The 65,584-nt window shown below is 46.9% G+C and overlaps 3 protein-coding genes and 1 pseudogene across 6 annotated transcripts; 2 read left to right on the forward strand and 2 right to left on the reverse strand.

Annotated features, from left to right (window-relative positions):
• Positions 1-5,145: 5,145 nt before the first annotated feature.
• LOC136305694 (bromodomain-containing protein 2-like) lies at positions 5,146-42,771 on the reverse strand. Of its 2 annotated transcripts, none has more exons than XM_066209003.1 (13): positions 41,943-42,771; positions 38,403-38,703; positions 34,377-34,514; positions 30,042-30,183; positions 27,125-27,305; positions 27,016-27,073; positions 19,164-19,544; positions 16,852-16,980; positions 14,775-15,017; positions 12,767-12,912; positions 10,305-10,618; positions 7,955-8,077; positions 5,146-6,903 (listed from the first exon to the last, which is right to left on the reverse strand). In XM_066209003.1, the coding sequence occupies exons 1-13, from the start codon at positions 41,969-41,971 to the stop codon at positions 6,773-6,775; spliced, it is 2,316 nt and encodes a 771-aa protein (XP_066065100.1). In that variant the 5' UTR covers positions 41,972-42,771; the 3' UTR covers positions 5,146-6,772. The 2 variants fall into 2 exon arrangements, with proteins under 2 accessions (XP_066065100.1, XP_066065099.1); XM_066209002.1 differs by having other exon boundaries at positions 12,767-12,951.
• Positions 42,772-45,370: 2,599 nt separating this feature from the next.
• LOC136305693 (HLA class II histocompatibility antigen, DM alpha chain-like) lies at positions 45,371-53,851 on the forward strand. Its single transcript, XM_066209001.1, has 5 exons — positions 45,371-45,479; positions 46,621-46,875; positions 49,833-50,114; positions 52,679-52,804; positions 53,770-53,851. The coding sequence occupies exons 1-5, from the start codon at positions 45,407-45,409 to the stop codon at positions 53,772-53,774; spliced, it is 741 nt and encodes a 246-aa protein (XP_066065098.1). The 5' UTR covers positions 45,371-45,406; the 3' UTR covers positions 53,775-53,851.
• Positions 53,852-55,786: 1,935 nt separating this feature from the next.
• Positions 55,787-65,158, forward strand: LOC136305692 (HLA class II histocompatibility antigen, DM beta chain-like). 3 transcript variants are annotated; one of them, XM_066208999.1, is made up of 6 exons: positions 55,787-55,801; positions 55,998-56,063; positions 58,185-58,472; positions 61,768-62,040; positions 62,917-63,045; positions 64,804-65,158. In XM_066208999.1, exons 2-6 carry the CDS (start codon positions 56,021-56,023, stop codon positions 64,926-64,928), a joined length of 858 nt encoding a protein of 285 aa, XP_066065096.1. In that variant the 5' UTR covers positions 55,787-55,801; positions 55,998-56,020; the 3' UTR covers positions 64,929-65,158. The 3 variants fall into 3 exon arrangements, with proteins under 3 accessions (XP_066065096.1, XP_066065097.1, XP_066065095.1); XM_066209000.1 differs by lacking the exon at positions 55,787-55,801 and having other exon boundaries at positions 55,908-56,063; positions 64,804-64,836; positions 64,918-65,158; XM_066208998.1 differs by lacking the exon at positions 55,787-55,801 and having other exon boundaries at positions 55,908-56,063.
• LOC136305691 (NFX1-type zinc finger-containing protein 1-like) lies at positions 59,373-61,137 on the reverse strand (annotated as a pseudogene).
• Positions 65,159-65,584: the final 426 nt, after the last annotated feature.

Here is a 65,584-nt window from a genome sequence, read left to right on the forward strand (position 1 = left end):
ACCGATTTTTGAGGGCTTTACCTGGTAACTCATGACGTATGCCCGACGCCGCGCTCCCATTGGCCGAGCGCTTTTTGGGGTGCTGCTCCCCCACTCCCAGTCCCCCCCAGTTCCCCGCGGCTTTGCTGGCAGCAGCACCGGCCCTTCCCAATTTCCCGGGATCCCGAGGAGCCATGGATGGAGCGCGGAGCCTCCCCCGGCTGCTGCTGCTGCTGGCTCTGACCCCGCCCGGAGTTTTGGGGCTCCAAGGTGGGGTTTGGGGGCTCCTGGAGCCGCGGGGTTGGGATTTGGGCTTCCCGGGATCTTTGGGAATGTGGCGTGGAGGGGGTTAAGGGGATCCAGCCCCTTTTTGGGGATTTTTTGGGGGGATTTTTTGGGGAAGGGCGTCGCCCCGAGTTGTTTTTGTTGTCGGGGGTTTTCCCCCTTTTCCCAGATTTTGGGGGTTGGGTGTGGCCGAATTCCTCTTTTTCCAGGATTTTGGGGCTCTGGGCATTCCCAAACCCCCCTGTTCCCGGGATTTTCGGGCTCTAGGAATTCCCAACCCCCCCTGTCCCGGGATTTTGGGGGGCTGGATGTACCCTGACCCCCCCTGTACCTGAAATTTGGGGAACTGGACATTCCCAAATCCCTGTTTTCCCTGGATTTTGGGGCTCAGGGTGTTCCCAAACCCCCCTGTTCCAAGGATTTGGGGGGGCTGGGAGTGTCCAAACCCCCCTGTACCCCAAATTTGGGGAACTGGGCGTGCCCAAATCCCGTTTTTCCATGGATTTTGGGGCTTCAGGTGTTCCCAACCCCCCTTTGTTCCTGGGATTTTGGGGCTCTAGAAGCCCCCAAATCCCAGTTTTCCAGGATTTTTGGAGTCTGGGAGCGCCCCAACCCCCCTGTACCCCAAATCGGAGGAACTCAACATTCCCACTTCCCCTTTTCCCACGAATTTGGGGCTCGGGGTGTTCCCAAACCCAAAATTTCCCGAATTTTTGTGCTCTGGAAGTGCCTAAATCCCCCTTTTCCAGGATTTTTGGAGTCTGGGCATTCCCAAATCCCGTTTTTTTCCAGATTTTTGGGGTCTGGGCGTTGCCAACCCCCCTGTACCCCAAATTTGGGGAACTGGGCGCTCTCACATCCTTTTTTTTCCCGGGATTTTTGGGGCTGGGCGAGCTCCAACTTCCTCTTTTTCCACGATTTTGGGCTCTGGGTCCTCCCAAATTCCCCCAATCCCGGGATTTTGGGGGTCTGGGAGTGCCTACATCCCAATTTCCCGGGATTTTGGGACTCTCTGTGTCCCCAAACCCATTTTTCCCGGGATTTCGATTGGAAATCCCTGATTTCCCCGGGATTTTAAGTAGATTTCTCGGGTTTTTGAGCAAAAATCCGCAATTTTCCCAGGATTTTAAGTAGACAATCCCATTTTTTCATGGGATTTTGAGTAGAAATCCTGAAATTTCCCCCCTGGGATTTTAAATGCAAATTTCCCCCAAATTCGAGTTGAAATCCCCAATTTCCCCCAAAATTTGAGTCGAAATCCCCAATTTTCCCCAAAATTTCAGTCGAAATCCCCAATTTTCCCCAGAATTCGAGTCGAAATCCCCAATTTTCCCCAGAATTTGAGTCGAAATCCCCAATTTCCCCCCAAATTTGAGTCGAAATCCCCAATTTTCCCAAAATTTCAGTCGAAATCCCCGATTTTCCCCAGAATTTGAGTCGAAATCCCCAATTTTCCCCAGAATTTGAGTCGAAATCCCCAATTTCCCCCCAAATTTGAGTCGAAATCCCCAATTTTCCCAAAATTTCAGTCGAAATCCCCGATTTTCCCCAGAATTTGAGTCGAAATCCCCAATTTCCCCCAAAATTTGAGTCGAAATCCCCAATTTCCCCCAAAATTTGAGTCGAAATCCCCAATTTTCCCAAAATTTGAGTCGAAATCCCCAATTTCCCCCAGAATTTGAGTCGAAATCCCCAATTTTCCCCAGAATTTGAGTCGAAATCCCCAATTTCCCCCAAAATTTGAGTCGAAATCCCCAATTTCCCCCAGAATTTGAGTCGAAATCCCCAATTTTCCCCAGAATTTGAGTCGAAATCCCCAATTTTCCCCAGAATTTGAGTCGAAATCCCCAATTTCCCCCAGAATTTGAGTCGAAATCCCCAATTTTCCCCAGAATTTGAGTCGAAATCCCCAATTTTCCCAAAATTTGAGTCGAAATCCCCAATTTCCCCCAGAATTTGAGTCGAAATCCCCAATTTTCCCCAGAATTCGAGTTGAAATCCCCAATTTCCCCCAAAATTTGAGTCGAAATCCCCGATTTTCCCCAAAATTTGAGTCGAAATCCCCGATTTTCCCCGAATTTGAGTCGAAATCCCCAATTTCCCCCAGAATTTTTGGAGTTTTTTTTACTCTTTGTTAATAAATTTATCTTTACGCCTCTTTAATTTGGAGCCAGAAAATGATTCCGGCAGACGCTGAACGCGTTGGATTAAATTCAGAATAAAGAGGAATTGTGAAACCACGACCCCCGGGGGATCCCCGTGCGCCCCCTCCCCGAATTCTCCCGGCGCTTTTTGGGGGGGCCCGGAGCATTTTTGGGGTTCCCCGGGAGCCGACACGGGGGGGACACGGGGGGACACGGGGGGACACTGGGGGGACACGGGGGGACACGGGGGGGGGACACGGGGGGACACGGGGGGGACACGGGGGGGACACGGGGGGGACACGGGGGGACACGGGGGGACACGGGGGAACACGGGGGGGACACGGGGGGGACACGGGGGGGGACACGGGGGGACACGGGGGGACACGGGGGGGACACGGGGGGACACGGGGGGGACACGGGGGGGACACGGGGGACACGGGGGGACACGGGGGGACACACGGGGACACGGGGGGGACACGGGGGGGGACACGGGGGGGGACACGGGGGGTCACACGGGGACACGGGGGGGACACGGGGGGACACACGGGGGACACGGGGGGGACACGGGGGGACACGGGGGGGGGACACGGGGGGGACACGGGGGGGACACGGGGGGACACGGGGGGGACACGGGGGGGGGACACGGGGGACACGGGGGGACACGGGGGACACGGGGGGGACACGGGGGGACACGGGGGGGGACACGGGGGGACACGGGGGGACACGGGGGGACACGGGGGGGACACGGGGGGACACGGGGGGGGACACGGGGGGGACACGGGGGGACACGGGGGGACACGGGGGGGACACGGGGGGACACGGGGGGGACACGGGGGGACACGGGGGGGACACGGGGGGGACACGGGGGACACGGGGGGACACGGGGGGGACACGGGGGGGACACGGGGGGGGACACGGGGGGGGACACGGGGGGACACGGGGGGGACACGGGGGACACGGGGGGACACGGGGGGGACACGGGGGGGACACGGGGGGGACACGGGGGGGGACACGGGGGGACACGGGGGGGGACACGGGGGGACACGGGGGGACACGGGGGACACGGGGGGACACGGGGGGACACGGGGGGGACACACGGGGGGGACACGGGGGGGACACGGGGGACACGGGGGGGGACACGGGGGGACACGGGGGGGACACGGGGGGGACACGGGGGGGACACGGGGGGACACGGGGGGGGACACCCGGGGGTCCCCAGTTCCCGAGCCTGCCCACCCTCCATAACGGGGCGTCTCTAATCTGCCCGGCAACTGGTGAGTCATCGGCGCCGCGCCCTCTGATTGGTTGGAGTCGTACGGCGCCGTCGGTGATTGGTTGATTTTTCGCCGGGGTTGTTTTAATGGCGGGGGCGGGATTTGGTGGTGGGTGGGCGATCCCAAATGTTGCCAGAGTGATCCCAAAAAAATCACAAAATTCGGGAATTTGGGGCTTTTCCCACCCCTTGGGATGGGTTTGGGATCTCAAAATTATCCCAGATATTCCCAAAATTATCCCAAAAATTCCCAAAATTCGGGAATTTGGGGCTTTTCCCCACCCCTTGGGATGGGTTTGGGAGCTCAGAATGATCCCAAATATTCCCGAAAATTCCCAAAATTCGGGAATTTGGGGCTTTTCCCACCCCTTGGGATGGATTTGGGATCTCAAAATGATCCCAAATATTCCCAAAATTATCCCAAAAATTCCCAAAATTCGGGAATTTGGGGCTTTTCCCACCCCTTGGAGTTGATTGGGGAGCTCAGAATGATCCCAAATATTCCCAAGATGATCCCAAATATTCCGAACTTCGGGAATTCGGACACGGGATTGTCCCTTGAAACGGGTCTGAAAGTTCGGGATGATCCCAAATATTCCCCCAAAATGATCCCAAAAATTGCCAAAATCCAATCAAAATAAAAAATTCCACGAGCTTTCAACTGGAATAATATTTTCTTTATTTACACCTTCCAAGAATTCCAAAGGATTTTTTTTAATTATTTTTTTTATTTTTTTGTGTTTTTTTTTTTTTTTAGTTTTTTTTTGTCACGTTTTGTTTTTGTAGGAAAAAAAAAAAAAACCGAAACAAAAAAAACCCCAAAAAAGCTGAAAACACGAATTTTTGTTTTTGTTTTTTTTTCCTAAAGGAGCTACGAGGTGGGGAAGGAGGAGGAGGAGGAGGAAAAATGGGGGAAAAACAAAAAAAAAAGGGGGAAAAAAAACCTCCAAAAAAAGGCAAAAAAAAAAAATCAGGAAAAGAAAAAAATCAGGAAAAGAAAAAAATCAGGAAAAATAAAGAAAAAAATCAGGAAAAATAAAGAAGAAAAATCAGGGAAAGAAAAAAAAATTCAGGAAAAAAATCAGGAAAAATAAAGAAAAAAATCAGGAAAAATAAAGAAAAAACCAGGAAAAATAAAGAAAAAATCAGGAAAAATAAAGAAAAAAAAATCAGGAAAAATAAAGGAAAAAAACCAGGAAAAATAAAGAAAAAAATCAGGAAAAATAAATCCAGGAATAATTAATTAAAATAAAAAAATTCCAAAGTAAAAATAATAATAAAAAAAATTCCGACCCCTCCCGTATTTTATTAATTTTATTTTATTATTTCCCAGGATTTTTTTTTTTTCCTGGAGGGGTTTGGAATTTTTTTTTTTCTCTCTCCCAGTTTTTTATTATTTTTCTCCCCTCAAATAAATTAATTCATTAAATTTTTTTTCTTGAAAAAAAAAAAAAAAAAAGGGAATTTTTAATTTTTTTTTTGTCTTTTTTGGAGGAAAAAAAAAGGGAATTGGAAAAATTCCTTTTTTTTTTTTTCCTTTTTTTTTTCTCCCCCCATCCCTCCCCTCCCCTCGGAATTGTGGAATTTTTCCCGCCCCTTTTCCCAGTTTTTTTCAGATTTAAAAACGAATTTTTTAAAAGGAATTTTTAATTTTTTTTCCCCCTTTTTTTTCCCGTTTTTCCACTTTTTTTTTTTTAATTATTTTTTCCATTTTTTTTTCCTTAAAAACCCCCAATAATTTTAATTCTCATCCCGTTTTTTATGCCCTCACTCCAAAAAAAAAAAAACCTCCGGTAAAACAAAACAAAAAAAAACCCCCAAAAAACACCAAAAAAAAAATCAAAATAAAATCCCTTAAACTAAAAAAAAGGGAAAAAAAAGGGAAAATCGGGAAAAATCCCGGAAAAATCCGGGAAAATCCCCCAAATTTCTGCGGTTTTGTTTTTTTTTTTTTTCAAGTCCGTGCTGGGGAAAAGATTTTTTTTTGTTTGGGGGGGGGGGGGAGGGAAAAGGAAAAATCGGGAATTTTTATTTGAAGGGAATAAAGGAGGAGAATTCCCAGCTCAGCTCAGTTCCGGTCCCGCGGATTTTTCCCCCAAAAAATCCGGATTTTCTCCCGGGAATTTGGATTTTGGTGGTTTTTTGTTTCTTCTTTATCCCAGAAGTTTCTCCAGTTCTCCCGTTGGTTTTTTTTTTTTTTCCTTGGAATTTTCCGTTTTCCGGCGTTTTTCTCCCGGAATTTTCCATTTTTGACAGTTTTTTCACCCAGAATTCTCCGTTCTCTGCTCCTTTTCACCCAGAATTTTCCATTTCTGATGTTTCGTCCCCGGAATTTTCCATTTCTGGCCGTTTTTCCCCAGGAATTTTTCCATTTCTGATGTTTTTTCCCGGAAATTCTCAATTCCCACCGATTTTTCCTCGGAATTCTTCATTTCCTGCTGGTTTTTTCCAGGAAATTTTCCATTTCCGTCCCCGTCTTCCCTGGAATTTTCCATTCCTCACATCTTTTCCAAAGAATTTTGTGGCTTTTTCCAGGGAATTTTTCCATTTCCAGGGAATTTCCTCCGGGAATCCCACCGCCGATCCCGTTTATTCCACGGATTTCTCTTCTCCTTCCACATTTTCCCACCTTTTTTTTTTTTTTTCCACTTCCGGGCCGTTTTTCCCAAGAAATTTTGTTATTTTCCCAGGGAATTTTTGCTTTTTCCAATTTCCAACCTCCAGGGATATTTTTTTCCCGGAATTCCACCTCCAATTCCATTTTTCCCCCGCCGTCTTTATCCATTTCCGGGCCGTTTCTTTTCCAGAAAATTCTCTTTTCCTCCAGGAAATTCTGGTTTCCTCCAAGGAATTTTTGCTTTCTCCAAGGAAAACCTCCTCCAACCTCCGGGATTTTCTTCCCAGAACTCCACCTCCAACCCCATTTTCCCACCATTTTTTTTTTTTTTTCCCATTCCGGGGCCGTTTTTTCTGGGAATTTTTTTGTTGTGTTTTTTTTTTTTTTTCCCCTGGGAATTTTTGTTTTGTTTTTTTTTGTTTTTTTTCCCCCAGGAATATTTTTGTGTCTCATCCCACCCCCCCCCGGGCCGGGCTAAGCGGAGTCGGAGTCGCTGGTGTCCGAGGAGGACGAGGAGGAGCTGGAGCTGCTGGAGTCGGAGCTGGAGCTGGAGGCGCTGAGCCGCGACGCCGCCGCCGCCTGCGCCGACTCCGGCTTCTCGTTGGCTGCCGAAGGGAAAGGGAGAAACGGGGGGGGAAAAGTCAGGATTTGGATCCCGAAAATCCTGCGAAAAACTCGGGATCCCAATCCAAAAAAATCCCAGGGGAATTTGGGATTTGGGATCCCCAAAAAACCCAGGAAAAATTCGGGATTTGGATCCGAAAAATCCCAGGAAAATTCGGGATTTGGATCCCAAAAAATTCCAGGAAAATTTCAGGATTTGGATCCTGAAAAATCCCAGGAAAATTTGGGATTCGGATCCCAAAAAACCTGGGAAAAATTCAGGATTTGGATCCCGAAAAATCCCAGGAAAATTCGGGATTTGGATCCCAAAAATCTCAGGAAAAATTCGGGATTTTGGATCCTGAAAATCTCAGGAAAAAACCCGGATTTGGATCCCGAAAAATCCCAGGAAAATTCGGGATTCGGATCCCAAAAAACCCGTGAAAAATTCGGGATTTGGATCCTGAAAATCACAGGAAAAAGAATTGAGATTCAGATCCCAGAAATCCCGGGAAATTTGAGGATTCGGATCCCAAAAATCCTGGAGAAAACTTGGGATTTGGATCCTGAAAATCTCAGGAAAAATTCCAACGCCAAAACATTGTGGGACCTGAAATTCCCAATTGTAACCCCAGAATTCCTTCCTGGCACCTGAAATTCCCAACGCCGGCACCCGGAATTCCAATCCCAAAACATTCCAGGACCTGGAATTCCCAACTCCAATCCCAAAAATCCTCATCCCGAATTCCCAAATCCCCAAAATTCCCAAAATTCCAGAAATTTGGACCTTTTTTGGGGGATTTTTTGCCAAAGTTCTGCTGCCCACCCAAATCTGAACTCCCAGAATTCCCAAAATTCCCAGAATTCCCAAAATTCCCGGATTTCTGACCCTTTTCTGGGGGTTTCTTGGCCGAGTTGAGCTGCCCGCCCAAAATTTCCAAAATTCCCCAAAAATCCCAAATTTTGACCTTTTTTTCGGGGATTTTTCGCCAAAATTCAGCTGCCCACCCAATTCTGAATTCCCAGAATTCCCAAAATTCCCGGATTTCTGACCCTTTTTTGGGGGTTTCTTGGCCGAGTTGAGCTGCCCGCTGACGTCCTGGAGCCGCTTCTCCAATTCCCGTTTTTTTTCCAGCGCCAGCTCCTCTTTCGTCTTCCCCACCGGCTTCTTCAGGGCTGGAAAAATGGGAAAAGAGTCAGGGAAAAGTGGGAAAAGAATTGGGGAAAATCAGGAAAAAATTGGGAAAAAATTGGGAAAATTAGAGAAAAAAAATTGGGGAAAAATAGGGAATATTACAGGAAAAAATGGGGGAAAATTGGGGAAACGAAGGAAAAAATTGGGAAAACATCACAGAAAAATCAGAGAAAATTCTGGAAAAATCACAAAATCAGGAAAAACTGGGAAAAATGGGGGGGAAAATCCCAAAGAAATTGGGAAAAATGATTGAAAAAACAGGAAAAAAAAGGGAACAAATCAGAAAAAAATAGGGAAAAAAATTAGAAAAAAAATTACAAAAACATCTGAAAAAAATCAGAAAAAATCAGAAAAAAAAAGGAGAAAAAAATTAGAAAAAATCAGAAAAAAAAATATTCGGAAAAAAATCAGAAAAAATTCAGAGAAAATTGGAAAAAAATCAGAAAAAAATCAGAAAAAAAATCAGAAAAAAATCGGAAAAAATTCAGAGAAAATCAGAAAAAAATCAGAAAAAAATCAGAAAAAATTCAGAGAAAATTGGAAAAAAATCAGAAAAAAATCGGAAAAAAATCGGAAAAAAATCAGAAAAAAATCGGAAAAAAATCAGAAGAAATTGGAAAAAAAATCGGGAAAAAAATCGGGAAAAAATCAGAAAAAATCAGAAAAAATCAGGAAAAAATCAGAAAAAAATCAGAAATCAGAAAAAAATCGGGAAAAAATCAGAAAAAATCAGAAAAAATTCAGAAAAAATTGGGAAAAATCAGAAAAAATGGGGAAAAATTCAGAAAAAATTCAGAAAAAATCGGGAAAAAATCAGAAAAAAATCGGGAAAAAATCGGAAAAAATCAGAAAAAAATGGGAAAAAATTCAGAAAAAATTGGGAAAAATTCAGAAAAAATGGGGAAAAAATCAGAAAAAAATGCAAAAAATCCCCAACCCCCCCGTTCTCTGCCCCCCTCACTTTCGCTGTAGGGTTTCCGCGGTTTCTTCCTCAGGCACGAGAGCACGTATCGCTCGAGCTCCCAACCTTCCCAAAGCCCAGAATCTCAGAAAATCCCAAAAACCTCCCAAAATCCCCTAAAGATTCCCTAAGAACGAGGAAAATTGGGTAAAAAAATACGGAAAAATTGGGAAAACATCACAGAAAAATCAGAGAAAAATCAGAAAAAAAATCGGAAAAAATCGGAAAAAATTCAGAGAAAATAAGAAAAAAATCACAAAAAAATTGGGAAAAAAATTAGAAAAAAACAGAAAAAATCAGAAAAAAAGGAGAAAAAAAGGAGAAAAAAATCAGAAAAAATCAGAAAAAAATCAGGAAAAAAGTCAAAAAAATCAGAAAAAATCCAGAGAAAATTGAAAAAAATCAGAAAAAAACGGGAAAAAATCGGAAAAAAATCAGAAAAAAATCGGAAAAAATTCAGAAGAAATTGGAAAAAAAAATCGGGAAAAAAATCGGGAAAAAATCAGAAAAAAATCAGAAAAAAATCAGAAAAAATTCAGAAAAAATTCAGAGAAAATCGGAAAAAAAATCAGAAAAAAATCAGAAAAAATTCAGAAAAAATCGGAAAAAAATCAGAAAAAATCAGAAAAAAATTCAGAGAAAATCGGAAAAAAATCAGTAAAAAATCAGAAAAAATTCTGAGAAAATCGGAAAAAAATCAGAAAAAATTGGGAAAAAATCAGAAAAAGTTCAGAAAAAAATCAGAAAAAATCAGGAAAAAAATCAGAAAAAATCAGAAAAAATTCAGAAAAAAATCGGGAAAAAAATCGGAAAAAATCAGAAAAAATCGGAAAAAAATCAGAAGAAATTGGAAAAAAAAATCGGGAAAAAATTGGGAAAAAATCGGAAAAAATCAGAAAAAAATCGGAAAAAATTCAGAAGAAATTGGAAAAAAAAATCGGGAAAAAAATCGGGAAAAAATCAGAATAAATCAGAAAAAATCAGAAAAAATCAGGAAAAAATCAGAAAAAAATCAGAAATCAGAAAAAAATCGGGAAAAAATCAGAAAAAATTCAGAAAAAATTCAGAAAAAATTGGGAAAAATCAGAAAAAATGGGAAAAAATTGGGAAAAAATCAGAAAAAATTGGAAAAAAATCAGAAAAAATTCAGAAAAAATCGGAAAAAAATCGGAAAAAATTCAGAAAAAATTGGGAAAAATTCCGAAAAAATGGGGAAAAATGCAGAAACCCCCCAACGCCCCGCTCACTTTCGCTGTAGGGTTTCCGCGGTTTCTTCCTCAGGCACGAGAGCACGTATCGCTCGAGCTCCCTGAGCGTGGAGGGCTTGAGGGTCTCGAAGTCGATCTCGATCTCCTCGGGGTTGGAGTCGCGCAGCGACGGCTCGCGCGACTGGATGATGTGAACCACGCGGCCCAGCTTCTCGCCGGGCAGCTTGTTGATGTCCAGGCTCAGCTGCCGCTTCTCGTCGTACGTCATGGGCTTGGATTCTTCCTCTTCTTCCGAGTCCAGCAGGGAGGAAGGCGGGCCGGGGAGGGGAGCTTTGGAGGATTTCTTGGAGTTCCTGGAAGGAAGAATAAAAATTGTGGGGTTTAAGGGGTTTTATTCCCGTTTTTTGGGGCTTTTTGCCGGCGATTTTAGGCGGGTTTTCGTCAGGTTTTTTTTTTTTTTTTTTTCCCAACTTTTTGAGAATTTTTTGTCGCTTTCTCCTGGTTTTTTGAGGGGCGTCTCTTTAAACACTTCCCTCCATGGTTTCATCCCTTTTCCCAATTATTCAGGATTTTTTTGTCATTTTTTCCTGATTTTTTCGGGAGTTTTTTTTTTGTCACCTTTTCCCTGTTTCTCGGAATTTTTTCATCCACTTTGCTGATTTTTTTTCAGGGATGTTTTCATCCCTCTGTCCCAATTTTTGGGGGTTTTTTCCTCCCTTTTCCTCCCTCTGAGCCCAGCAGGGAGGAAGGCGGGCCGGGGAGGGGAGCTTTGGAGGATTTCTTGGAGTTTCTGGAAGGAAGAATAAAAATAAATCATTAAAATATTTTTTTTTCTGGTTTTTTCGGGATTTTTGGGGGGTTTTTCGTCATTTTGTGCAAACTTCTAGAGAATTTTTTACTGTTTCTCTCTAATTTTAAGGGAATTTTTTGTTGCTTCTCTCCCAATTTTTAGGGAATTTTTTACTGTTTCTCCCTAATTCTTTGGGAATTTTTTCGTTGTTTCTCCCTAATTTTTAGGGAATTTTTTCGTTGTTTCTCTCTAATTTTTAAGGGATTTTTTATTGCTTCTCCCTAACTTCTAGGGAATTTTTTACTGTTTCTCTCTAATTTTTTGGGAATTTTTTTGTTGTTGCTCTCTAATTTTTAGGGAATTTTTTACTGTTTCTCCCTAATTTTTAGGCAATTTTTTTGCTGTTTCTCTCTAATTTTAAGGGATTTTTTATCATTTCTCCCTAATTTTTTGGGAATTTTTTTGTTGTTGCTCTCTAATTTTAAGGGATTTTTTTGTTGTTTCTCCCTAATTTTTAGGGAATTTTTTTGCTGTTTCTCTCTAATTTTAAGGGATTTTTTATCGTTTCTCCCTAATTTTAAGGGAATTTTTTGTTGTTTCTCTCTAATTTTTAAGGGATTTTTCGTGTGTTCCCCCAAATTTTTTCAGGGATTTTTCCAGTTTTTTTCATCCCTTTTCCTCATTTTCAGGGATTCTTTTTCACCCTTTTCCCCCCCCCGTTTTTTCCAGGATTTTTTGATCCCTTTCCCCAAGTTTTCAGCATTATTTTCGTCCCTTTTCCCAATTTTTGGAGGATTTTTTGATCCTCTTTCCCAGTTTTCCTCCCTCCGAGCCCAGCAGGGAGGAAGGGGGGGGAGGGAGGGGAGCTTTGGAGCATTTCTTGGAATTTCTGGAGGAAAAATAAAATCTGGGGGTTTTTAGGGAGTTTTATTCCTGGTTTTTATGGGTCTTTTTTCCATGATTTTGGGTTTTTTTTTATTGTTTAACCCTGAGAAAATCCCAAAAAATCAATCCCCAAAAAAATCCTGTCCTAAATCCCAAAGAATCCATCCCAAATGCCCAAAAATCCATCCTAAATCCCGAGAAAACACCCCCAAAACTCCCCAAAAACTCACTTGGATCCACCTCCAGTTTTCCGGGCCCTTCTGAGCTCTGCCTGCCGCGCCCTCATCCCAAAAACCCATCTCAAACCCCAAAACTCCATCCCAAATCCCAAAAAACCGACCTCAAACCCCCTAAACTCCATCCCAAACCCCGAAAAATCCATCTCAAACACCAAAAAATTCCCGAAAATTCCCGAAAATTCCCAAAAATCCCCCAAAATTCCCAAAAATCCCCAGGAATCTCACTTGAACGCAGCCCCGGTTTTCCTGGCGCGCCGGAGCTGCGCCTGCTGCGCCCTCATCCCAAAAAACTCCATCCCAAACCCCAAAAACTCCATTCTAAACCGCAGAAAAATCCCAAAAAATTCCCGAAAATTCCCAAAAAATTCCCAAAAATCCCCCAAAATTCCCAAAAATCCCCAGGAATCTCACTTGAACGCAGCCCCGGTTTTCCTGGCGCGCCGGAGCTGCGCCTGCCGCGCCCTCATCCCGAAAAACTCCATCCCAAACCCCAAAAACTCCATTCTAAACCGCAAAAAAATCCAAAAAAATTCCCGAAAATTCCCAAAAAATTCCCGAAAATTCCCGAAAATTCCCCCAAATCTCACTTGGACGCAGCCCCGGTTTTCCTGGCGCGCCGGAGCTGCGCCTGCCGCGCGCGCGCCTCCTCGTCGGCGCCCGGCCTCCCTTTGTGCTTCTCCGACTTCTTCCTCTTCCTCTTCTCCCGTTTCTTCCGGGGTTTGGACACGGGGCCCTGCGAGAGGGCGGCCAGCTGCTCGTGCACCGCCCGCAGCTGTGGAGGGGGAATCAGCGCCGGAATTCCCGGAAAAATGGGGCTGCCCCCAGTTTTTCCCCGTTTGTTTGTTCCCCGACTTTTTTTTTCCTGATTTTCCCGTTTTTTCCTGATTTTTTTTCCGATTTTTCTCTGATTTTTTCATGATTTTTTTCCCTTTCCAATTTTATCTGATTTTTCCTGATTTTCCCTTTTTTCCCTTTTTTTCCCAATTTTTTCTGATTTTTTCATGATTTTCCCTTTTTTTTATCATTTTTTCCTGATTTTCACATTTCTTCCTGATTTTTTTCCCAATTTTTCTCTTTTTCATGATTTTCCCGATTTTTCCTGATTTTTTTCCTGATTTTTCTCTGATTTTCCCAATTTTTCCTTTCCAATTTTTCGATTTTTCCTGATTTTCCTTTTCCTTTTTTTCCCCGATTTTTTCTGATTTTTCCCCTTTTTTTTTTTATTTTTTCCTGATTTTCCCGTTTTTTCCTGATTTTTTTCCTGATTTTTCTCTGATTTTTTCATGATTTTCCCAATTTTTCCTTTCCAATTTTTCGATTTTTCCCGATTTTCCTTTTCCTTTTTTTCCCTGATTTTTTCTGATTTTTCCCGTTTTTTTCCCCGATTTTTTTCCTGATTTTCCCGGTTTTTCCTGATTTTTTTTCCCGATTTTTCTCAGATTTTTTCATGATTTTCCCGATTTTTCCTTTCCAATTTTTTCTGATTTTTCCCAATTTTCCTTTTTCCTTCTTTTCCCCGATTTTTTCTGATTTTTCCCGTTTTTTTCCCCGATTTTTTTCCTGATTTTCCCATTTTTTCCTGATTTTTTCCCGATTTTTCTCTGATTTTTTCATGATTTTCCCGATTTTTCCTTTCCCATTTTATCTGATTTTTCCTGATTTTCCCTTTTTTCTTTTTTCCGATTTTTTCACAATTTTCCCATTTTTTCCTTTTTTTTCTCCCATTTTTCTCTGATTTTTTCATGATTTTCCCTTTTTTTTTTCTGATTTTTTTCTTCGATTTTTCTGTGATTTTTTCTGATTTTTTTTCTCATTTTTCTCCCTCCTTTTTCCCAAACTTTCTCCTGTTTTTTTTCCCCCAACGTTTCTCCCAATTATTTTGATTTTTTTCCAACTTTTCTAGAATTTTCTCCCAATTTTCCTGATTTTTTCCCAATTTTCTCACCAATTTCCTTGATTTTCCCCCGTATTTTTCCCACTTTTCCCCCCAAATTTCCCTAATTTTTTCCCCCACTTCTTCCCCCAATTTTTTCCCATTTTTCCCTCGATTTTCTCCCAGTTTTTTCCCGAATTCCTCCCCCATTTTTTCCTGCTTTTTCTCCAATTTCCCCCTAATTTTTTCCTGTTTTATTCCCAAATCTTCCCCAATTTCCCTAATTTTTTCCCTGAATTTCCCCCCAACTTTTTCCTGTTTTTTTCCCCCAATTTCCCAACTTTTTCCCGTTTTCCCCCCAATTTTTTCCTGTTTTTTTCCTAATTTTCGCCCAATTTCCCCCCAACTTTTCCCCATTTTTCCCCCAATTTCCCACCTTTTTCCTGTTTTTCCCCCCATTTCCCCCCAACTTTTCCTCGTTTTCCCCCAATTTCCCAACTTTTTCCTGTTTTTTCCCCCAATTTCCCCCCAACTTTTTCCTGTTTTCCCCCAATTTCCCCCCAACTTTTCCCCGTTTTTCCCCCAATTTCCCACCTTTTTCCTGTATTTCCCCCCAACTTTTCCCCATTTCCCCCCAATTTCCCACCTTTTTCCTGTTTTCCCCCCAACTTTTCCCCGTTTTCCCCCAAACTCCCCCAATTTCCCCCCCGTTCCCTCCGCACCTGCTCCTGCAGCTCCGCCAGCCGGTTGGCCCGTTCCTCCTCGGAGTCGGAGCTCTCCTCGCTCTCCGAGGACGTCTCCGTGGAACTCTCCTCGTCCTCGTCCTCGTCCTCGTCGTCGTCGTCGTCGTCCTCGTCGCTCGACGAGTCCTCCGACGACGACTTGGGCAGCGGCAGCGGCGCCGACGCCGCGCCCGACTCGGGCGGCTCGTCCGGCATCTTGGCGTAGCTGAACTCAAACACGTCCTGGGGAAAAAAGATTCGGGGGAAATTTGTGGGATTCGGGGAAAAATTTGGGGATTTTTGGGGATTTTTGGAGAATTTTGGGGATTTTTTGAGGATTTTTGGGATTTTTTGGGGATTTCGGGAAGCGCCCGACTCCCACGGCTCATCCGGCACCTTGGCGTAGCTGAACTCGAACACGTCCTGGGGAAAAAAGATTCGGGGGAAATTTGTGGGATTCGGGGAAAAATTTGGGGATTTTTGGGGATTTTTTGAGAATTTGGGGGATTTTTGGGGGATTTTTTTGAGAATTTTCGGGATTTTGGGAAGCGCCCGACTCGGGCGGCTCGTCCGGCATCTTGGCGTAGCTGAACTCGAACACGTCCTGGGAAAAAAGATTTGGGGAAGTTTTGTGGGATTTTGGGAAATTTTGGCGAATTTTTGGGGATGTGGGGGGATTTTTTTGGGATTTTTGGGGGATTTTTGGGGATTTCGGGAAGCGCCCGACTCGGGCGGCTCGTCCGGCACCTTGGCGTAGCTGAACTCGAACACGTCCTGGGGAAAAAAGATTCGGGGGAAATTTGTGGGATTCGGGGAAAAATTTGGGGATTTTTGGGGATTTTTGGAGAATTTGGGGGATTTTTGGGGGATTTTTTTGAGAATTTTGGGGATTTTGGGAAGCGCCTGACTCGGGCGGCTCGTCCGGCACCTTGGCGTAGCTGAACTCAAACACGTCCTGGGAAAAAAGATTCGGGGGAAATTTGTGGGATTCGGGGAAAAATTTGGGGATTTTTGGGGATTTTTTGAGAATTTTGGGGATTTTTTGGGGATTTTTGGGGAATTTTGGGGATTTTTTGGGATTTTTGGGGAATTTTGGGGATTTTGGGGGGAATTTTGGGGATTTTTTGAGGATTTTTGGGATTTTTTGGGGATTTTGGGAAGCGCCCGACTCGGGCGGCTCGTCCGGCATCTTGGCGTAGCTGAACTCGAACACGTTCTGGGAAAAAAGATTTGGGGAAACCTGTGGGATTTGGGGAAAAATTTGGGAATTTTTGGGGATTTTTCGGGATTTTTTGAGAATTTTGGGGATTTTTTGAGGATTTTTGGGGGATTTTTGGGGATTTTTTGAGAATTTTTGGGATTTTTGGGGGATTTTGGGAACCGCCCGACTCCCGCGGCTCGTCCGGCATCTTGGCGCAGCTGAACTCAAACACGTCCTGAGCAAGAAATTTTGGGAAATTTTGGACTTTTTTGGGAATTCTACGGGAAATTTTGAGAATTTTTTGGAGATTTTGGGAGATTTTTTTGGAATTTCTGGGGATTTTTGGGGCGGGAATTTTGGGGGAGTTTTAGGGAGGATTTGGGGGGATTTGGGGGATTTTTTAGGGATTTTTTTGGATTCTTGGGGGGGTTTTTTGGGGAAATTTGGGATCTTTTTCTCCAATTTTTTCTGATTTTTCCCTGATTTTCCCCCACGATTTCCCTCCCTTTGTTTCCCCCATTTTTCCTGGTTTTTTCCTCCAATTTTTCCTGATTTTTCTCGATTTCTCCCCTTTATTTCTTCGGAATTTTTTCTGGATTTCTTCCCCCATTTTTTTCCTCTTTTTTTTTTTTTTTTCCCTGATTTTTTCTCGATTTTTCCCCCCGAATTTGATTTTTTTTCCCTAAATTTTCCCCGTATTTTTTCCCTGAATTTTTCCCCATTTCACCTCCCAACGCAACCCCCAAACCCCCAAAACCCCGATGCCAAAAAACCCCGAATTCCGACCGAAAAATCCCCAATTTTTTTTTTTTTTTCTTTTCCCAGAATTCTGGGGTGTTTCTTTGGGAATTTCCGGGAATTCTGGGAATGGCTCACCTGCAGTTTCCTGGCCATGGCCACCACGTCGTGGTCGGGCGGGTTGTACTTGTAGCAGTTGGAGAACATCAACCGGACGTCGGCGGCGAATTCCTGCGCGTCGCGGTAATCCCGGTTCTCCATCTTCCTCTGAGGGGGGAAAACGGCGGGAAAGTCACATGGGGGGGAGGCCTAAAATGGCCGACGGGGTCATGGAAAGGTCAGCGGGGTCATGGAAAGGTCAAGAGGGTCATGGAAAGGTCATGGAATGGTCAAAGGGGTCGTTGAATGGTCAATGAAGTCTTGGAATGGTCATGGAAAGGTCAACGGGGTCATGGAAGGGTCAATGGGATAACAGAAAGGTCAATGGGGTCATGGAAAGGTCAACGGGGTCATGGAAGGGTCAGTGAGGTCATTGAATGGTCAACAGGTTCCTGGGAAGGTCAATGAGGTCATGGAAGGGTCAACGGGGTCATGGAAGGATCAGTGGGGTCATGGAAGGGTCAGTGAGGTCATTGAATGGTCAACAGGTTCCTGGGAAGGTCAATGAGGTCATGGAAGGGTCAACGGGGTCATGGAAGGGTCAACGGGGTCATGGAAAGGTCAGTAATGTCATGGAAGGGTCAGTGGGGTCATGGAAGGGTCAATGGGTAAATAGAAAGGTCAACGGGGTCATGGAAAGGTCAACAGGGTCATGGAAGGGTCAACGGGGTCATGGAAGGGTCAGTGGGGTCATGGAAAGGTCAGTAATGTCATGGAAGGGTCAGTGGGGTCATTGAATGGTCAACAGGATCCTGGGAAGGTCAATGAGGTCATGGAAGGGTCAATGGGGTCATGGAGAGGTCAATAACATCATGGAAGGGTCAACGAGGTCATGGAAGGGTCAGTGGGGCCGTTGAATGATCAACAGGATCCCGGGAAGGGCAATGAGGTCATGGATGGGTCAACGGGGTCACAGAAGGGTCAACGGGGTCACAGAAGGGTCAACGGGGTCATGGATGGGTCAACGGGGTCATGGAGAGGTCAACGGGGTCACAGAAGGGTCAACGGGGTCATGAGAGGTCATGGGGGTCATGGAAGCGTCAATCCAAAAAATCCTCCAAAAATCCTAAAAAATCCTAAAAAAATCCTTCCAAATACTAAAGTTAAAAAAAAAGCCAAATAAACCCCAAAAAAATCCCTAAAAAGTGCCAAAAAAATCCCCAAATCTCGGGACAATTCCCAAAAATCCCCCACGAAACCGCTCCCACCTTGATGGTGCCGAGATCCATGGGATGCTTGATGATCTCGTGGTAGTCGTGCAGCCCCAAGGCCGACGCGTCCACTGGCTCATAGAACGGCCCCAACCCCAAAAATCCCTTTGAAATCCCCCAAAAAAACCCTAAAAAATTCCAAAAAATCCCAAAAAATCCTTGAGATATTGCCTGAAAAAATCCTAAAATTCCCCAAAAAGCCACAAAACCCTAATACCAAAAAAAAGCCAAAAAAAGCCCCAAAAATCCCAAAAAAACCTCAGAAAATCCCAAAAAAACCCTAAAAATATAAAAAAAATCCACAAAAAAACCCAAAAAATCCTTTAAAAATACCTGAAAAAAATTCCAAAAAATCCCCGAAGACAGACTAAAAAATCCCTGAGAAGAGTTCTAAAAAACCTTAAAAAATTCCTGAAAATCCCCCAAAAAACCCCCGAAAAAATGCCAAAAAACCCCCTAAAAAATCCAAAAAAATCCCTAAAAATCCCAAAACTCCCCCAAATTTCGGGCAAACTCCCGAGAACCCGCTCCCACCTTGATGGTGCTGAGATCCATGGGATGCTTGATGATCTCGTGGTAGTCGTGCAGCCCCAAGGCCGACGCGTCCACGGGTTTGTAGAAGGGCCCAAACCCCAAAAATCCCTTTAAAATTCCCCCAAAAAAACCCTAAAAAATGCCAAAAAATCCCTAAAAAATGCCAAAAGAACTCACAACCATCTTAAAAAAAAAATCTAAAAAATGCAAAAGAAACCCTCAAAAATCCTTTAAAAATCCCCAAAAAACACCTGAAAAACAGCAAAACAATCCAAGAAAACACCAAAAAATCCTAAAAAATTCCCCCAAAAAGCCTAAAAAAATCCTTTAAAAAATTCCAAAAAATCTCAGAAAATCCCTAAAAACCCCCAAAAACCTCCTAAAACAATGTCAAAAAAACATCCTAAAAAACCCCAAAAAATCCCTAAAAACCCCCAAAAACCTCCTAAAACAACGCCAAAAAAACCCCGAAAAAATCCAGAAAAATCCCAAAAAATCCCCAAAACCCCCCAAATTTCGGGCAAACTCCCGAGAACCCGCTCCCACCTTGATGGTGCTGAGATCCATGGGATGCTTGATGATCTCGTGGTAGTCGTGCAGCCCCAAGGCCGACGCGTCCACGGGTTTGTAGAAGGGCCAGGCGTAGGCGGCGTGTTTCTTGGACAGCAGCTCCTTCAAGATGCCGTTGCAATATTTCAGCTGCTCCGAGAGTTTCCCCCTCTTGGACGTTTGGTGCTGTTGGGAATCGGGCAGATCTTTTTTGGGCGGTTTGATGGGTCGGCCGCTCTCGCGCCGCGCCGGGATTTTGGCGGCTTTGGGGGTTTCGGTCGAAGGGGACGATTGGCCGGCGGCGACGGCGGCGTTGGTGGCGATGATGGCGGTGGTGGTGGGAGTGGTGGTGTCGGCTTTTCGCTTCACGCCTTTTTTCTGCCGTTTGGACCGAAAAAAAAGCAGGAATTTTAGGATTTCGGGGAATTTTTGGGGGGAAAAATTGAAGAATTTTGGTTTTTCTGGGGAAAATCGAAAGATTTTCGGCTTTTCTGGGGTTTTTAGGGGGGAAAATTAAAGGATTAGGGGGTTTTTAGGGATTTTTGGGGGGAAAATTGAAGGATTTGGGGCTGTTTGGGGTTTTGGGGGAGAAATTTCAGAATTTTGGGAGTTTTGGGGAGTTTTTTGGGGGAAAAATTGAAGATTTTTGGTTTTTCTGGGGTTTTTTTGAGGAGAAATTTAAGGATTTGGGGTTTTTTACGGATTTTTTGGGGGGAAAACCAGGAGATTTTTGGCTTTTCTAGGGATTTTTGGGGGGGAATTTAAGGCTTTTCGGTTTTTCTAGGAGAAATTCCAACATTTGGAGATTTTTTGGGAATTTTCAGGGAAAAATTTAAGGATTCGGGGGTTTTCTGAGGGTCTTGGAGGAGAAATTTGAGGGTTTTGGGGTTTTTTGGGGAAGAATCGAAGGGTTTGGGGGTCGGTGGTGGGAGTGGTGGTGTCGGCTTTTCGCTTCACGCCTTTTTTCTGCCGTTTGGACCGAAAAAAAGCAGGAATTTTAGGATTTCGGGGAATTTTTGGGGGGAAAAATTGAAGAATTTTGGTTTTTCTGGGTTTTTTGGGGGAAAATCGAAAGATTTTCGGCTTTTCTGGGGTTTTTTGGGGGGAAAAATTGAAGAATTTTGGGTTTTCTGGGTTTTTTGGGGGAAAATCAAAAGATTTTTGGCTTTTCTGGGGTTTTTTCGGGGGGAAATTAAAGGATTTGGGGGTTTTTAGGGATTTTTGGGGGGAAAATTGAAGGATTTGGGGCTGTTTGGGGTTTTCGGGGGGAAATTTCAGAATTTTGGGAGTTTTGGGGAGTTTTTTGGGGGAAAATCAAAAGATTTTTGGCTTTTCTGGGGTTTTTTTGAGGAGAAATTTAAGGATTTGGGGTTTTTTACGGATTTTTTGGGGGAAAACCAAAAGATTTTTGGCTTTTCTAGGGATTTTTGGGGGGGAATTTAAGGCTTTTCAGTTTTTCTAGGAGAAACTCCAACATTTGGAGATTTTTTGGGAATTTTCAGGGAAAAATTTAAGGATTCGGGGGTTTTCTGAGGGTCTTGGAGGAGAAATTTGAGGGTTTTGGGGTTTTTTGGGGAAGAATCGAAGGGTTTGGGGGTCGGTGGTGGGAGTGGTGGTGTCGGCTTTTCGCTTCACGCCTTTTTTCTGCCGTTTGTACCGAAAAAAACAGGGATTTTAGGATTTCGGGGAATTTTTGGGGGAAAAATTGAAGAATTTTGGTTTTTCCGGGTTTTTTGGGGGAAATCGAAAGATTTTCGGCTTTTCTGGGGTTTTTTGGGGGGAAAAATTGAAGAATTTTGGGTTTTCTGGGTTTTTTGGGGGGGAAATCGAAAGATTTTCGGCTTTTCTGGGGTTTTTTCGGGGGGGAAATTAAAGGATTTGGGGGTTTTTAGGGATTTTTGGGGGGAAAATTGAAGGATTTGGGGGTGTTTGGGGTTTTGGGGGGAAATTTCAGAATTTTGGGAGTTTTGGGGAGTTTTTTGGGGGAAATTTAAAGGTTTTGGGGTTGGTGGCGATGATGGCGGTGGTGGTGGGAGTGGTGGTGTCGGCTTTTCGCTTCACGCCTTTTTTCTGCCGTTTGGACCGAAAAAAACAGGGATTTTAGGATTTCGGGGAATTTTTGGGGGGAAAAATTGAAGAATTTAGGTTTTTCTGGGTTTTTTGGGGGGGAAATCAAAAGATTTTTGGCTTTTCTGGGGTTTTTCTGGGGAGAAATTTAAGGATTTGGGGTTTTTTACGGATTTTTTGGGGGGAAAACCAGGAGATTTTTGGTTTTTCTGGGGATTTTTGGGGGGAAATTTAAGGCTTTTCGGTTTTTCTAGGAGAAATTCCAACATTTGGAGATTTTTTGGGAATTTTCAGGGAAAAATTTAAGGATTCGGGGGTTTTCTGAGGGTCTTGGAGGAGAAATTTGAGGGTTTTGGGGTTTTTTGGGGAAGAATCGAAGGGTTTGGGGGTCGGTGGTGGGAGTGGTGGTGTCGGCTTTTCGCTTCACGCCTTTTTTCTGCCGTTTGGACCGAAAAAAAAGCAGGAATTTTAGGATTTCGGGGAATTTTTGGGGGGAAAAATTGAAGGATTTTGGTTTTTCTGGGTTTTTTGGGGGAAAATCGAAAGATTTTCGGCTTTTCTGGGGTTTTTTGGGGGGAAAAATTGAAGAATTTTGGGTTTTCTGGGTTTTTTGGGGGAAAATCAAAAGATTTTTGGCTTTTCTGGGGTTTTTTCGGGGGGAAATTAAAGGATTTGGGGGTTTTTAGGGATTTTTGGGGGGAAAATTGAAGGATTTGGGGCTGTTTGGGGTTTTCGGGGGGAAATTTCAGAATTTTGGGAGTTTTGGGGAGTTTTTTGGGGGAAAATCAAAAGATTTTTGGCTTTTCTGGGGTTTTTTTGAGGAGAAATTTAAGGATTTGGGGTTTTTTACGGATTTTTTGGGGGAAAACCAAAAGATTTTTGGCTTTTCTAGGGATTTTTGGGGGGGAATTTAAGGCTTTTCAGTTTTTCTAGGAGAAACTCCAACATTTGGAGATTTTTTGGGAATTTTCAGGGAAAAATTTAAGGATTCGGGGGTTTTCTGAGGGTCTTGGAGGAGAAATTTGAGGGTTTTGGGGTTTTTTGGGGAAGAATCGAAGGGTTTGGGGGTCGGTGGTGGGAGTGGTGGTGTCGGCTTTTCGCTTCACGCCTTTTTTCTGCCGTTTGTACCGAAAAAAACAGGGATTTTAGGATTTCGGGGAATTTTTGGGGGAAAAATTGAAGAATTTTGGTTTTTCCGGGTTTTTTGGGGGAAATCGAAAGATTTTCGGCTTTTCTGGGGTTTTTTGGGGGGAAAAATTGAAGAATTTTGGGTTTTCTGGGTTTTTTGGGGGGGAAATCGAAAGATTTTCGGCTTTTCTGGGGTTTTTTCGGGGGGGAAATTAAAGGATTTGGGGGTTTTTAGGGATTTTTGGGGGGAAAATTGAAGGATTTGGGGGTGTTTGGGGTTTTGGGGGGAAATTTCAGAATTTTGGGAGTTTTGGGGAGTTTTTTGGGGGAAATTTAAAGGTTTTGGGGTTGGTGGCGATGATGGCGGTGGTGGTGGGAGTGGTGGTGTCGGCTTTTCGCTTCACGCCTTTTTTCTGCCGTTTGGACCGAAAAAAACAGGGATTTTAGGATTTCGGGGAATTTTTGGGGGGAAAAATTGAAGAATTTAGGTTTTTCTGGGTTTTTTGGGGGGGAAATCAAAAGATTTTTGGCTTTTCTGGGGTTTTTCTGGGGAGAAATTTAAGGATTTGGGGTTTTTTACGGATTTTTTGGGGGGAAAACCAGGAGATTTTTGGTTTTTCTGGGGATTTTTGGGGGGAAATTTAAGGCTTTTCGGTTTTTCTAGGAGAAATTCCAACATTTGGAGATTTTTTGGGAATTTTCAGGGAAAAATTTAAGGATTCGGGGGTTTTCTGAGGGTCTTGGAGGAGAAATTTGAGGGTTTTGGGGTTTTTTGGGGAAGAATCGAAGGGTTTGGGGGTCGGTGGTGGGAGTGGTGGTGTCGGCTTTTCGCTTCACGCCTTTTTTCTGCCGTTTGGACCGAAAAAAAAGCAGGAATTTTAGGATTTCGGGGAATTTTTGGGGGGAAAAATTGAAGGATTTTGGTTTTTCTGGGTTTTTTGGGGGAAAATCGAAAGATTTTCGGCTTTTCTGGGGTTTTTTGGGGGGAAAAATTGAAGAATTTTGGGTTTTCTGGGTTTTTTGGGGGAAAATCAAAAGATTTTTGGCTTTTCTGGGGTTTTTTCGGGGGGAAATTAAAGGATTTGGGGGTTTTTAGGGATTTTTGGGGGGAAAATTGAAGGATTTGGGGCTGTTTGGGGTTTTCGGGGGGAAATTTCAGAATTTTGGGAGTTTTGGGGAGTTTTTTGGGGGAAAATCAAAAGATTTTTGGCTTTTCTGGGGTTTTTTTGAGGAGAAATTTAAGGATTTGGGGTTTTTTACGGATTTTTTGGGGGAAAACCAAAAGATTTTTGGCTTTTCTAGGGATTTTTGGGGGGGAATTTAAGGCTTTTCAGTTTTTCTAGGAGAAACTCCAACATTTGGAGATTTTTTGGGAATTTTCAGGGAAAAATTTAAGGATTCGGGGGTTTTCTGAGGGTCTTGGAGGAGAAATTTGAGGGTTTTGGGGTTTTTTGGGGAAGAATCGAAGGGTTTGGGGGTCGGTGGTGGGAGTGGTGGTGTCGGCTTTTCGCTTCACGCCTTTTTTCTGCCGTTTGTACCGAAAAAAACAGGGATTTTAGGATTTCGGGGAATTTTTGGGGGAAAAATTGAAGAATTTTGGTTTTTCCGGGTTTTTTGGGGGAAATCGAAAGATTTTCGGCTTTTCTGGGGTTTTTTGGGGGGAAAAATTGAAGAATTTTGGGTTTTCTGGGTTTTTTGGGGGGGAAATCGAAAGATTTTCGGCTTTTCTGGGGTTTTTTCGGGGGGGAAATTAAAGGATTTGGGGGTTTTTAGGGATTTTTGGGGGGAAAATTGAAGGATTTGGGGGTGTTTGGGGTTTTGGGGGGAAATTTCAGAATTTTGGGAGTTTTGGGGAGTTTTTTGGGGGAAATTTAAAGGTTTTGGGGTTGGTGGCGATGATGGCGGTGGTGGTGGGAGTGGTGGTGTCGGCTTTTCGCTTCACGCCTTTTTTCTGCCGTTTGGACCGAAAAAAACAGGGATTTTAGGATTTCGGGGAATTTTTGGGGGGAAAAATTGAAGAATTTAGGTTTTTCTGGGTTTTTTGGGGGGGAAATCAAAAGATTTTTGGCTTTTCTGGGGTTTTTCTGGGGAGAAATTTAAGGATTTGGGGTTTTTTACGGATTTTTTGGGGGGAAAACCAGGAGATTTTTGGTTTTTCTGGGGATTTTTGGGGGGAAATTTAAGGCTTTTCGGTTTTTCTAGGAGAAATTCCAACATTTGGAGATTTTTTGGGAATTTTCAGGGAAAAATTTAAGGATTCGGGGGTTTTCTGAGGGTCTTGGAGGAGAAATTTGAGGGTTTTGGGGTTTTTTGGGGAAGAATCGAAGGGTTTGGGGGTCGGTGGTGGGAGTGGTGGTGTCGGCTTTTCGCTTCACGCCTTTTTTCTGCCGTTTGGACCGAAAAAAAAGCAGGAATTTTAGGATTTCGGGGAATTTTTGGGGGGAAAAATTGAAGGATTTTGGTTTTTCTGGGTTTTTTGGGGGAAAATCGAAAGATTTTCGGCTTTTCTGGGGTTTTTTTGGGGGGGAAATTAAAGGATTTTGGTTTTTCTGGGGTTTTTTTGGGGAAAATCGAAAGATTTTCGGCTTTTCTGGGGTTTTTTCGGGGGGGAAATTAAAGGATTTGGGGGTTTTTAGGGATTTTTGGGGGGAAAAATTGAAGGATTTGGGGGTGTTTGGGGTTTTGGGGCAGAAATTTCAGAATTTTGGGAGTTTTGGGGAGTTTTTTGGGGGAAAAATTGAAGATTTTCGGCTTTTCTGGGGTTTTTTTGGGGAGAAATTTAAGGATTTGGGGTTTTTTACGGATTTTTTGGGGGGAAAACCAGGAGATTTTTGGCTTTTCTAGGGATTTTTGGGGGGAAATTTAAGGCTTTTCGGTTTTTCTAGGAGAAATTCCAACATTTGGAGATTTTTTGGGAATTTTCAGGGAAAAATTTAAGGATTCGGGGGTTTTCTGAGGGTTTTGGAGGAGAAATTTGAGGGTTTTGGGGTTTTTTGGGGAAGAATTGAAGGATTTTGGGGCAGTTTGGGGTTTTCGGGGGGAAATTTCAGAATTTGGGGAGTTTTTTGGGCAAAAACTGAAGGGTTTTGGGGTTTTTGGGAAAGAATTGAAGAATTTTGGGGTTTTTTGGGGAAGAATTGAAGGATTTTGGGGTTTTTTGGGGAAGAATTGAAAGATTTTGGGGTTTTTTGGGAAGAATTGAAGGATTTTGGGGTTTTTTGGGGAAGAATTGAAGGATTTTGGGGTTTTTTGGGAAGAATTGAAAGATTTTGGGGTTTTTTGGGAAGAATTGAAGGATTTTGGGGTTTTTTGGGGAAGAATTGAAGAATTTTGGGGTTTTTTGGGAAGAATTGAAAGATTTTGGGGTTTTTTGGGGAAGAATTGAAGGATTTTGGGGTTTTGGGGGAAGAATTGAAGAATTTTCGGGTTTTTTGGGAAGAATTGAAGGATTTTGGGGTTTTTTGGGAAGAATTGAAGGATTTTGGGGTTTTTTGGGGAAGAATTGAAGGATTTTCGGGGTTTTTTGGGGAAGAATTGAAGGATTTTGGGGTTTTTGGGAAGAACCGAAGGGTTTTGGGGTCGGTGGCCGTGGTGGTGTCGCCGTTTCGCTTCACGCCTTTTTTCCGGCCGTGAAAATTCCAAATCCCCCCCACCCCAAATTCCCCAAATCCCAAATCCTTCTTCCCTAGACTCCGCATTTCCAGCCACAATTCCATCCCAAATCCCAATCTCACCCCCACATTCCCACTCGGAATTCCATCCCAAAAGCCCCAAATTCCATCCCCAAAACCCCGAAAATTCCCAATTTTTCCTCTCTCTCACCACGACCTGAGCGGGAATTCCCACCCCAAATCCCCCAAAATTCCCGACTTCTCCTCTCCCTCACCTTGGCCACGACCCGAGTGTGAATTCCCATCCCAAATCCCAAATTCCCACCACAAAACTCCCCAAAATTCCCAAATTCCCACCCAAAACCCCCCAAAATTCCCAATTTTTCCTCTCTCTCACCTCTCTCACCATGACCTGAGTGGGAATTCCCATCCCAAATCCCAAATTCCCGCCCCAGAATTCCCAATTTTTCCTCTCTCTCACCTCTCTCACCACGACCTGAGTGGGAATTCCCATCCCAAATCCCAAATTCCCGCCCCAGAATTCCCAATTTTTCCTCTCTCTCACCTCTCTCACCACGACCTGAGTGGGAATTCCCACCCCAAATCCCAAATTCCATCCCCAAAATCCCCCAAAATTCCCGACTTTTCCCCTCCCTCACCTTGCCCACGAGCCGAGTGGGAATTCCCACCCCAAATCCCAAATTCCCACCCCAAATTCCCCCAAAATTCCCAAATTCCCCCCCGGAATTCCCAATTTTCCCCTCCCTCACCTTGGCCACTAACCGGTTGTGAATTCCCGCCCCAAATCCCAAATTCCCCCCCGGAATTCCCAATTTTCCCCTCCCTCACCTTGGCCACGGGCTGGCTGTGAATTCCCGCCCCAAATCCCAAATTCCCACCCCAAATTCCCCCAAAATTCCCAAATTCCCGCCCCCGGAATTCCCGACTTTTCCCCTCCCTCACCTTGGCCACGGGCTGGCTGGGAATTCCCACCCCAAATCCCAAATTCCCGCCCCGGAATTCCCAATTTTCCCCTCCCTCACCTTGGCCACGGGCTGGCTGGGCGCGGCGGGAGCGGCCAGGGCGGCGGGGCTGGGATTGCTGCCGGCATTGTTGCCGGGAATTCCCGGATTGTTGGGAACGCCGGGATGCTGCAGGGATTTCAGCAGCGGGGCCGAGATGACCGACGGGTGGTGGGGGATGGGGACGATGGTGGTGGGAATGTCGGGAGCGTACGCCGACGGTTGGGACACCGAGGAGACGGCCGGGACTTGGTGAGCTCCTCCTCCTCCTCCTCCTCCTCCTCCTGCGCCCGTCAGACCCGCCAGGAGAGCTGGGAAAACGCGGAGAGGGGGAAAAAAAAAAAAGGGGGAAAATTCACTCGGGATTCGTGGAGTTAGTTAGCCGGGGGGATGGAAAAATTCCCGGGGAAAAAACGGGGTTGAGGGATGTAGAGAAATGGGGGGGAAAAAAAAGGGATTTGGGGATATGAAGAAGGTGGGAAAAGGAGGTTGGGATCCATAGAGAGAGAGAAAAAACCAGGAAAAGGGGATTGGGATCCGTAGAGAGACAGAAAAAATCGGGAAAAGGGGATTGGGATCCGTAGAGAGAGAGAAAAAACCGGGAAAAGGAGGTTGGGATCCATAAAGGGACACAAAAAAACAGGAAAAGGGGATTGGGATCCATAAAGAGACAGAAAAAACCGGGAAAAGGGGATTGGGATCCATAAAGAGAGAGAAAAAACCGGGAAAAGGGGATTGGGATCCATAAAGAGAGAGAAAAAACCGGGAAAAGGGGATTGGGATCCATAAAGAGAGAGAAAAAACCGGGAAAAGGGGATTGGGATCCATAAAGAGAGAGAAAAAAACAGGAAAAGGGGATTGGGATCCATAAAGAGAGAGAAAAAACCGGGAAAAGGGATTTGGATCCATAAAGAGAGAGAAAAAACCGGGAAAAGGAGGTTGGGATCCATGGAGAGACAGAAAAAAACGGGAAAAGGGGATTGGGATCCGTAGAGAGACAAAAAAAACAGGAAAAGGGGATTGGGATCCATAAAGAGACAGAAAAAACCGGGAAAAGGAGGTTGGGATCCATAAAGGGACACAAAAAACTGGGAAAAGGGGATTTGGAGACAAAAAAAAAGGGAAAAGGGATTTGGGGACGCAAAAAACTGGGAAAAGGAATTTGAGAACAGAAAAAACGTGGGAATATGGATTGGGAGACACAAAAAACGTGAGAAAAGGGATTTGGAGACAGGAAAAACGGGAAAAGGGATTGGGAAGATGCTAAGGGATATAAAAATCCCGGGAAAAGGGATTTGGAGACAATAAAAAAACGGGAAAAAGGATTGGGGGACACCAAAAAGAGGAGAAACGGATTTGGGGACAGAGAAATCCAAAAAAAGGGATTTGGGGACACAAACCGCAGGAACAGCGGGCTCCCGGCGTCTTTTCCCCAAATCCCCGATTTTCCCCCCCAAATCCCGGATTTTTCCCCCCAAATCCCAGATTTTCCCCCTAAACCCCAGATTTTCCCCCAAATCCCCAATTTTCCCCCCCAGATCCCGGATTTTTTCCCCCCAGATCCAGGATTTTTCCCCAAATCCCAGATTTCCCCCCCAATCCCAGATTTTCCCCCCAAATCCCGGGATTTTTTCCCCCCAGATCCCCGATTGTTCCCCCCGAATCCCGATTTTCCCCCCAATCCCCGATTTTCCCCCCAAATCCCGATTTTTCCCCCCAAACCACGGATTTTCCCCAAATCCCAGATTTTCCCCCAGATCCCGGATTTTCCCCCCCAAATCCCGGATTTTTTCCCCCCAAATCCCAGATTTTCCCCCAGATCCCCGATTTTCCCCCCCCAAATCCCAGATTTTCCCCCAGATCCTGGATTTTTTCCCCCAAATCCCAGATTTTCCCCCAGATCCCGGATTTTCCCCCCCAAATCCCGGATTTTCCCCCCCCAAATCCCAGATTTTCCCCCAGATCCTGGATTTTTTCCCCCAAATCCCAGATTTTCCCCCAGATCCCGGATTTTCCCCCCCAAATCCCGGATTTTTTCCCCCCAAATCCCAGATTTTCCCCCAGATCCCCGATTTTCCCCCCCCAAATCCCAGATTTTCCCCCAGATCCTGGATTTTTTCCCCCAAATCCCAGATTTTCCCCCAGATCCCGGATTTTCCCCCCCAAATCCCGGATTTTCCCCCCCCAAATCCCAGATTTTCCCCCAGATCCTGGATTTTTTCCCCCAAATCCCAGATTTTCCCCCAGATCCCGGATTTTCCCCCCCAAATCCCGGATTTTTTCCCCCCAAATCCCAGATTTTCCCCCAGATCCCCGATTTTCCCCCCCCAAATCCCAGATTTTCCCCCAGATCCTGGATTTTTTCCCCCAAATCCCAGATTTTACCCCCAGATCCCGGATTTTTCGCCCCCAAACCCCAGATTTTCCCCAAATCCCAGATTTTTTCCCCCCAATCCCAGATTTTCCCCCAAACCCCAGATTTTCCCCAAATCCCAGAATTTTCCCCCAAATCCCCGATTTTCCCCCCAAATCCCCAATTTTCCCCCCCAGATCCTGGATTTTTTCCCCCAAATCCCCGATTTTTCCCCCCCAAATCCCCGATTTTCCCCAAATCCTGAATTTTTCCCCCCAAATCCCAGAATTTTCCCCCAAATCCCCGATTGTTCCCCCCCAGATCCCGGATTTTTTCCCCCCAAATCCCCAATTTTTTCCCCCAAATCCCGGATTTTTTTCCCCCCAATCCCAGATTTTTCCCCAAATCCCGGATTTTCCCCCCCAAATCCCCGATTTTCCCCCCCAGATCCCGGATTTTTCCCCCCCAAATCCCCGATTCTCCCCCCAATCCCCGATTTTCCCCCCAGATCCCAGATTTTTCCCCCCCAAACCCCAGATTTTCCCCAAATCCCCAATTTTCCCCCCCCAGATCCCGGATTTTCCCCCCCAGATCCCGGATTTTTTCCCCCCAATCCCAGATTTCCCCCCAGATCCCGGATTTTTCCCCCCCAATCCCCGCTCTCCCCCCAGATCCCGGGATCCCGGGCGGGCACCTGCAGCCCTGGCCGCCCCTTTCTTGTGGCTGTTCTTGGCCAGGGGCAGCAGCAGCTCCTGCTCCTCGGGCGGCATCTGCGCCACCTTCTGCAGGAAGAGCTTCTCCAGCGTCTGCGCCATCAGCACGATGTCATCCGTCGGCTGCACACCCAGAAAAACCCGGAATTAGGGACGGGGGGAAAAAATCCGGGAATTTCCGGGAATTTTTTCCCATTTTTTTCGCATTTTTTCCGATTTTTTTAAACATTTTTTGCGATTTTTTAAAGATTTTTCTCGCATTTTTCGTGAATTATATTGGATTTTAATCGGATCTTTTTTATTATTTTTAGAAGTTTTTCATGGATTTGTCAAAAGTATTTTTTGGGAATTTTTTTCCAATTTTTTTTGCATTTTTTTCCAATTTTTTTTGCATTTTTTTCCGATTTTTTTAGGATTTTTTAAACATTTTTCGCGATTTTTTCAGGATTTTTTTGCGCATTTTTCGTGAATTATTTTGGATTTTAATCGGAATTTTTTTACTTATTTTGGGAGGTTTTCATGGATTTGTCAAAAGTATTTTATGGGAATTTTTTTGGAATATTTGGGGGGTTTTTTTCCACATTTTTAAGGTATTTTTGGTTTGGTTCTTTTTTTCTTTCTGCGACTTTTTTTAGGGTTTTTTTTTCTTTTTAAGGGGATTTTTTGGTGGCTTTTCTGGGGATTTCTAGAAAATTTTAAGGAAAAGTTCGGGGGATTTTTTGAGGGATTTTTTTTTTGGATTTTGGGATTTTTTGGAGGATTTTTAGGGCTTTTGGGGAGCGGCAGCTGAGCCACTTCCTGCAGGAAGAGCTTCTCCAGCGTCTGCGCCATCAGCACGATGTCATCCGTCGGCTGCACACCCAGAAAAACCGGAATCAGGGACGGGGGGAAATCCGGGAATTTCCGGGAATTTTTTCCCATTTTTTTGGAATTTTTTCCGATTTTTTTAAACATTTTTTGCGATTTTTTTTAGGATTTTTTTGCGCATTTTTCGTGAGTTATTTTGGATTTAAATCGGAATTTTTAAACTATTCCTTGGGAGGTTTTCATGGATTGATCAAAAGTATTTTTTGGGAATTTTTTTCCAATTTTTTTTGCATTTTTTTCCGATTTTTTTTTTCATTTTTTTCCGATTTTTTTAGGATTTTTTAAACATTTTTTGCGATTTTTTTAGGAATTTTTTTCACATTTTTCGTGAGTTATTTTGGATTTTAATCAGAATTTTTAAACTATTCCTTGGGAGGTTTTCATGGATTTATCAAAAGTATTTTTTGGGAATTTTTTTCCAATTTTTTTTGCTTTTTTTTCCGATTTTTTTTTTCATTTTTTTCCGATTTTTTAGGATTTTTTAAAACATTTTTTGCGATTTTTTTAGGAATTTTTTTGCGCATTTTTCGTGAATTATTTTGGATTTAAATCGGAATTTTTTTACTTATTTTGAGAGGTTTTCATGGATTTATCAAAGGTATTTTTTGGGAATTTTTTTCCAATTTTTTTTGCATTTTTTTCCGATTTTTTTGCATTTTTTTCCGATTTTTTTAGGATTTTTTTTAACATTTTTTTGCGATTTTTTAGGATTTTTTTCGTCTTTTTCGTGAATTATTTTGCATTTTAATCGGAATTTTTAAATTATTTTTGGAACTTTTTCACGGATTTGTCAAAAGTATTTTTTGGGAATTCTTTTGGAATTTTTTTTTGCCTTTTTTTCCCCATTTTTAAAGAACTTTTTGGTTTTTTTTTTTTTCTTTCTGCAACTTTTTTTACGATTTTTTTTTCTTTTAAAGGGGATTTTTTGGCGGCTTTTTTGGGGATTTTTGAAGATTTTAAGGAAAAGTTTTGGGGCTTTTTTGAGGGACTTCCTGCAGGAAGAGCTCCTCCAGCGTCTGCGCCGTCAGCACCACGTCACCCCCGGGCTGGAGAGCAACAAGAAATTCAAATTTTCCATCGGAAAACGGCCGGAAATTTCGGGGAATATTTTTGGACCTTTTCAGCTTTTTTTTTTCCCTCTTTTTAGCGTTTTTTTTTTCAATTTTTTTTCCATTTTTTGGCAACTTTTTTTCAAGGTTTTAAGGACAATTATTGAAGTTTTTTAAAGAATTTTTGTTCTTCGGGATTTTTTAAACCTTTTTTCGGATATTATTTTTTAAAATTTTTTTAAACTTCTTCCCTTTCCTTCTTTTTTTGGTATTTTTAAGTGATTCCTCGTTTTTTTTTAGTTTTTTTGCGTTTTTCACCATTTCTTTGGGGATTTTAAGAGGAGCTTTTGGGTGGTTTTTTTTTTATTTTAAAGAGTTTTTGGGGAGAAGAATTTCGAGAATTACGGAGAATTTTTTTTTTCAATCCTTTTAGATTTTTAACCAATTTTTTTGGGTGGTTTTGCGCCGTTTTTCTGCTATTCTTTGGGCACTTTTGTGGCATTTCAGGAGTTATTTTTGGGGTGTTTCAGGCAGATTTTTAACCTGGTTGTAGATGCAGCGCTTGGTGAACACCGTGTGGGTTTTTTGGGTGTTTTTGGGCCATTTTTTCGGGGTGTTTTCGCAGTTTTTGTGCTATTTTGGTGGGGTTTTTTTGGTTTTTTTTTTGGCATTTTGGGTCTTGTTTTTTGGGTGCTTTTGGGCCATCTTGGGGCAATTTTCCTTTTTTTTTTCCCTTGTAAATGCAGCAATTGGTGAATAGGGTGCTGTTCATATTTTAGGGTGGTTTTGACCTTTTTTAGGGTATTTTTGAAGCGTTTACAGCCGTTTTTTGCCCATTTTTACCCATTTTTTTAAAAATTTTTTGCCCATTTTTGCCCATTTCTGCCCCATTTTCACCTTGTAAATGTAACAGTCGATGAACACGGCGTTATTTACACTTCAGGGCAGATTTTGGGTCATTTTCTCCATTTTCAGGGGATTTTTGAAGCATTTACAGCCCTTTTTTGCCTGTTTTTACCCATTTTTTCCCGTTTTTTAACATTTTTTGCCCATTTTTACCCATTTCTGCCCCGTTTTCACCTCATTGTAAACACAGCAGTCAAAGACCATCATGTTATTTACACTTCAGGGTAGATTTTGGGTCGTTTTCTCCATTTTCAGGGTATTTTTGAAGCGTTTACAGCTGTTTTTTGCCCGTTTTTACCCATTTTTTCCTGTTTTTTAACATTTTTTGCCCGTTTTTGCCCATTTCTGCCCCGTTTTCACCTCGTTGTAAACACAGCAGTCAAAGACCATCATGTTATTTACACTTCAAATAGATTTTGGGCAGTTTTCTCCATTTTCAGGGTATTTTTGAAGCGTTTACAGCCGTTTTCTGCCCATTTTTACCCATTTTTTAAAAATTTTTTGCCCATTTTTGCCCATTCCTGCCCCATTTTCACCTTGTAGCTGTAGCAGTCGATGAACTCGGTGTTATTTACACTTCAGGGCAGATTTTGGGCAGTTTTCTCCATTTTTAGGGTATTTTTGAAGCGTTTACAGCCGTTTTTTGCCCATTTTTACCCCTTTTTTTTATTTTTTAACGTTTTTTGCCCATTTTTGCCCATTTCTGCCCCGTTTTCACCCTGTTGCAGATGTAGCAGTCGATGAACATGGCGTTATTTACACTTCAGGGCAGATTTTGGGTCATTTTCTCCATTTTCAGGGTATTTTTGAAGCGTTTACAGCCGTTTTTTGCCCGTTTTTACCCATTTTTTCCCGTTTTTAAACATTTTTTGCCCATTTTTGCCCATTTCTGCCCCATTTTCACCTCGTTATAAATGTAACAGTCGATGAACACGGTGTTATTTACACTTCAGGGCAGATTTTGGGCAGTTTTCTCCATTTTTAGGGTATTTTTGAAGCGTTTACAGCCGTTTTTTGCCCATTTTTACCCCTTTTTTTTATTTTTTAACGTTTTTTGCCCATTTTTGCCCATTTCTGCCCCGTTTTCACCCTGTTGCAGATGTAGCAGTCGATGAACATGGCGTTATTTACACTTCAGGGCAGATTTTGGGTCATTTTCTCCATTTTCAGGGTATTTTTGAAGCGTTTACAGCCGTTTTTTGCCCGTTTTTACCCATTTTTTCCTGTTTTTTAACATTTTTTGCCCGTTTTTGCCCATTTCTGCCCCGTTTTCACCTCGTTGTAAACACAGCAGTCAAAGACCATCGTGTTATTTACACTTCAGGGTAGATTCTGGGTCGTTTTCTCCATTTTCAGGGTATTTTTAAAGCGTTTACAGCCGTTTTTTGCCCGTTTTTACCCACTTTTTCCTGTTTTTTAACATTCTTTGCCCGTTTTCGCCCGTTTTTTTTTTTGTTTTTTACCATTTCTCGCCCGTTTCTGCCCCGCCCTCACCTTGTTGTAGATGTAGCAGTTGGTGAACATGGTGTTGAAGTCCTGCATGCACTCGGCTGCCCCCCAGTAGTAATTGTTCTCCAGGCGCCTCTTGATGGTGCCCATGTCCATGGGCTGCTTGATGATCTTGTGGTAATCCTGCAAAAATCCAGTTTGGGGGGAAAAATCAGGATTTGGGGGGAAAAATCAGGATTTGGGGGGAAAAAAATCAGGATTTGGGGGGAAAATCCAAAATTTGGGGGGAAAAAAATCAGGATTTGGGGGGAAAATCCAAAATTTGGGGGGAAAAAAATCAGGATTTGGGGGGAAAAATCAGGATTTGGGGGGAAAAATCAGGATTTGGGGGAAAAATCAGGATTTGGGGGGAAAAATCAGGATTTGGGGGGAAAAATCAGGATTTGGGGGAAAAATCAGGATTTGGGGGAAAAATTCAAAATTTGGGGGGAAAAAATCAGGATTTGGGGGAAAAATCAGGATTTGGGGGGGAAAAATCCCAGATTTTGGGGGAAAAAAATCAGGATTTGGGGGGAAAAATCCAAAATTTGGGGGGAAAAAAATCCCACAATTTGGGGAAAAAAAATCAGGATTTGGGGCTGGAAAAATGTGGTAATCCTGCAAAAATCCGCATTTTGGGGGAAAAATCAGGATTTGGGAGAGAAAAATCAGGATTTGGGGGGGGAAATCAGGATTTGGGGGGTAAAATCAGGATTTGGGGGAAAAAATCCCAGATTTTTTTGGGGAAAAATCAGGATTTGGGGCTCAGAGAAGGTGAAAATCCAAAATTTGGGGGAAAATCAGGATTTGGGGGAAAAATCCAAAATTTGGGGGGAAAAAAATCAGGATTTGGGGGAAAAATCCACAGTTTTGGGGGGAAAAATCAGGATTTGGGGCTGGAAAAATGTGGTAATCCTGCAAAAATCCACATTTTGGGGGAAAAATCAGGATTTGGGGGACAAATCCCAAATTTTGGGGGAAAAGTCAGGATTTGAGGTGTGAAAACTGTGGTAATCCCGGGAAAATTCAGATTTTGGGGAGAAAAATCAGGATTTGGGGCTCAGAGAAGGTGAAAATGCAAAATTTGGGGGGAAAAAATCAGGATTTGGGGGAAAAATCCCAGATTTTGGGGGAAAAGTCAGGATTTGAGGTGTGAAAACTGTGGTAATCCTGGGAAAATTGAGATTTTGGGGGAAAAAAATCAGGATTTGGGGCTCAGAGAAGCTGAAAATGCAAAATTTGGGGGGAAAAAATCAGGATTTGGGGGAAAAATCCCAAAATTTGGGGAAAAAAATCAGGATTTGGGGCTTGGAAAACGTGGTAATCCTAAAAAACCCCCAAACCCAATTTTAAACCTGGAAAAGGAAAAGATCGTAACCCTGGCACCGGGGACGGAGAGGGATCAAATTTTGGATGTGGAGATGGGAAGAGGGATAAAATTCACACACACAGACCCCCAAAACCCCAAAAAACCTCAAAAATCCCCCCAAATATCCCAAAAACCCCAAAAATCTCCCAAATATCCCAAAAAACCCCAAAACCCCCCAGAAACCTCTCAAAAACCCCCCAAAAAACCCTCAAAAAATCCCCAAAGCCCCCAAAAAACTCACAACCCCCCCCAAAATCCCAAAAAACCTTAAAACCCCCCAAAACCCTCAAAAAAAACCCTTCAAAAAAACCCCAAAAAACCCTCAAAAAACCCCTCAAAAAACCCCCCAAAACCTCAAAAAAATCCCAAAAAACTCTCAAAAAACCTTAAAACCTCTCCAAAACCCTCCAAAAAACCCCAAAAAGCCTCAAAAAAATCCCCAAAAGCCCCCCAAAACCCTCCAAAAATCCCCCAAAAACCTCCAAAAACCCTCAAAAAATCCCCCAAATCCCCAAAAATCCCCCAAATCCCCAAAATCTCCCCAAGCCCCCTAACCCCCGTCCGTCCAAACGCCCCAAAAAACCCCAAAAACCTCAAAAAAACCCAAAAAACCTCCAAAAACCTCCAAAAAGCCCAAAAAAAACCCTCAAAAAAACCCAAAAAAACACCCAAACCCCCCCAAAAAACCCCAAAATCCCAAAAATCCCCCAAAATCCCAAAAAAATCCCCCAAAAAACCTCCAAAAACCCTCGAAAAATCCCCCAAAAACCTCAAAAAATCCCCCCAAACCCCTCAAAAAACCCCCCAAAAATCCAAAATTAAACCCCCAAACCCAAAAAAACCCCCAAAACCTCCAAAAACCTCCAAAAACCTCCAAAAAGCTCCCAAAAACCCCTCCAAAAATCCCCCAAAAAACCCCCCAAAATCCCAAAAATCCCCCAAATCCCAAAATCTCCCCCAAGCCCCCTAACCCCCCTCTGTCCAAACGCCCCAAAAACCTCCAAAAACCTCCAAAAATCCCCCAAAACCCCCCAAAAATCCCCCAAAATCCCAAAAAATTCCCAAAAAATCCCCCAAAATCTCCCCCAAGCCCCCTAACCCCCGTCCGTCCAAACGCCCCAAAAACCTCCAAAAACCTCCAAAAACCCCCAAAAACCTCCAAAAACCCCCCAAAAACCCCCAGAAAACCCCCAGAAAACCCCTAAAACCCCCCAAAAACCCCCCAAAATCCCAAAAATCCCCCAAATCCCAAAATCTCCCCCAACCCCCCTAACCCCCGTCCGTCCAAACGCCCCAAAAACCTCCAAAAACCTCCAAAAAACCCCCAAAAACCTCCAAAAACCCAAAAACCTCCAAAAACCCCCAAAAACCTCAAAAAAACCCCCAAAAACCCCCAGAAAACCCCCAGAAAACCCCTAAAACCCCCCAAAAACCCCCCAAAATCCCAAAAATCCCCCAAATCCCAAAATCTCCCCCAAGCCCCCTAACCCCCGTCCGTCCAAACGCCCCAAAAACCTCCAAAAACCTCCAAAAAACCCCCAAAAAACCCCCAAAAAATCCCCCAAAACCCCAAAAAACCCCCAAAAACCTCCAAAAACCCTCAAAAAATCCTCAAAAAATCCCCCCCAAAAACCTCAAAAAACCTCCAAAAAACCCCTCCAAAAAACCCCCAAAACCTCCAAAAACCTCCAAAAATCCCCAGAAAACCCCCCAAAATCCCAAAAATCCCCCAAATCCCAAAATCTCCCCCAACCCCCCTAACCCCCGTCCGTCCAAACGCCCCAAAAACCTCCAAAAACCTCCCAAAAACCTCCAAAAACCTCAAAAAACCCCCAAAAACCTCCAAAAACCTCCAAAAAGCCCCAAAAACCCCCTCAAAAAATCCCCAAAAAACCCCTAAACCCCCCAAAAAACCCCCCAAACCCCAAAAATCCCCAGAAAACCCCCAAAAACCCCAAAAAACCTCCAAAAAGCCCCCAAAAACCCCTCAAAAAATCCCAAAAAAACCCCCCAAAATCCCAAAAAAACCCCCCAAAATCCCAAAAAATTCCCAAAAAATTCCCAAAAAATCCCCCAAAATCTCCCCAAGCCCCCTAACCCCCGTCCGTCCAAACGCCCCAAAAACCTCAAAAAACCCCCCAAAAACCCCCAAAAAACCCTCAAAAAATCCCCAAAAAAACCCCCCAAAATCCCAAAAAATCCCCCAAAATCCCAAAAAAATCCCCCAAATCCCCAAAATCTCCCCAAGCCCCCTAACCCCCGTCCGTCCAAACGCCCCAAAAACCTCAGAAAACCTCCAAAAAACCCCAAAAAACCCTCAAAAAATCCCCAAAAAAACCCCCAAAATCCCAAAAAAACCCCCCAAAATCCCAAAAAATCCCCCAAAATCCCAAAAAATTCCCAAAAAATCCCCCAAAATCTCCCCCAACCCCCCTAACCCCCGTCCGTCCAAACGCCCCAAAAACCTCAGAAAACCTCCAAAAAAACCCAAAAAACCCTCAAAAATCCCTCAAAAAATCCCCAAAAAACCCTCAAAAAATCCCAAAAAAACCCCCCAAAATCCCAAAAAATCCCCCAAAATCCCCCAAAATCCCAAAAATCCCCCCAAAATCCCCCAAATCCCCCAAATCTCCCCCCCGCAACGGGCGCGGCGAGGCGCTCACGGGCAATCCCAGCTTGACGGCGTCGACGGGCTGCCGGAAGGGCCAAGCGAACTGATGCTTCCAGAGCGCCTTCATCACCACCTTGTGCAGGTACTGCAGCTGGTTGGTGACGCGCCCGGGTTTTTTGGGATTGGAAACCTCGGGAGGAGGAGGATTGGCCTGAGGGGCGGCCAAAGACGGCACCGAAGCCACCGTCGGGCTCTCGAAGCCCTCGTAGAGCAGCGAAGGTTTGCGGATGCGTTTGCCCGGCGTGGAGTCGGTGGCTAAAGCCATGAGGGCGGCGTTGCCTTCTCCTAAAATCCTGGGCGGGGAGATAAAAAACCCGAAAAAAAAACAACGGAGGAGGTCGTAAGGGGAAAATTCCTGGAATTCCGAAGAGTTCGGGGAGGAAAAAGCAAAGGGGTTGGAACGGCGGCAAAAGCGGCGATCGGTGAGGTAAAAAAACGCCCGGGTTTGCAGCGGTTTTACCCCGAAGGGTTAAGGGGAAAGGGGCTAAAATGCCGGAATTTCCGTGAAAAGGTCCGGAAGGAATTCAAAATTCTGGTGGGAATCGCGGCTGAAATCGAGGTTGCAACAGAATCGGCGAGTCCAACCTAAAAATTCCGCGTTTTCCCCCCCAAAATTCCCCAGTTTCCGGCGTTTTCCCCGAAGGGTTAATGGGAAAGGGCCTAAAATTGCCAAATTTCCATAAAAATATTTGGAAATGACTCAAAATTCTGGTCGGAATCGCGGCTGAAATCGTGGCAGAAACGGCGCCAAAATCGGCGATTCGGACCCCAAAATTCCTCGTTTTCCCCCCCAAAATTCCCCATTTTTTGGCGCTTCCCCCAAAGGGTTAATGGCAAAGTTCCTAAAATTCCGGAATTTTGGGAAAAAAAAATTCCAAAACAACTCAAAAATTTCGTTGAAATCGGGGTTAAAACGGCGCCGAAATCGACGATTCCCGCCCAAAAATTCCCCGGTTTTTGGCGCTTCCCCCAAGGGAATTTCAGGCGGAAATTCCTGAGGATTTGGGTGTGAAATCCTGGGAATTCCAGGCGGAAATTCCCAGATAATTGGCCGTGAAATCCTGGGAATTTCAGACAGAAATCCCTGCGGATTTCGGCCATGAAATCCTGGGATCTCAGGGAGAAACTCCTGAGGGATTTGATTCTGGAATTCCGGGAATTTCAGGCAAAAATTCCTGAGGATTTGGGCCATGAAATCCTGGGATCTCAGGGAGAAACTCCTGAGGGATTTGATTCCGGAATTCCGGGAATTTCAGGCAAAAATTCCTGAGGATTTGGGCCACGAAATCCTGGGATCTCCGAACGCTGACCCCAAAGGTTTGGGGGTCCCCTGGGACATCAATCCCAAGGATTTGGGGACCCCCCAGACATTGATCCCGAGGATTTGGGAACTCTCAGGACTCCAATTCCAAGGATTTTGGGGGATCCAGGATTTTGGTAACCCCAAAACACCAATCCCAAGGATTTGGGGACCCCCCGGACACCAATTCCCAGGATTTTGAGGGGAATCCTGGAACAGGAACACAGATCCCAAAAATTTCGGGGACCCCCAAAGATTTGGGAACTCCCAGACCTCAAATCCCAAGGATTTTGGGGGGGGATCCAGGATTTTGGGGATCCCCCCACCCAGCTGACCCCTGGGTGACCCCAGGACTGTCCCCAAGGGCACGACCCCGGTGACAAGGACGGGGTGACCCCGATGACACCGCCGGGCTTTGGGGGTCCCCAGTGTCACTGTCACAGTCTGGGGGTCCCCAGTGTCACTGTCACAGTCTGGGGGTGACACTGTCACAGTCTGGGGGTCCCCAGTGTCACTGTCACAGTCTGGGGGTGTCACTGTCACAGTCTGGGGGTCCCCAGTGTCACTGTCACAGTCCGGGGGTGACACTGTCACAGTCTGGGGGTCCCCAGTGTCACTGTCACAGTCTGGGGGTGACACTGTCACAGTCGGGGGGTCCCCAGTGACACTGTCACAGTCTGGGGGTGTCACTGTCACAGTCTGGGGGTCCCCAGTGTCACTGTCACACTTTGGGGGTGACACTGTCACAGTCTGGGGGTCCCCAGTGTCACTGTCACAGTCTGGGGGTGACACTGTCACAGTCTGGGGGTCCCCAGTGTCACTGTCACAGTCTGGGGGTGACACTGTCACAGTCTGGGGGTCCCCAATGTCACTGTCACAGTCTGGGGGTGACACTGTCACAGTCTGGGGGTGTCACTGTCACAGTCTGGGGGTCCCCAGTGTCACTGTCACAGTCTGGGGGTGACACTGTCACAGTCTGGGGGTCCCCAATGTCACTGTCACAGTCTGGGGGTGACACTGTCACAGTCTGGGGGTCCCCAGTGTCACTGTCACAGTCTGGGGGTGACACTGTCACAGTCTGGGGGTCCCCAGTGTCACTGTCACACTCTGGGGGTCCCACAGTGACACAGCCACAATCTGGGGGTCCCACTGTCACTGTCACAGCCTGGGGCTGACACCGGCCCAGCGTGCAAGTCCCACGGTGACACTGTCACAATTTGGGGACCCCAGAGTGACACAAACACAATTCAGGGGTTCCCATGTCACTCCCAGAGCGTGGGGGTCCCGCGGTGACACTGTCACACTTTGGGGACCCCAGTGTCCGTGTCCCAGCACAGAGGTCCCACAGGGTCACTGTCACAGCCTGGGGGTGGCACTGCCACAATTTGGGGGCTCCCAAAGTGACACAGTCACAATTTGGGGGTCCCACTGTCACTGTCACAGCCTGGCACTTGACCCAGCCAAAATTTGGGGACCCCAGTGTCACTGTCACAGCCTGGGGGTGACACAGGCCCAGCACAGGGGTCCCACAGTGACACAGCCACAATCTGGGGGGTCCAGAGTGACACTGTCACATTTTGGGGGGTCCCAATGTCACTGTCACAACCTGGGGGTGACACTCCCACAATCTGGGTGTCCCACAGTGACACTGTCACACTTTGGGGACACCAGTGTCACTGTCACAGCCTGGGGGTGACACAGGCCCACCATGAGGATCCCCAATGTCACTGTCACACTTTGGGGACCCCAGTGTCACTGTCCCAGCCTGGGGGTGACACAGGCCCACCATGAGGATCCCCAATGTCACTGTCACACTTTGGGGGAACCACAGCGACACTGCCACACTTTGGGGGACCCACAGTGACACTGTCCCAGCCTGGGGCTGACAAAGGCCCACCATGAGGATCCCCAATGTCACTGTCACAATTTGGGGGTCCCAGTGACACTGTCCCAGCCTGGGGCTGACACAGGCCCACCATGAGGATCCCCAATGTCACTGTCACACTTTGGGGGACCCCAGTGTCACTGTCCCAACCTGGGGCTGCCACAGGCCCACCATGAGGATCCCCAATGTCACTGTCACACTTTGGGGATCCCAGTGTCATTGTCACAACCTGGGGGAGGCGGCGACCCACCCAAAATTCGAGCTCCCCACCCCAACACCCCCCAACACCCCCTCATTACACCCCCCCCCTCCCAAATTTCCCCCCCTTTTCCTCCCTCCCCACTCACTTGCTCTGGGGATTCACGTTCTGCAACATCCCGGCGGTGGCGTGCGAGGCCCGCCGGCCTTCGTCTCCTCCTCCTCCTCCTCCTCCTCCTCCCGCCGTCTCCTCCGACGAGCCCCCCACTTTGCCCGGCCAAAGCTTCACCGCCGCCGCCGGCCCCGTGAGGGCCCCGCCGGCCTCAGCGCATCCCCGCCTGCTCGGGGGGCTTTTATCTTGTTTTGTTTTAAAACCTCCTCCTCTTTTTTTTTTTTTTTTTTTTTTTTTGCTCGCTTCTCTTCCAAACGGCGGCGGAGAAAGGAGGAGAAATTAAAATAAAAAAAAAAAAAAAAAGAAGGACGAGGCCCGGCTCGGCTTCACATCCGCGGGGGGCGCGGCGAAAATGGCGGCGCGTTCTGAGGGGATGGATGGACGGACGGGGTGGAAGCAAAGGGGGCGATGGATGCTGAGGGTGGAGGGGAGGGGGATCCTTCCTTCGGATGACGGCGGATTAATCGGCGCCAAGAAGCTTCAGCGCCCGCGCTCCATCTTGGGCTCGCTGAGGGTTGTGAGGGAAGCGTGAGGCGAAGGGAGGGAGGGGGGGGGGGGAAGGAAGGAGAAGGAGGCGGCCGCCCCCCTTCCCTCTCTCTCTCTGTCTCTCTCTCTCTCTCTCGCCGCCGGTGGCCGCAGGCAGGGGTCGCTGCGGAGGCCGGGGAGGGTCCGGGGAGGGTCCCGGAGCCCTCCGGGACGGCGGAGGCGGGGGATGGAGCCGGCTTGGGGCCGCCCCCCGCGCGCGCCGGGCCCGACCCGCTCCGTCCCTTCGTCCCCGCGAAATGGCGCCGCTCGGCCTGCCCCCGCCCGCCCTTATATAGACGCCAGCGGCCGCGCTATTGGAGGAGACGCGCGCTGACGTCACCCCACCGCCCCGCCCCGCCCCGCCGCGGCCTCATTGGGCGGAGGCAACGGGGGACAGCGGCTCTGATTAGATGAGGGCGCTGTCAATCAACTTCCCGACTCCACGCCTCCGCCGGCCTTCCGCCCAGCGCCTCACCCCACGCGCGCGGCGAGCTGGGCGCCCATTGGGCGGCGAGCGCGGCCGCCGCGCGCTGATTGGCCGGCGGGTCACGCGGGGGGCGGGAGCAGCCGCTGATTGGCGGTGGTGTCCCGGGGGGGGAGCGGGGGAGGAGAAGGAGGAAGAAGGGGCCGGCGGGCGCCATCTTGAATGGCGGCGGTGGCCGCGGCCGGACAATGAGCGCGGCCGCCGGCGGCCGGACCCGCCGCTTCCCCCGCCGCTGCTCGGCCGCGGCGAGCTCCGAGGGCGCTCCCCCGCCGGGATTCACCCCCCTCGCGGCGTTCTCCCGGGCGTCACTTCGCTGTTAAACCCCCCCCCCCACCCACCCCCCCACACACACACCCCGGAGCGACCACGCAGCGCTTCGCCCCCCGCTCCCCGCGGCGCCCACGGGCGCCGGGAAAGCTCCAACCTTTTCCTAAGCACACGCGGGGAGCGACAACCCCTACGGACACGCCGCTCCCGCGGCCGCCAACCTCGCTAAAAACCCGAAACGCCATTACACCCCCCACCCCCCCCCACCCCCCCAATTCCAGGGAACCCCCATCCCCCTGTAGAACCCCGCGCCCCTTTTTCGCCCTTCCCGCTCGGGGTGGTGGGAAAGAATCGCGTCCTTCCCAACCTCCCTCTTCTCACCCCCCCCCCCCCCCATTTTTTCCCCCCCCGGTGAACGGGGCTCGCAGGACACGGGCGGCTCCGTGTGGCGTCCGCTTCCCTTCCCCCCCCCGCCACCCTTCCCTCCCCACCCACCGTGACACAGCACTTGGGGCCGCGCCCGCCGCCGCCGCCCCCGCGCGAACACCCCAAACATGGCGCTCGTCGCCCCCACGAACGGCGCGCACAAAGCCGCGCCCGCCCCCCGCCGTCAATCAACGCCGCCGCGCCTTCCTATTGGTGCACGCCGCGGCCGGGGGGGGCGTGACGGAGATTGATTGACGGCGCGCCCCGCCCTCCGCGCCGCTGTGCGGGGTGAGCCCCCCCCCCCCCCTCCCCTCAGCTCGTCACTCACCTGAGGCGCCCCCGCTTCATCCCGGCCTCGGCCTCGCTTCATCCTCCTCCTTCGCCGTCTTCCCCCCCTCCCCACAAAATAAAACCTCCCGCCCCGAAAAGAAAAACCCGGGGTCGGGGGTAAAAAAAGCTAAAAAAAACCATCCCGGGGCAAGAAAAGGGAGCCACGCGCTACGTCACCCGCGCGCTGATTGGCCGGCGGAGGGTCACGTGGTGCGCTCCCCCCCCCCTCCCACCCTCCCCGCCGCCGTTCCCACGGGCGCCCCCATTCATGGCCCCCGCCCGTGGCGGGAAAAGGCGCCGCGGGGTCCTAGCGCCGCGCGCATGCGCACTCAGGGGGCGCTGCGGAGTCGTTGTTGGGGGTGGGGAACCCACGGGGGTCCCCGGGATGGGGGTGGGGGCGGGGAAGTGTCGCAAATTATTCCGGGGGTGTCCCCGAGACATTCCTGGGATGTCCCCGTGGTGTCCTTGGGGAGGTCAGGTGGGGTGGGATGAGGGTGGGGGGCGCCCACGGGTGCCCGTGATTGGGGGGGGGGGGCACCCACGGGTGTCCATCATGGTGTGGAGGGCACCCACGCGGGGATTTGGGGTCCTAAAAATTCAGTGGGTGACCCCACGAGGGTCAGCGACATTCCTGGGATGTCCCCTGAGAGTGCCAGGATGGGTGGGGGGCACCCACGGGTGTCCATGATGGGATGGGGGGCACCCACGGGGGGATTTGGGGTCCCAAAAATTCAGTGGGTGACCCCACGGAGGTCCACGACATTCCTGGGGTCTCCCCCTGCCATCCTTAGGGGGGGTCAGGTGGGGTGGGTTGAGGGTGGGGGGCACCCATGGGTCTCCGTGATGGGGTGGGGGGTCCCAATAATTCGGGGGGTGTCCCCACGGGGGTCGGCGACATTCCTGGGATGTCCCCTGAGGGTGCCAGGATGGGTGGGGGGCACCCACGGGTGTCCTTGATGGGGTGAGGGGGCACCCACGATGGGTGGGGAGGGGGGGAGGAGGTCCCAAAAATTTCCCCACGGGGGGTCCGCGCCATCCCCCCAACAATCACCCTAATTAACCCCGCGCCGCTCATTAACCCCCGTGACGTCACCCCCCCGATTTTTGTCACCCCTGCGGTGACGCTGGGGGGAGGGGGGGGGTGTCCCCAACCCCACGTGACCTTTGGGGACCCCCCTCCCCCAAAACCCTGGGGTGGGGGAGGGTGGGGAGAGGGGACACACTTTGGTGGCCGCTCTGTCACCGCCGCCGCGCCGCGCTCCGCGCCCCTCTGCCTGGCAACCGCTGACGTCACGCGCGCGGAGCGCTCCCATTGGCTGCCGCCGCGTCCGGGGGCCGGGGGCCGAGTCCCCTTCCCCCGTGGGGACGTCGGGGACGCGGAGGGGACGCGGAGGGGACGCGGAGGGGACATGGGGGGCTGCGGGGGGCTCGCCGCCGCGCTCATCTGGGCGGTTTTTGTCGCCGACGCCGTCGGGGACTCCGGTAGGAGGTGGCGGAGGGGGAGGGAGAGGGAGAGGGAGGGGAGAGGGGGAGGGAGGTGCGGGCTGGCTTCGGTCTTTGTGTCCCCCTCCCCGTCCCTGCTCTGTCCCCTTTCCCTCTCCCTCCCTGTCCCCTCACTCTCGCCTTTCCCTCTCACTTCCTCATTTTCCCTCTCCTGGCCTCCTCCCTTCCTTGTCCCCCTTCCCTCTCCCTTCTCCATTCCCATTCCCCTCTCCTCTCCCTGTCCCCTCCTTGTCCTCTCTCCTCCCCTTCCCTCTCCCTTCTTTATTCCCATTTCCCTCTCCCCTTCCCTATTCCCTCCCTCTCCCCCTTCCCTCTCTCTTCCTTATTCCTCTTGCCCTCTCCCTCTCCGTCTCCCTTTCCTTCTCCCTTCTTCATTCCCATTTCCCTCTCCATTCTTTTTTCCCCTCTCCCCTCCCTCTCCCTTCTTTATTCCCGCTTCCCTCTCCCCATCCCTCCTCCATTCCCATTTCCCATTTCCCTCTCCCTTCTCCCCTCCCCCTCCCTCTCCCTCTCCCTTTCCCTCCCCTTCTTTATTCCCCTTTCCCATTTCCCTCTCCCTTTTCCGTTCCCATTTCCCATTATTTTCCATCATTTCCCATCATTTCCCATTATTTCCCAATTTTTCCCATTATTTCCCATCATTTCCCATTATTATTTCCCATTATTATTTCCCATCATTTCCCATAATTTCCCACTATTATTTCCCATTATTTCCCAATATTTTCCCGTTATTATTTCCCATCCTTTCCCATCATTTCCCATAATTTCCCATTATTATTTCCCATCATTTCCCATTATTATTTCCCATCCTTTCCCATCATTTCCCATTATTATTTCCCATCATTTCCCATTATTATTTCCCATTATTATTTCCCAATATTTTCCCGTTATTATTTCCCATCCTTTCCCATCATTTCCCATTATTATTTCCCATCCTTTCCCATAATTTCCCATCATTATTTCCCATTATTATTTCCCATTATTATTTCCCATTATTATTTCCCATTATTATTTCCCATTATTATTTCCCAATATTTTCCCGTTATTATTTCCCGTCCTTTCCCATCCTTTCCCGTTTCCATTTCCCGGTTTTTCCCGGTTTTTCCCCCCGTTCCCTCAGCCCCCCACGTCCTCTCGGAGGTGCTGACGTGCCAGCCCGACGCTCCCTCGCTGTCGCTCTCCGTGACCCTGGACGAGCTCGGCCTCTTCTGGTTCCATTTCCCGGGATCCCGCTGGAATCCCGGGATTCCCGGCCTGGCGCCCTGGCCCGGGGAGCTGGAGAAACCCCAGGAGATCCTCCCGGAATCCCAACTGTGCCAGAAAATCCTGGGAATGCTGGGCCCGCAGCTCCAGGGGGTCCTGCCCGAGGCCAGGGGTACGGTGACGCCGCGGGATCCGAGGGGATGGAGGGCATGGGAAATGTGGGAATGGAGAGGGGGGGAAAAAGTGGGAAGAATTGGGAATGGAGAGTGGAAAAAAGTGGGAAAAAATGAGAATGGAGAGTGGAAAAAAAGTGGGAAAATTCGGGAATGGAGAGTGGAAAAAATGTGGGAAGAATTGAGAATGGAGAGTGGAAAAAATGTGGGAAAAATTGAGAATGGAGAGTGGAAAAAAGTGGGAAGAATTGGGAATGGAGAGTGGAAAAAAAGTGGGAAAATTCGGGAATGGAGAGTGGAAAAAAGTGGGAAGAATTGGGAATGGAGAGTGGAAAAAAAGTGGGAAAATTCGGGAATGGAGAGTGGAAAAAAGTGGGAAAAATTGAGAATGGAGAGTGGAAAAAAAGTGGGAAAATTCGGGAATGGAGAGTGGAAAAGTGGGAAAAAATGAGAATGGAGAGTGGAAAAAAAGTGGGAAAATTCGGGAATGGAGAGTGGAAAAAATGTGGGAAGAATTGAGAATGGAGAGTGGAAAAAAAGTGGGAAGAATTGAGAATGGAGAGTGGAAAAAAGTGGGAAGAATTGAGAATGGAGAGTGGAAAAAAAGTGGGAAAATTCGGGAATGGAGAGTGGAAAAAAGTGGGAAGAATTGGGAATGGAGAGTGGAAAAAAAGTGGGAAAATTCGGGAATGGAGAGTGGAAAAAAGTGGGAAAAATTGAGAATGGAGAGTGGAAAAAAAGTGGGAAAATTCGGGAATGGAGAGTGGAAAAGTGGGAAAAAATGAGAATGGAGAGTGGAAAAAAAGTGGGAAAATTCGGGAATGGAGAGTGGAAAAAATGTGGGAAGAATTGGGAATGGAGAGTGGAAAAAAAGTGGGAAGAATTGAGAATGGAGAGTGGAAAAAAGTGGGAAGAATTGAGAATGGAGAGTGGAAAAAAAAGGGGGAAAATTCGGGAATGGAGAGTGGAAAAAATGTGGGAAGAATTGAGAATGGAGAGTGGAAAAAAAGTGGGAAGAATTGAGAATGGAGAGTGGAAAAAAGTGGGAAGAATTGAGAATGGAGAGTGGAAAAAAAAGGGGGAAAATTCGGGAATGGAGAGTGGAAAAAATGCGGGAAGAATTGACAATGGAGAGTGGAAAAAAAGTGGGAAAATTCGGGAATGGAGAGTGGAAAAAAGTGGGAAAAAATGAGAATGGAGAGTGGAAAAAATGTGGGAAAAATTGGGAATGGAGAGTGTGAAAAAAGTGGGAAAAAATGAGAATGGAGAGTGGAAAAAATGTGGGGAGATTTGGGAAGAAAGGGATGGGAAATGTGGGAAAAATTGGGAATGGAGAGCGGAAAAATGTGGGAAAATTTGGGGGTGGAGGGATGGGAACCATATAAAATTTAGGAATAAAGGGATTAAAACCATGGGAAAAACTCGGGAACGAAGGATGGAAATGTGGAAAAACTTGGGAATAAACGGCCAAAAACCACGGGCAAAAACTTGAGAATGACGAGACGGAAAAACTCGAAAACGGAGAGATGGAAATGCAAAGAAAATTTGGGAATCGAGGGATGGAAACGGCAAAAAAAACTTGGGAATAAATGGCCAAAAAACCACGGGAAAAACTCGGGAATGAGGGGACGGAAACACCAAAGAACTCTCAGATAACGAGGAAATCCCAACCCCGCCGGGAGCGGTCCCATTAATTATTCCCATCATTCAGTATTCCCATTACTAATAATCCCATTAATTAATTATTCCCATTAATTCCCCCCCGGGGATCCCGGTGGTGTCGGTGTTCCCGGCTCCGGGCCAACCCAACGCTCTGGTGTGCGTGGTGGAGAAACATCTTCCCCCAAAAAGGGGCAGATTTCCCATCATTAATCATTAATCATTTCTCAATAATTATTAGTTATTAATTATTAATTATTAATTATTCCAATGAATGATTCCCAGGGATCCCGGTGGTGTCGGTGTTCCCGGCTCTGCCGCCGGCGCCGGGCCAACCCAACGCTCTGGTGTGCGTGGTGGAGAAACATCTTCCCCCCAAAAAAGGGGCAGATTTCCCATCATTAATCATTAATCACTAATCATTAATTATTCCCATTGATTCCCCCCAGGGATCCCGGTGGTGTCGGTGTTCCTGGCTCTGCCGCCGGCGCCGGGCCAACCCAACGCTCTGGTGTGCATGGTGGAGAAACATCTTCCCCCCAAAATGGGGCAGATTTCCCATCACTAATCATTTATCAATAATTATTAGTCACTAATCATTAATCATTAATTGTTCCAATGAATGATTCCCAGGGATCCCGGTGGTGTCGGTGTTCCCGGCTCTGCCGCCGGCGCCGGGCCAACCCAACGCTCTGGTGTGCGTGGTGGAGAAACATCTTCCCCCAAAATGCGGCAGATTTCCCATCATTAATCATTAATCACTAATCATTAATTATTCCCATTGATTCCCCCCAGGGATCCCGGTGGTGTCGGTGTTCCCGGCTCTGCCGCCGGCGCCGGGCCAACCCAACGCTCCGGTGTGCGTGGTGGAGAAACATCTTCCCCCAAAAAGGGGCAGATTTCCCATCATTAATCATTTATCATTAATCATTAATTATTCCAATGAATGATTCCCAGGGCTGCCGGTGGTGTCGGTGTTCCCGGCTCCGGGCCAACCCAACGCTCTGGTGTGCGTGGTGGAGAAACATCTTCCCCCAAAATGCGGCAGATTTCCCATCATTAATCATTAATCATTTCTCAATAATTATTAGTTATTAATTATTAATTATTAATCGTTCCAATGAATGATTCCCAGGGATCCCGGTGGTGTCGGTGTTCCCGGCTCTGCCGCCGGCGCCGGGCCAACCCAACGCTCTGGTGTGCGTGGTGGAGAAACATCTTCCCCCAAAATGCGGCAGATTTCCCATCATTAATCATTAACCAGTAATCATTAATTATTCCCATTGATTCCCCCCAGGGATCCCGGTGGTGTCGGTGTTCCCGGCTCTGCCGCCGGCGCCGGGCCAACCCAACGCTCTGGTGTGCGTGGTGGAGAACGTTTTCCCGCCGGCGCTGGACATCGGCTGGACGCGGGCCGGAGCCGCGGTCACGGCCGGCGTCACCACGGGGCCCTTTGTCCCCGCGGCCGACCTCACCTTCGTCCGCGTGTCCCGCGTGGCCGTCGTTCCCCGCGCCGGCGACGTCCACGCCTGCGTGGTCACCGCGCCCGGCGACAACCGCACCGCCGTGGCCTACTGGGGTCAGGGCCGAGCCGGGCGCAGCTCGGGGCGGTGGCGCCGTTCGGCTTGGGGGGTTTTGGGGGGTTTTGGGGGTTTTTTGGGGGTTTTTTGGATTTTTTGGGGGGATTTTTTTTTGGAGGTTTTTTGGGGATTTTTTGGGATTTTTTGGAGGTTTTTGGGTGATTTTGGGGGGGTTTTGGGGGATTTTATGGAGTTTTTTGGGGATTTTGTGGGATTTTTTGGAGGTTTTTGGGTGATTTTGTGGGGGGTTTTGGGGGGTTTTATGGAGTTTTTTCGGTGATTTTGTGGGATTTTTTGGAGGTTTTTGGGTGATTTTTCGGTGATTTTTTGGAGGTTTTTGGGTGATTTTTCGGTGATTTTTTGGAGGTTTTTGGGTGATTTTTCGGTGATTTTTTGGGATGTTTTTGGAGTTTTGGGGGGATTTTTTGAGAATTTTGGGGATGTTTTGGGATTTTTTTGGAGTCTTTTTGGGGGGTTTTTGGGATTTTTTTGGAGGTTTTTTGGGGATTTTTTGGAGGTTTTTTGGGTGATTTTGTGGGGGGTTTTGGGGGTTTTTTTGGAGTTTTTTGGGGATTTTTTGGGATTTTTTTGGAGGTTTTTTGGGGGTTTTTTGGAGGTTTTTTGGGTGATTTTTCGGTGATTTTTTGGGATGTTTTTGGAGTTTTGGGGGGATTTTTTGAGAATTTTGGGGATGTTTTGGGATTTTTTTGGAGTTTTTTGGGGGATTTTTGGGGATTTTTTGGAGGTTTTTTGGGGATTTTTTGGGATTTTTTTGGAGGTTTTTTGGGGATTTTTTGGAGGTTTTTGGGTGATTTTGTGGGGGGTTTTGGGGGTTTTTTTGGAGTTTTTTGGGTGATTTTTCGGTGATTTTTTGGAGGTTTTTGGGTGATTTTTCGGTGATTTTTTGGAGGTTTTTGGGGGATGTTTCGGTGATTTTTTGGGATGTTTTTGGAGTTTTGGGGAGATTTTTTGAGAATTTTGGGGGTTTTTTGGATTTTTTGGGGGGGATTTTTTTTGGAGGTTTTTTGGGGATTTTTTGGGATTTTTTTGGAGGTTTTTTGGGGATTTTTTGGAGGTTTTTTGGGTGATTTTGTGGGGGGTTTTGGGGGTTTTTTTGGAGTTTTTTGGGGATTTTTTGGGATTTTTTTGGGGGATTTTTTGGAGGTTTTTGGGTGATTTTGTGGGGGGTTTTGGGGGGTTTTATGGAGTTTTTTGGGGATTTTTTGGGATTTTTTTGGAGGTTTTTCGGTGATTTTTTGGAGGTTTTTTGGGTGATTTTTCGGTGATTTTTTGGGATGTTTTTGGAGTTTTGGGGGGATTTTTTGAGAATTTTGGGTGATTTTTCGGTGATTTTTTGGAGGTTTTTGGGTGATTTTTCGGTGATTTTTTGGAGATTTTTGGGTGATTTTTCGGTGATTTTTTGGGATGTTTTTGGAGTTTTGGGGGGATTTTTTGAGAATTTTGGGGGATTTTTGGGGATTTTTTTGGAGTTTTTTGGGGGATTTTTGGGGATTTTTTGGAGGTTTTTTGCGTGATTTTTCGGTGATTTTTTGGGATGTTTTTGGAGTTTTGGGGGGATTTTTTGAGAATTTTGGGGGATTTTTTGGGATTTTTTTGGAGGTTTTTGGGTGATTTTTCGGTGATTTTTTGGAGGTTTTTGGGTGATTTTTCGGTGATTTTTCGGAGATTTTTGGGTGATTTTTCGGTGATTTTTTGGAGGTTTTTGGGTGATTTTTCGGTGATTTTTTGGGATGTTTTTGGAGTTTTGGGGGGATTTTTTGAGAATTTTGGGGGATTTTTTGGGATTTTTTTGGAGTTTTTTGGGGGATTTTTGGGATTTTTTTGGAGGTTTTAGGGTGATTTTTCGGTGATTTTTTGGGGGGTTTTGGGGATTTTTTGGAGGTTTTTGGGTGATTTTGGGGGGGTTTTGGGGGGTTTTATGGAGTTTTTTGGGGATTTTGTGGGATTTTTTGGAGGTTTTTGGGTGATTTTGGGGGGGGTTTTGGGGGTTTTTTTGGAGTTTTTTGGGGATTTTTTGGGATTTTTTTGGAGGTTTTTTGGGGATTTTTTGGGATTTTTTGGAGTATTTTGGGGGATTTTTTCGGTGATTTTTTGGAAGGTTTTTTTTTTGAGTTTTTGCGGGATTTTTTGGAGGGGTTTTTGGGGGATTTTTCAGTGATTTTTGGGAATTTTTTTGATTTTTTGGGGGATTTTTTTTTTAGTATTTTGGGGGATTTTTTGGAGTTTTTTGTGGAGTTTTTTGGGGATTTTTTGGGGGGGTTTGGGGATTTTTTTTCGGGATTTTTTGCAGGTTCTTTAGGTCACTTTCAGATGATTTTTTTTTATTTTTTGGAGTTTTTTTGGGGGGGTTTTGGGGTGTGATTTCTGGTGATTTTTTAATGGATTTGGGGGAATTTTTTTGAGATTTTTTGCGGATGTTTTGGGATATTTTGGGGGGATTTTGGGGGGGATTTTTTGCGAATTTTTTTGCAGCATTTCTGAGTGATTTTTGGGTGAATTTGGGGAGATTTTTGGGGCATTCCTGGTGCCGTTGTTCCCGCAGTGGCTCCGGACACGCCGCTGGACCAGCAGCTGGACACGGCCCTGACCGGAGCCGCCCTGGCCTTAGGCCTGGTCCTGGGCCTGCTTGGGCTCGTCCTAATCCTGCTGGCCCGCGGGAGCAGGAAAGGTACGGGATAAACCCGGCCTGGGACCGGGACTGGCTGTGATCCCAGTCCTGGTCCTGGTTCTGGTCCTGGTCCCGGTCCTGGTTCTGGTTCTGGTTCTGGTCCTGGTCCCGGTCCTGGTTCTGGTTCTGATCCTGGTTCTGGTCCTGGTCCCAGTTCTGGTCCCAGTTCTGGTCCTGGTCCCGGTCCTGGTTCTGGTTCTGGTTCTGGTCCTGGTCCTGGTTCTGGTTCTGGTCCTGGTCCTGGTCCTGGTCCTGGTCCTGGTCCTGGTTCTGGTCCTGGTCCCAGTCCTGGTTCTGGTTCTGATCCTGGTTCTGGTCCCGGTCCTGGTCCTGGTTCTGGTCCTGGTCCTGATCCCGGTTCTGGTTCTGGTCCTGGTCCTGGTCCCAGTCCTGGTTCTGGTTCTGGTTCGGGTCCTGGTTCTGGTTCTGGTCCTGGTTCTGGTTCTGGTCCTGGTTCTGGTCCTGGTCCTGGTCCCAGTCCTGGTTCTGGTCCTGGTTCTGGTCCTGGTTCCGGTTCTGGTTCTGGTTCTGGTCCTGGTCCTGGTTCTGGTTCTGATCTGGGTTCTGGTTCTGGTCCTGGTCCCAGTCCTGGTTCTGGTCCTGGTCCTGGTCCTGGTCCTGATCCCAGCCCCAATCCCAGTCCTAATTCCAATTCCAATCCCAGTCCCGATCCCAGTCCGATCCCAGTCCCAATTCCAATCCCAGTCCCGATCCCAGTCCGATCCCAGTCCCAATTCCAATCCCAGTCCCGATCCCAGTCCGATCCCAGTCCCAATTCCAATCCCAGTCCCGATCCCAGTCCGATCCCAGTCCCAATTCCAATCCCAGTCCCGATCCCAGTCCGATCCCAGTCCCAATTCCAATCCCAGTCCCGATCCCAGTCCGATCCCAGTCCCGATCCCAGTCCCAGTTTAGGAGTTGTCCCCAGCTCGGGAATTGTCCCCAATCCCGGTTTCTCTTCGCAGGCTGAGCTGATCTGCGCGGGAATCGGGACTTTGGGAATCAAACTCGGCTGTTCCTCAATAAATCCCGGCGCTTTTGGCAGACTCCGTGTCCTTGCTTGTCTCGTTCCTGGTTCTGGTCCTGGGTTTAGTCCAGATCCCGGGTCTGATCCTGGTCCTGGTTCTGATCCCGGGTCTGATCCTGGTCCTGGTTCTGATCCCGGGTCTGATCCTGGTCCTGGTTCTGATCCCAGTTCTGATCCTGGTCCTGGTTTTAGCCCTGATCCCGGTTCTGGTCCCAGTCCTGGTTTAGTACTGATCCTGATCCTGGTCCTGATCCTGGTTCTGATCCTGGTCCCGATCCTGGTCCGTATCCCAGCCCTGATCCTGGTCCCAGTCCTGATCCTGGTTTTATCCCGGTCCTGGTCCCTGTTGTGGTCCCGGTTCTGGCCCTGATCCCGATCCCGGTTCTGACCCTGGTCCTGATCGTGATCCCGGTTCTGGTCCTGATCCTGGTTCTGATCCTGGTCCTGATTTAAGTCCTGATCCAGGTCTTGATCCTGGTTCTGATCCCAATCCTGGTCCCGGTCCCAGCCCAGATCCTGGTCTTGATCCCGGTCCTGGTTTTATCCCGGTCCTGGTCCCTGTTGTGGTCCCGGTTCTGGTCCTGATCCTGATCCTGGTTTTGATCCTGATCCTGGTCCTGGTCCGGATCCCGCTACTGGTCCTGATCCCAATCCCAGTCCTGATCCTGGTCTCAGTCCTAGCCCTGGTTTTATCCCGGCCCCAGTTTTATCCCGGTCCCGGTTCTGGTCCTGATCCTGATCCTGGCCCTGGTTTTGATCCTGATCCCGGTTCTGATCCTGGTCCTGGTCCCGGTTCTGATCCCGGTTCTGATCCTGGTCCCGGTCCCAGTCCTGATCCTGGTCCTGGTCCCGATCCCAGCCCAGATCCTGGTCTTGATCCCGGTCCTGGTTTTATCCCGGTCCTGGTCCCTGTTGTGGTCCCGGTTCTGGTCCTGATCCTGATCCTGGTCCTGGTTTTGATCCTGATCCCGGTTCTGATCCTGGTCCCGGTTTTGATCCTGATCCTGGTCCTGATCCTGATCCCGGTTCTGATCCTGGTCCCGGTCCCAGTCCTGATCCTGGTCTCAGTCCTAGCCCCGGTTTTATCCCGGTTCCAGTTTTATCCCGGTCCCAGTTCTGGTCCTGATCCCGCTCCCAATCCTGATCCCAGTCCTAATCGTGGTCCCAAATCCTGGTTCCGATCCCAATCCCTTTCCCAGTCCATCCCAGTTTGTCCCAGTTTATCCCAGTTCGTCCCAGTCCATCCCAGTCCTTCCAATTTGTCCCGGTTCCTCCCAGTTTGTCCCAGTTTATCCCAGTACTTCAAATGAGTGCTCCCAGTGCTCCCAGTCCATCCCAGTCCCTCCCAGTTAACCCCGTTTTATCCCAGTCCATCCCAGTCCCTCCCAGTTTATCCCAGTCCATCCCAGTCCCTCCCAGTTTATCCCAGTCCATCCCAGTCCCTCCCAGTTTATCCCAGTCCATCCCAGTCCATCCCAGTCCATCCCAGTCCCTCCCAGTTTGTCCCAGTTTATCCCAGTCCATCCCAGTCCATCCCAGTCCCTCCCAGTTTATCCCAGTTTATCCCAGTCCATCCCAGTCCCTCCCAGTTTATCCCAGTCCATCCCAGTCCCTCCCAGTTTATCCCAGTTTATCCCAGTCCATCCCAGTCCCTCCCAGTTTATCCCAGTCCATCCCAGTCCATCCCAGTCCATCCCAGTCCCTCCCAGTTTGTCCCAGTTTATCCCAGTCCATCCCAGTCCATCCCAGTCCCTCCCAGTTTATCCCAGTCCATCCCAGTCCCTCCCAGTTTATCCCAGTCCCTCCCAGTCCATCCCAGTCCCTCCCAGTTTGTCCCAGTTTTTCCCAGTATCCCCATTTCCCACCATCTCCTTGCCATTTTCACCCCTAAAAAATTCCATTTTTCCTGTCTTTTTGCCCCAAATCCATCTCCCAGTTCCCTCCCAGTTCGTCCCAGTTCGTCCCAGTTCATCCCAGTCCGGCACAGAGTCCCCATCCCGGCCGCCGCCGGCGCCGCCCTGCCCGGCACCCAGTGACGTCACCGGCGTCGCCGGCTCCCATTGGGTGTCCCCAGGTGCCCCACCCATGGGTGGCACCTCCCGGTCCCTCCCAGTTTGTCCCAGTTTGTCCCAGTTTGTCCCAGTTTGTCCCAGTTTGTCCCAGTTTGTCCCAGTTCGTCCCGGTCCGCGATGCTGCCGCTGCTGCTGGCGGCGCTCGGCGCCCCCGGGGCAGGTGAGGAGCGGGAAAATTTGGGATAAAAAAGGGAAATTTTGGGGAAAAAAAGGGAAAGTTGGGGAGGGGGAGGAGGCGGGGGCGGGTCCGGGGTGGGAGATTTGGGGGAAAAAGGGAAAAATTGGGGGAAAATTGAGAAAAAAAGGGAATTTTTTGGGAAAAAAGGGAGAAAAGGGGAAAGTTTGGGGGAAATTTGGGGGGAAAAGGGGAAATTTTGGGAAATTTGGGGGAAAAAGGGAAAGTTGGGGAGGGGGAGGAGGCGGGGGCGGGTCCGGGGTGGGAGATTTGGGGGGAAAAAGGGAAAAATTGGGGAAAAATTGGGTAAAAAAGGGAATTTTGGGGGAAAAACGGGAGAAAAGGGGAAAGTTTGGGGGGAAATTTGGGGGGAAAAGGGGAAATTTTGGGAAATTTGGGGGAAAAAGGGAAAGTTGGGGAGGGGGAGGAGGCGGGGGCGGGTCCGGGGTGGGAGATTTGGGGGAAAAAGGGAAAAAATGGGGGAAAATTGAGAAAAAAAGGGAATTTTGGGGAAAAAAGGGAAATTGGACGGGGAAAATTTGGGATAAAAAGGGGGAATTTGGGGGAAAATTGGGGAAGTTTTGGGGAAAGGGGAAGTTGGGGAGGGGGAGGAGTCGGGGGCGGGTCCGGGAGATTTGGGAGGATTTTTTTGGGGAGAAAAAAGGGAAATTTTGGGTAAAAATTGGGGGGGGGAAAAAAGGGAAAAATTGGGGAAATTTAGGCAAGAAAAGGGGAATTTTGGGGGAAAATTTTTTGGGGGAAAAGGGAAAGTTTTGGGGAAAAGGGAAGTTGGGGAGGGGGAGGAGGCGGAGGAGGATCCGCCCGTGAGATTTGAGAGGATTTTTGGGGGGAAAAGGGCAAAATTTGGGCAAATTTTTTTGGGGGGAAAAAAAGGGGGAATTTGGAGGGGGAAATTTGGGGGGAAAAGGGGAAAATTTGGGAAAAATCGGGTGAAATTTGGGGAAAAGAGGAAGTTGGGGAGGAGGAGGAGTCGGGGCAGGGTCAGTCCTGGGAGGTTTGGGCGGATTTTGGGGCGGGAAAAAAAAAAAGGGGGAAAAAATCCTTTAAAAATCCCCCCAAAAATAAAAATAAACCCACCGACATTTAATTTTTAAACTTTTTTTTGGGGCTTTTTTGGCCTTTTTTTCAGCCCCTAAAAAACCTAAAAATCCCCCAATTAATAATAAAAAAAAAAACTTTAAAAAAAACCCCCGAAAATAAAAACAAAACCGCCAAAAGTTTAATTTAAAATTTAAATTTTTTGTGCCATTTTCCCCCAAAATTTTTTTTAAAAAATCCTAAAAATCCCCCAAAAAACAATAACCATAAATCCTTAAAAAAAAGAAAAACAAAACAAAATCAAAATAATTCACCAAAAAAAAATTAATTATAATCCCGTTTTTAACCCATTTTCCACCAAAAAATATTTAAAAAAAAAACCCCTAAAATTCCCCCAACTAATAATAATAAAAAAATTTAAAAAAACCCCCAAAATTAAAACAAAACCGCCCAAAATTTAATTAAAAATCCGATTTTTTTAACCCTTTCCAGCCCCTTTCGTCCTCCCGTTGGCAACCTGCCATCCCCCACCCCCGAAAAGAATTTTTTAAAAAATCCGAAAAATCCCCAATAATTGTAACAATCGCAATAATCGCAGTAATAATTGTAATAATAATAATAATAATAATAATAATAATAATAATAATAGAAATAGTCACAGAAAGACTAGAAATAATAATAGTAAAACTAATAATCGCAATAGTAATAGGAATAATAATAATAGTAGTAAAGTAACGACCACAACAATAATCACAGGAATAATAACGATAATAACAATAATAGTAATAATAGTAATAATAATAATAATAATAATAATAATAATAATAATAATGTCCTTTAAAGAAAGCCCCGAAATAAAATTAAACCACCAAAAAAATCAATTTAAAACCCCAATTTTTAACCCATTTTCCCCCAAAAAAATTTTAAAAAAACCCCCTAAAATTCCCCCAACTACTAATAATAAAAAAATTTTAAAAAACCCCCAAAATTAAAACTAAACCCGCCCAAAATTTAATTAAAAATCCGGATTTTTTTAACCCTTTCCAGCCCCTTTCGTCCTCCAAGTGGCCTCGTGGTGCTCCCTGAGCGCCGACGGCTCCTTGGCGGCCGCCAACGGCTCCACGCAGCTGCTGGTGGCCCTGTCGCAGATGCCGCTCGTCTGCGGTGACCTGGCCGGTGACGCCGCCGTCCCCTGCGTCCCGGAGGGTCCCTTGGCCGTCCTGGGGCACGCGGTGACGAAAATCCTCCGCGGGGACCCGGCCTGGGCGCGGCGGCTGCGGCGGCGGCGGGCGGTGTGCCGGGAGTTGCCCAAGAGGGTGTGGCCGCCGTTGACAGGTCCGGGCGACGGGTCGGGGACGTTTTGGGGACGTTTGGGGACGTTGGGGACATTGGGGTCAATGGGGACATCGGGGACATTGGGAACGTTTGGGAACGTTTGGGAACGTTTGGGGACGTTTGGGGACGTTTGGGGACGTTGGGGACTTTGGGGTCAATGGGGACATCGGGGACATTGGGAACGTTTGGGGACGTTTGGGGACGTTGGGGGCATTTGGGATATTGAGGGTCTTGGGGACGTTGAGGTCATCGGGGACGTTGGGAACGTTTGGGGACGTTGGGAATGTTTGGGGACGTTGAGGGACATTGGGGTCAATGGGGACATTGGGGACATTGGGAACGTTTGGGGACGTTTGGAACGTTTGGGGACATTGGGGACATTGGGGACATTGGGAACGTTTGGGGACATTGGGGTCAATGGGGACTTTTGGGACATTGAGGGTTTTGGGACATTGAGGTCATCGGGGACATTGGGAACGTTTGGGGACGTTGGGAATGTTTGGGGACATTGAGGGACATCGGGGTCAATGGGGGCATTTGGGATATTGAGGGTCTTGGGGACGTTGAGGTCATCGGGGACGTTTGGGGACGTTTGGGGACATTGGGGTCAATGGGGACATTGAGGTCAATGGGGACTTTTGGGACATTGAGGGTTTTGGGATGTTGAGGTCATCGGGGACGTTGGGGACGTTTGGGGACGTTTGGGGATGTTGGGGACATTGGGGACATTGGGGACATTGAGGGTGTTGGGGGCATTGGGGACACTCAGGGACCTTGGGGACATTGGGGACGCTGGGGACGTTTGGGGACGTTGGGGACACTGGGGTCAATGGGGACACTGGGGACACTCAGGGACCTTGAGGACATTGGGGACATTGGGAACGTTTGGGGACATTGGGGTCAATGGGGACTTTTGGGACATTGAGGGTTTGGGGACGTTGAGGTCATCGGGGACATTGGGAACGTTTGGGGATGTTGGGAACGTTTGGGGACGCTGAGGGACGTTGGGGTCAATGGGGACATTGGGGACATTGGGGACATTGGGGATGTTGGGGACACTGGGGACACTCAGGGACCTTGAGGTCATCGGGGACATTGGGAACGTTTGGGGACGTTGGGAATGTTTGGGGACGTTGAGGGACGTTGGGGTCAATGGGGACACTGAGAACGTTTGGGGATGTTGGGAACGTTTGGGGACGTTGAGGGACATTGGGGACATTGGGGACATTTGGGGACATTGGGGATGTTGGGGACACTGAGGGACATTTGGGATGTTGGGGACGTTGGGGACATTGGGGACATCGAGGTCATTGAGGACACTTGGTCGTTGGGGACATTGGGGACATTTGGGGACGTTTTGAGACCATTTTGTGTCATTTTTGGGGCAATTTTGGGGACATTGGGGACATTTGGGGACGTTGGGGGCATTGGGGACGTTGGGGACATCGGGGTCACTGGCGACATTTGGGGACATTGAGGACATTTGGGCGCCATTTTGGGGCCATTTTGGGACAGATTTTGGGGTCCTTTTGGGTCGATTTTGGGGCCATTTTGGGTCGATTTTGGGGTCATTTTGGGGCCATTTTGGATCAAAATTTGGGTCATTTTGAGGCGGTTTTGGGACTCATTTTGGGGCCATTTTGGGGCGATTTTGGGCACATCTTGGGGCACATTTTTGCAACATTTGGGTCAGATTTGGGACACATTTTGGGACACATTTTGGGACACATTTTGGGACACATTTCCCACCATCTCGGGACACATTTTGGGACACATTTTGGGACACATTTTCTACATTTTGGGACACATTTCGGGACACATTTTGGGACACATTTTGGGACTCATTTTGGGACACATTTTGGGACACATTTTGGGACACATTTTGGGACACATTTTGGGACACATTTTCCACATTTCGGGACACATTTCAGGACACATTTTGGGACACATTTCCCACCACTTTGGGACACATTTTGGGACACATTTTGGGACACATTTTGGGACACATTTTGGGACACATTTTGGGACACATTTCCCACATTTTGGGACACATTTTGGGACACATTTTGGGACACATTTCGGGACACATTTTGGGACACATTTTGGGACACATTTTGGGACACATTTCCCACCACTTTGGGACACATTTTGGGACACATTTCGGGACACATTTTCCACATTTCGGGACACATTTTGGGACACATTTCCCACCACTTTGGGACACATTTTGGGACACATTTTGGGACACATTTCCCACATTTTGGGACACATTTTGGGACACATTTTGGGACACATTTTGGGACACATTTTGGGACACATTTCCCACCACTTTGGGACACATTTTGGGACACATTTTGGGACACATTTTGGGAGACATTTTCCACATTTTGGGACACATTTTGGGACACATTTTGGGACACATTTCCCACCACTTTGGGACACATTTTGGGACACATTTCCCACATTTTGGGACACATTTTGGGACACATTTCCCACCACTTTGGGACACATTTTGGGACACATTTTGGGACACATTTCCCACATTTTGGGACACATTTTGGGACACATTTCCCACCACTTTGGGACACATTTTGGGACACATTTTGGGACACATTTTGGGACACATTTCGGGACACATTTTGGGACACATTTTCCACCATTTTGGGACACATTTTGGGACACATTTTGGGAGACATTTTCCACATTTTGGGACACATTTTGGGACACATTTTGGGACACATTTTGGGACACATTTTGGGAGACATTTTCCACATTTTGGGACACATTTTGGGACACATTTTGGGACACATTTTGGGACACATTTTGGGACACATTTTGGGACACATTTTGGGACACATTTCGGGACACATTTTGGGACACATTTTCCACCATTTTGGGACACATTTTGGGACACATTTTGGGAGACATTTTCCACATTTTGGGACACATTTTGGGACACATTTTGGGACACATTTTGGGACACATTTTGGGAGACATTTTCCACATTTTGGGACACATTTTGGGACACATTTTGGGACACATTTCCCACCACTTTGGGACACATTTTGGGACACATTTTCCACATTTTGGGACACATTTTGGGACACATTTTCCACATTTCGGGACACATTTTGGGACACATTTTGGGACACATTTCCCACATTTTGGGACACATTTCCCGCCATCTCGGGACACATTTTCACGCCCATTTCCCGCCATTTTGGGACCATTTTGGGGCCCACATTTTGACACCACTCTGACCTCATTTGGCTCCCTTTGCCCGTCCCCCCCCCAGCGCCGCCGCGGTTGCGCATCGTGGCCGAGCGCTCGGGCGCGGCGCTGGCGCTGACGTGTCACGCCTGGGGCTTCTCCCCGGCCGAGGTGACCCTGCGCTGGCTCCGCGACGGGGCCGCGGTCGACGACCCGCCGCGACAGTCGCGGGCGCTGCCGGCGGGCGACGGAACCTTCCGGGCTCAGGCCACCGTCGTGGTGACGCCGGGGACGGGCGGCGACTTCGTCTGCTCGGCGCTGCACCCCAGCCTGGAGGAGCCCGTCAGCGTCACCTGGGGTGAGGAAAGTTTGGGGGCGTTGATTTGATTTTGGGGGGTTTTGGGGGAATTTTTGGGGATTTTTTTGGGGATTTTTTTTGGAATTTTTTTGGATTTTTTGGGGATTTTTTGGGATTTTTTTTTTATTTTTGGGGGGATTTTTTGGAGGGTTTATTTCGACTTTTTTTCCCCAAAAATTTGGTTATTTTTAAGAAACTTTTTTTTTTGTTTTTGCTTTTTTTCAGAGGGATTTTTTAGGATTGTTTTTTTTCATTTTTGGGGGAGTTTTTGGGTGTTTGGGATTTTTTGGGGATTTTTGGGGGATTTTGGGGGGTTTTTTGGGATTTTTTTTGAGGATTTATTTCGATTTTTAAAAAATTGGGGGATTTTTTTAGGACTTTTTTGTTTCTGGAAGGTTTTTTTGGATGTTTGGTTTTTTGGGGGATTTTTTGGGGGGATTTTTTTTGGATTTTTTTGGAGGGTTTATTTTGATTTTTTCCCCCCCCAAAAATTTGAGCATTTTAAAGAAAATTTTGGGGGATTTTTGTTGTTGTTTTTTTTTTTTTCCTCGGGGACTTTTTTAGGATTTCTTCTTTGTTTTGGTGTAGTTTCTTCGGGGATTTTTTTGGGGGGAATTTTTGGGGGGGATTTTTCGCGGCAAATTTTCTGCGCGCTTATTTTCATTTTTACCTTTTCATTTTTTTCCCTTCTTACAAACCTCCCCACCCCTATTTTTTTTTTTTTTAAATTCCCCGTCCATTTTCCCATCTTTTTCTCCCAAATTTTTTTCCCTCCCCCATTTCATTTCCAACCAATTTTTTTTTTGTTTTTTTTTTCCATCCCTGACCATTCTTTTCCCCTTTTCTCCCCCGTTTCGCCTCCTTTTGTCCCCACAGCTCCAGGACTGTCCCCGACCTTGTCGCTGCTGGTGTCGCTGGCCGTGCTGACGCTGCTCCTCGGCCTCTTCCTCTTCATCTTCGGCCTCTGCCGCTACCTGGGCGCGGGGGACGCGCGGACGACGGCAGGTGACGCCCGCCCCCGACGCCCCCCGGGGCCTTTTTTGTCGCTTTCCTCAATTCTTTGTCGCTTTTTCTCCCATTTTTTGTCTTTATTTCCCCGATTTTTTGTCGCTTTCCTGATTTTTTGCCGCTTTTTCTCCCATTTTTTGTCTTTTTTTCCCGATTTTTTGTCGTTTTCCTGATTTTTTTTTTGTCGCTTTTTCTCCCATTTTTTGTCTTTATTTCCCCGATTTTTTGTCGTTTTCCTGATTTTTTGTCGCTTTTTCTCCCATTTTTTGTCTTTATTTCCCGATTTTTTGCTCGTTTTCCTGATTTTTTTTGTCACTTTTTCTCCCATTTTTTGTTTTTTTTAAAGAAAATTTTGCTCGTTTTTCTGATTTCTTTTTGTAGCTTTTTTCTCCCATTTTTTGTCTTTATTTCCCAATTTTTTGCTCGTTTTTCTGATTTTTGTGTCACTTTTTCTCCCATTTTTTGTCATTTTTTCCCCATTTTTTGTTGTTTTCCTGATTTTTTTTGTCGCTTTTTCTCCCATTTTTTGTCTTTATTTCCCGATTTTTTACTCGTTTTCCTGATTTTTTTTGTCACTTTTTCTCCCATTTTTTGTCTTTTTTAAAGAAAATTTTGCTCGTTTTTCTGAATTATTTTTGTCGCTTTTTCTCCCATTTTTTGTCTTTATTTCCCAATTTTTTGCTTGTTTTCCTGATTTTTTTTGTCGCTTTTTGTCCCATTTTTTTGTCTTTTTTCCCCCGACTTTTTGCTCGTTTTCCTGATTTTTTTGTCGCTTTTTCTCCCATTTTTTGTCTTTTTTCCCCGATTTTTTGGTCGTTTTTCTGCTTTATTTTTGTTGCTTTTTCTCCCATTTTTTTGTCTTTTTCTCCCTATTTTTTTCTCATTTTCCTGATTTTTTTGTCGCTTTTTCTCCCATTTTTTGTCTTTTTCTCCCTATTTTTTGCTCATTTTCCTGATTTTTTTTGTTGCTTTTTGTCCCATTTTTTGTCTTTTTCTCCCTATTTTTTTCTCATTTTCCCGATTTTTTTGTTGCTTTTTGTCCCATTTTTTGTCGCTTTTTGTCGTTTTTTTTGTCCGTTTCCTGATTTTATTAATTTTTTGTTGTTGTTGTCACCTTTTGTCCCTTCTCTGTGACATTTTTGTCCCTTTTTGTCGCTTTTCTCTCATTTTTTCGGGTGCTTTTTGTCCTTTTTGGTCACTTTCCTGGTTTTTTAACTGCTTTTTGTCCCTTTTCTGCTGCGCTCTTCCCATTTTTGTCCCATTTTTTCCCAGTTTGTCCCGTTTCTGTCACCATTTCTCCCTATTTCGTCCCTTTTTGTCCATTTTTTGGTCCTTTTCTCCATTTTTTGTCGCCTTTTTGTCGCTTTTGTCCCGTTTTGTTGCTTTTTCTCCTTTTTTGTCACCTTTTCTGATTTTTTTGTCCATTTTTTGTCCATTTTTGTTCCATTTTGTCCAATTTTGTCCACTTCTCTCCATTTTTTGTTCCATTTTGTCCGTTTTCTCCAATTTTGCCGAAATTTGTCCAAATTTGTCCCATTTTTGTCCATTTTTTTCCCTTTTTGTTCATTTCTGTCCATTTTTTGTCTGTTTTTTGTCCCTTTTTGTCCATTTTTGTCCATTTTTGTCCCTTTTTGTCCTTTTTGTCAGTTTTTGTCCATTTTTTATCCCTTTTTGCTCGCTTTTGTCCTTTTTTGTCCATTTTCGTCCGTTTTTTGCCCCTTTTTACCCATTTTTGTCCCGTTTTTCTCCCTCCAGGTTACTCCCCTCTCCTCGGCGACACCTACGCAGGTGAGGGACCCCCCATGTCACCTCCTGTCACTTTTTTTTGTCACTTTTCTCACTTTTTTTTGCTCACTTTTCTTTTCCCAGGAAGCATCTGAGGATCCTCCCAGGACGGGGCCCGAAAATCCCGAAAATCCCCCCAAAAATCCGCCCCGAAATCCTCCCAAAAACCCCCCAAAAATCCCGAAAATCCCCCCCCGAAACCCACCAAAATTCGCCCCAAAAACCTTCCCAAAAATCCGCCCCAAAATCCCCCCAAAATCCCTCAAAATCCCAAACAAAAAAAATCCCCTAAAACACCCAAAATAATAAATTTTTTTATAAATTCTTTTTTATTTTGGAGGTATTTTTTTTTGGGGGGGGGGGAATATTTTGGGGGGATTCTGAGGGGATTTGGGGAGGAATTTTGGGGGGATTTGGGGAGGAATTTTGGGGGGATTCTGAGGGGATTTGGGGAGGAATTTTGGGGGGATTTGGGGAGGAATTTTGGGGGGATTTGGGGAGGAATTTTGGGTCTAAAATTCAGTTCTGAGGGTCCCGAGAAGGTTTTGGGGGGTCCCCAAACAGGGGGGGGCTGCCCAAATCTGCCAAGCAACCGATGACGTCACTGGCACCACGCGCTCTGATTGGTCAGCGCCCCTCCGCTTCGCCTAATGAGCGCCCCCCCCCCCCCCTTCACCCACGCGTGAGCGGCCATTTCCCCTCCGCGTGTCACCTCACGACCTCTCTGTCCCCTTTTTATCCCCTTTTCATC

This window comes from Chamaea fasciata, unplaced genomic scaffold, assembly GCF_029207755.1.
Source record: "Chamaea fasciata isolate MVZ Bird 193981 ecotype frontalis unplaced genomic scaffold, bChaFas1.0.hap1 SCAF_576, whole genome shotgun sequence".
In the NCBI taxonomy this organism is placed as follows: domain Eukaryota; kingdom Metazoa; phylum Chordata; class Aves; order Passeriformes; family Sylviidae; genus Chamaea; species Chamaea fasciata.

What these genes read in the sequence shown, in the direction of transcription:
- LOC136305694 (XM_066209002.1), bottom strand. Translation starts at nt 41,971, where the DNA reads ATGTTGCAGAACGTGAATCCCCAGAGCAA. An exon ending in CCGCTGCTGAAATCCCTGCA is followed by an intron (nt 27,074 to 27,124) that starts GCATCCCGGCGT and finishes CAATGCCGGCAG; the next exon opens with CAATCCCAGCCCCGCCGCCC. An exon ending in AAAACCGGGGCTGCGTCCAA is followed by an intron (nt 10,619 to 12,766) that starts GTGAGATTTGGG and finishes TCTTCCTTCCAG; the next exon opens with GAACTCCAAGAAATCCTCCA.
- LOC136305693 (XM_066209001.1), top strand. Translation starts at nt 45,407, where the DNA reads ATGGGGGGCTGCGGGGGGCTCGCCGCCGCGCTCATCTGGGCGGTTTTT. An exon ending in CGACGCCGTCGGGGACTCCG is followed by an intron (nt 45,480 to 46,620) that starts GTAGGAGGTGGC and finishes CCGTTCCCTCAG; the next exon opens with CCCCCCACGTCCTCTCGGAG. An exon ending in CACCGCCGTGGCCTACTGGG is followed by an intron (nt 50,115 to 52,678) that starts GTCAGGGCCGAG and finishes TTGTTCCCGCAG; the next exon opens with TGGCTCCGGACACGCCGCTG.
- LOC136305692 (XM_066208999.1), top strand. Translation starts at nt 56,021, where the DNA reads ATGCTGCCGCTGCTGCTGGCGGCGCTCGGCGCCCCCGGGGCAG. An exon ending in GCTCGGCGCCCCCGGGGCAG is followed by an intron (nt 56,064 to 58,184) that starts GTGAGGAGCGGG and finishes AACCCTTTCCAG; the next exon opens with CCCCTTTCGTCCTCCAAGTG. An exon ending in GCCCGTCAGCGTCACCTGGG is followed by an intron (nt 62,041 to 62,916) that starts GTGAGGAAAGTT and finishes TTGTCCCCACAG; the next exon opens with CTCCAGGACTGTCCCCGACC.